This window comes from Pan troglodytes, chromosome 20, assembly GCF_028858775.2.
Source record: "Pan troglodytes isolate AG18354 chromosome 20, NHGRI_mPanTro3-v2.0_pri, whole genome shotgun sequence".
Taxonomy (NCBI): domain Eukaryota; kingdom Metazoa; phylum Chordata; class Mammalia; order Primates; family Hominidae; genus Pan; species Pan troglodytes.
In genome coordinates, this window is record NC_072418.2 from 67,038,483 (window position 1) to 67,110,571 (window position 72,089).

The window sequence follows — 72,089 nt, forward strand, 5'->3', positions numbered from 1 at the left end:
AGTATAAATTGTTTGGGGATTTTAAAATTAAAGATAAAAAGCTAGGGCTTCAATGACCTGTGCCAGCCTATAGCCTTAAGAGTCAATTTGCAAACACTCAAGATTTGGCCAATATGCCTCTACTACTTCTACTTAACACAGTCAAAGGGAAATTTTTAGATTCTTTCATCTGATTTGACTCTCTTAGTTACGAATAAGAGGATATCTAGAATATATATGTGACTTGTTAAAATGAAAATCCACCTTCTCTGAGTCTTCAAATATCTTTCATAGCTTACATTTTTTAGTCACATCAACTTTTGAAGTCATGTCCGTAGTTGTATGAAAAGAAAAATTTCAGGAACATTCAACCTCAAAAGTTCTTTTTCTTAGTCTGAAGTCGTAGAAGCATTTGACTTTTACTTTCTCTTTTTAAGTTTGTACTAGTAGGTATTTTGTATAAATATAATATTTAATTATTGCCTTTGTATTCTTTTTCTCTAGTAAACATCCTGGTTTTTAGCTATCAATATGTAGTTTTACATTTAGGGATTTCTAATGGAAAGAGAAAGGAATCTGAAATCAGAGGACGAGAGTTTATTCTACTTGACCAAACACATACACAATACTGGAAGGAGAGTTTTACAACAAATATTTAATATCTATGACATGTAAAACGTTTTTTGAAATCAAGAAAATTCAAACAATTCAATACAAATATCATCAATAATAAGATATGAACAGGTGGCCAACCTTATTAATAACCAGAGAAATATAAATTAAAACAATCCATCAACTTGTAAAAAAGATGAAATTACCCAGAGTTGGTGTAGGTGATGGAAAATTGTCATGTTTGTATACTGTTCATAGAAGTTAAATTGACATAACTTTTTGGTCAGGCAATTTGGAAGTATCTATCTAAATTAATAGAGTAGTTCTCTAATAACCTGGGAATCTCTTAATCTAAGAATCTTTGCTGTAGATTTTTCTAGAACAAATGTACAAACATCTGTGTACAAGGGTACTCACTGCAGCATTTTGCTAAGGAAAAACTCAGAAAAAATCTATATGTTCAACAGAGAACAGGTACATAATTTATGACACAACTGCACAATATACACCACTAAAATAAAGGATATAAATTTATATGTAGTATGAAAAAGATGTGAATGATAGCTTGTTGGTGAAAAACAGCAATGACTGGAATATTGTGTGTAACGTAATCCTGCTTTTCTGTATATAATGTAGGCATAGAAAATAGGATTGAAAGGACATACTCTAGTCAACAGTGTATATAGCTTGGGTGGAGGGGGTGTATAATGGGGAAGGAGAGTCCCTTTTCCTATCTATTCCATATACATCTCTGGATTTAAAAGATCATACATGCATATGCATTACCTTCAAAATTAAAATGATAAAGACAAAAGGAGAAGCTTTGGATTTGAATCATGATACTACTGTTTGCAACTTCTATGACCGTGGGGAAGTCGCCTAGCCTCCTGGGGTTTATTTCCTCATTTATAAAAATAGGGAAAGTAATAATACTTGTCTACATATCTTCTAGGGTTGTTGGGAGGATTGAATGTGATAATGGGTTACAGCATTATGAGTTATTTATTCATATAACACAATTAATATAAAAATATTTTGCTCTGATTAAAATAAAAGAAGGACGAGATCGTGTGTGTTTTTCAGTCCCAGTAGCTTTACTAACCAGAAAGCGCCTGCTGATGTGGTGATCACAGTTGCTCTGGTGCAGCTTCCTGTTGACTTTTGGCAATTCTCCATGCTGCTAGCTAAGGCTGAGGTGGCGACTGTGGAAGGTGTGATCTCCTCCCCCTCCCAGCACACATTTGTGTGCATACTCACACTCATGCACACACAAACACACACATGCACACTCTATCACAGTACATGAGGTGGCAGCTGCTGCTCCGGCATAGACTTTCACACAACATAAAGGGCTTTTTTGGTGTGGTCTGTGCATTATTTCCTGTTAAGCATGAGCTGAGTCAGTGCCATGCTTTTCCATCTGAAACCTTTCTGAGGCTCAGGCTCTGTTAAGAGCAAACCCTCTCCCCTCCATGCCCACCCCATGGCCCTCTACTGAAGCCAGATCATAATCTGCTCATTTCATGAGGATTTTCAAACCGAATGGACTGGGCCATGTGAGAGATCACTGAAAGGAACAGACCAAGCAGAGGCTAAGAGACTCCACGCTAATCTGCTGAGTCATCTGAAAATGCACAGCTGTGGCAGCTCACGGTGCTTTAAAGTACTTTGGCAGGATGTTTGTTCAGGGGACCTGTTCCTGCAGCCCTGCTGAATGTTTGGTTAGGAGGCATAATCATTTTTTGGACAGGATCTCCCAAATGTAAGGTGATAGATGCTAATGTGGAATATAATACAGAAGATACAGCTTGGATGTCATAAATAACAATAAATTGTTTAATCTTGCTGAGTTGTAAATCTATGATTGCCAGAGGTCTTTAGTTCACTGGAACATAGTATGGGGGCAGTGGCACTTAGCAAATAGGCAGTTATTATTTTCCAACCAGACAGAAACTGGTCTGATGAAATTTATCTAAAAAGGCATACACATGTATTTTAATTAATTGTGACAATTACTCAGAGAAAACACATGGCCCTAAAGAGGCTGAGGGTTTTTTTGTTCTACCTATAAATGTATATGTATATTCACCTATATTCTACCTATGTATAAGTAAGAGAATGAGTTTTTGTTTTGGGGATATATATTTATACGTATCTATACAGACAGATATACACATACTTAATTTCTGTCTACCTATTAAGGTGCAGTGACAGATGGAAAGTATTTTTAAGCATTTAGATAGCTTATTCTATAGCATATGTGTGCATATAGCCCCCCTATAAAGCTTTGTCTCTTTTCTGGATATATTTAACAAGAGGCTAGAACAGAGTCCAAAATGTCAGAAATGTTTGAACATTCCATAGAAATGAAGGAGGAGTTTCCAAATGACCCATGTTTCTATGGCAATAAATAGAACTTGTGCTGCGTTGGATGGGTCAGGAGTAAGGAATATAAACAGTGTAAGTATGGCTATTCCAGGCAGAAATCTACCTTGTAAGAACAGCTTTGTGCAGTGAGCTTGAAAACATTGATCAGTTAGCAGTCCGGTTCAGTACAACATTGATCAGGTAGCAAGACGGTTCGGCAGTGCCAGTCGGAGACACAGATGGGGACAATCAAAGAAGATGCAGGTCAGGACAAGGATGCAGACATGTACCTGTCACTACCATGGACATCAGCAGCTTCTTAGTGAGCAGGTTTATGATCAAAGAAGAAAGACATCGTTGATATGTAAGCATGTTACAATTAATTTGCTGTTTAGTTACTAGCAAACTACATCCAGTTTTTAGTTTTTAGGTTTTTTTTTTCTTTTTTCTTTTTTGAAACAGGTTCTTGTTCTGTCATCCAGGCTTGAGTGCAGTCGTTATCCAAGCTCACTGCAGCCTTAATCTCCTGGGCTCCGTGGATCCTCCCACTTCAGCCTCCCAAGAAGCTGGAACTACAGGTGCACACCACCATGGCCATCTAATATTTCTTATTTTTTTGTAGAGATGAGGCTTTGCTGTATTGCCCAGGCTGCTCTTGAGCTCCTGGCAGTGTAGATATTTCCATGTTTATACAGATGATGGTGTACATATTTCCGAGTTTACAAAGATAGCTGTGTAGATATTTCCATGCTTACACAGATGGCGTTGTAGATATTTCCATGTTTACGCAGATAGCGTTGTAGATATTTCCATGTTTATGCAGATAGCGGTGTAGGAATTTCCATGTTTATACAGATAGCGGTGTAGATATTTCCATGTTTATACAGATAGCAGTGTAGATATTTCCATGTTTACAGAGATAGCGGTGGAGATATTTCCATGTTTATACAGATAGCGGTGTAGATATTTCCATGTTTATACAGATAGTGGTGTAGATATTTCCAAGTTCATACAGAAGACTGTTGTTATTTCCATGTTTATACAGATGGTGGTTTAGATATTTCCATGTTTATATGGATAGTGGTGATGATATTTCCATGTTTATTGTGACACCGCTGTAGATATTTCCATGTTTATACAGATAGCGATGTAAGTATTTTCATGTTTATACAGATAGCAGTGTAGATATTCCCAGGTTTATACAGATAGCGGTGTAGATATTTCCACGTTTATACAGACAGCGGTGGATGTATTTCCACGGTTATACAGATATCGATGTAGATATTTCCACGTTTATACAGATAGCATAGATATTTCCACGTTTATACAGATAGTGGTGTAGATATTTCCACGTTTATACAGATAGCGGTGTAGATATTTCCACGTTTATACAGATAGCGGTGTAGATATTTCCATCTTTATACAAATAGCGGAGTAGATATTTCCAAGTTTACACAGAAAGCGGTGTAGATATTTCCATGTTTACACAGATAGTGTTGCAGATATTTCCATGTTTATACAGATGGCGGTGTAGATATTTCCATGTTTATGCAGATGGCAGTGTAGATATTTCCATGTTTATGCAAATGGCGGTGTAGATATTTCCTTCTTTACAGAGATGTCGGTGTAGATATTTCAATGTTTATAGAGATAGCGGTGTAGATAATTCCAAGTTTATAGAGATAGAGGTGTAGGTATTTCCATGTTTATAGAGATAGCGGTGTAGATATTTCCATGTTTATACAGATGGCTGTGTAGATATTTCCGTGTTTATACAGATGGCAGTGTAGATATTTGCATGTTTATACAGATGGTGATGTAGATATTTTCATGTTTATACAGATGACTTTGTAGATATTTCCATGTTTATACAGATGTCGGTGTAGATATTTTCATGTTTATAGAGATGGCGGTGTAGATATTTACATGTTTATACAGATAGCGGTGTAGACATTTCCATGTTTATAGAGATAGCGGTGTAGATATTTCCATATTTATACAGATAGTGGTGTAGATAATTCATGTTTATACAGATGGCTGTGTAGATATTTCCATGTGTATACAGATGGCAGTGTAGATATTTCAATGTTTATAGAGATGGTGGTGTAGATATTTCCATGTTTATACAGATGAAAGTGTAGATATTTGTATGCTTATACAGATAGCGGTGTAGATATTCCTATGTTTATAAAGATAGCGGTGTAGATATTTCCATGTTTACAGAGATAGCGGTGTAGATGTTTCCATCTTTGCACAGACTGCGGTGTAGATATTTCCATCTTTACGCAGATAGCGGTGTAGATATTTCCAAGTTTACACAGATAGCTGTGTAGATATTTCCTTGTTTACACAGATAATTTTGTCGATATTTCCATGTTTATACAGATAGCGGAGTAGTTATTTCCACGTTCATACAGGCAGCGGTATAGATAATTCCATGTTTATACAGGTAGCGGTGTTCGCATTTCCATGTTTATACAGACAGTGGTGGAGATAATTCCTTGTTTATATAGATCGTGCTGTAGATATTTCCATGTTTATACAGATAGCGGTTTAGATATTTCCAAATTTATACTGGTATCGGTGTAGATATTTCCATGTTTATACAGATCGTGGTGTAGATATTTCCATTTTTCCTCAGATGGCAGTGTAGATATTTCCATGTTTATATAGATGGCTGTGTAGATATTTCCATGATTATACAGATAGCGGTGTACATATTTCCATGTTCTTTAAGATGGCGGTGTGGGTATTTCCATGTTTATAGAGATGGCGGTGTAGATATTTGTATGTTTACACAGATAGCGGTGTAGATATTTCCATGTGTAGAGAGATGGCGGTGTAGGTATTTCCATGTTTACAGACATAGTGGTGAAGATATTTCCATGTTTATACAGATAGCGGTGTACATATTTCCATGTTTATACGGATAGCGGTGTTGTTATTTCCATGTTTATACAGATAGCGGTGTAGATATTTCCATGTTTATACTGATAGCGGTGAAGATATTTCCATGTTTACAGAGATAGCGGTGTAGAGAATTTCATCTTTGCACAGATTGCGGTGTAGATATTTCCAACTTTACACATATAGCTCTGTAGATATTTCTTAGTTTACACAGATAGCTGTGTAGATATTTCCATGTTACAGAGATAGCATTGTAGATATTTCCATGTTTATACAGATTGCGGTGTATGTATTTCCATGTTTATACAGATAGCGGTGTTGGTATTTCCATGTTTATACAGATAGCGGTGTAGATATTTCCATGTTTATACAGCTCCCGGTGTAGATATTTCCATCTTTATACAGATGGCAGTGTAGATATTTCCATGTTTATACAGATATTTGTGTAGATATTTCCATGTTTATACAGATGGAGGTGTAGATAGTTCCATGTTACTGGAGATAGCGGTGTCCATATTTTAATGTTTATAGAGATGGCGGTGTAGATATTTCCATATTTATAGAGATGGTGGTGTAGATATTTCCATGTTTATACAGATGGCAGTGTAGTTATTTACATGTTTATAGAGATTGTGGTGTAGATATTTCGTTGTTTATATAGATGATTCTGTAGCTATTTGCATGTTTAAACAGATGGCGGTGTAGATATTTCCATGTTTATAGAGATTGCGGTGTAGATAATTCCATGTTTATAGAGATAACCGTGTAGGTATTTCCATGTTTATAGAGTTAGCGGAGTAGGTATTTCTATGTTTATAAAGATAGCGGTGTAGATATTTCTATGTTTACACAGATAGCGTTGTAAATATTTCCCTGTTTATACAGATAGCGGTGTAGATTTTTCCATGTTTATACAGATAGCGGTGTTGGTATTTCCATGTTCATACAGATAGTGGTATAGATATTTCTACGTTTATATAGTTCGCGGTGTGGGTATTTCCATCTTTATACAGATGGCCGTGTAGGTATTTCCATGTTTATACAGATAGAGTGTAGATATTTCCATGTTTATACCGACGGCGGTGTAGGTAGTTCCATGTTACTGGAGATGGCGGTGTACATATTTTCATGTTCATAGTAATGGCGGTGTAGATATTTCCATGTTTATAGAGATTGCGTTGTAGATATTTCTATGTTTATATAGATAGCAGTGTAGGCATTTCCATTTTTATGGAGATAGGGGTGTAGATATTTCCATGTTTATAGAGGTGGCTGTGTAGATATTTCCATGTGTATATAGATGGCAGTGTAGATATTCCAAGTTTATGAAGATGGTGGTGTAAATATTTCCATGTTTATACAGATGAGTGTGTAGATATTTGCATGTTTATATAGATGGCGATGTAGATGTTTCCATGTTTATAGAGATAACAGTGTAGATATTTCCATGTTTATAAAGATAGCGGTGTAGATATTTCCATGTTTATAGAGATAGCGGTTTAGATAATTTCATATTTATACAGATAGCGGTGAAGATATTTCCATTTTCATGCAGATGGCCGTATAGGTATATCCATGTTTATACAGATGGTGGTGTAGATATTTCCTTTTTTATACAGATAGTGGTGTAGTTATTTCCATGTTTATACAGATAGTGGTGTAGTTATTTCCATGTTTACAGAGATAGCGGTGTAGATATTTCCATCTTTGCCCAGATTGCGGTGTAGATATTTCCATCTTTACACAGATATTAGTGTAGATATTTCCAAGTTTACACAGATAGCTGCGTAGATGTTTCCAAGTTTACAAAGATAGCGTTGTAGATATTTCCATGTTTATACAGATAGCGGTGTCGATATTTCCATGTTTATACATATAGCGGTGTTCGCATTTACATGTTTATACAGATAGCGGTGTAGGTATTTCCATCTTTATACAGATGGCAGTGTATATATTTCCATGTTTATACAGATAGTGGTGTAGATATTTCCATGTTTACACAGATAACATTGTAGATATTTCCATGTTTATACAGATAGTGGTGTAGATATTTCCATGTTTATACAGATGGCGGTGTAGATAGTTCCATGTTTCTGGAGATGGAGGTGCAGTTATTTTCATGTTTATTGATATGGTGGTGTAGATATTTCCATGTTTATACAGGTGACCGTGTAGATATTTGCATGTTTATACAGTTTGCGGTGTAGATATTTCCATGTTCATAGAGATAGCGTTGTAGGCATTTCGATGTTTATACAGATAGCGGTGTAGATATTTCCATGTTTACAGAGATATCTTTGAAGATATTTACATCTTTACACAGATTGCGATGCAGATATTTCCATCTTTACACAGATAGCTGTGTAGATGTTTCCAAGTTTCACAGATAGCTGTGTAGATATTTCCATGTTAACACAGATAGCGTTGTAGATATTTCCATGTTCATACAGATAGCGGTGTAGATATTTCCATGTTTCTACAGATAGCGGTGTTCGCATTTCCATGTTTATACAGATAGCGGTGTACATATTTCCATGTTTATGCAGCTCGCGGTGTAGATATTTCCATCTTTATACAGATTCAGTGAAGATATTTCCATGTTTCTACAGATAGTGGTGTAGATATTTCCATGTTTATACAGATGACGGTGTAGATAGTTCCATGTTTGAAGAGATGGCGGTGTAGATATTTTCAGGTTCATACAGATGGCGGTGTAGACATTTCCATGTTTATAGAGATTGCGGTGTAGATATTTCCATGTTTATAGAGATAGCGGTGTAGGTATTTCCAGGTTTATAGAGATAGCGGAGTAGATATTTCCATGTTTTTTCAGATGGCTGTGTAGATATTTCCATGTGCATACAGATGGCAGTGTAGATATTTACATGTTTATAGAGATCGTGGTGTAGATATTTCCATGTTTATATAGATGACTCTGTAGATATTTGCAAGTTTATACAGATGGCGGTGTAGATATTTCCGTGTTTATAGAGATAACAGTGTAGATATTTCCATGTTTATAAAGATAGTGGTGTAGATATTTCCATGTTTCTAGAGATAGTGGTGTAGATATTTCCATATTCATACAGATAGCGGTGTAGATATTTCCATGTTTATAACGATGGCGGTGAAGGTATTTCCATGTTTATACAGATGGTGTAGATATTTCCTTGTTTATACAGAGAGCGGTGTCGATATTTCCATGTTTATGTAGATAGCGGTGTAGATATTTTCATGTTTATAGAGATAGCGGTGTAGGTATTTGCATGTTTATAGAGATAGTGGTGAAGATATTTCCAAGTTTATAAAGATGTCTGTGTAGATATTTCCTTGTTTATACAGATGGCAGTGTACATATTTCCATGTTTATACAGATAGTGGTGTAGATATTTAAATGTTTGTAGAGATGGCGGTCTAGATATTTCCATGTGTATACAGATGGCAGTTTAGATATTTCCATGTTTATAGAGATGGAGGTGTAGGTATTTCCATGTTTATACAGTTCGTGGTGTAGATATTTCCATCTTTATAGAGATACCAGTGTAGATATTTCCATGTTTATACAGATAGCGGTGTAGATATTTCCACGTTTTACAGATAGTGCTGTAGATATATCCATGTTTTTACAGATAGTGGTGCAGATATTTCCATGTTTACGGAGATAGCGTTGTAGATGTTTCCATCTTTGCACAGATTGCGGTGTGGATATTTCCTTCTTTACACAGCTGTGTAGATATTTCCAAGTTTACACAGATAGCTGTGTAGATATTTCCATGTTTACACAGATAGCATTGTAGATATTTCCATGTTTATAGAAATAGCGGTGTAGATATTTCCATGTTTATACAGATAGCGGTGTTGTTATTTCCATGTTTATACAGATAGCTGTATAGATAATTCCATCTTTATGCAGCTCATGGTGTAGATATTTCCATGTTTATACAGATAGCAGTGTAGATAATTCCATGTTTATACAGATAGTGGTGTATATATTTCCATGTTTATACAGATGGCGGTGTAGATAGTTCCATGTTTCTGTAGACGGCGGTGTAGATATTTTCATGTTTATAGAGATGGCGTTGTAGTTATTTCCATGTTTATAGAGATTGCGGTGTAGATATTTCCATGTTTATAGAGATAGCGGTGTAGGTATTTCCATATTTATAGATAGCGGTGTAGATATTACCATGTTTATACAGATGGCTGTGTAGATATTTCCATGTGTATACAGATGGCATTGTAGGTATTTCCATGTTTAGGTAGATGGTGTTGTAGATATTTCCATGTTTATAAAGATGGCGGTGCAGATATTGTAATGTTTATAGAGATGGCATTGTAGATATTTCCACGTTTACAGAGATTGCGGTGTAGATATTTCCATGTTTATAAAGATGGCGGTGTAGATATTTCCATGTTTATTTAGATAGCGGTGTAGATATTTCCATGTTTATACAGATGGCAGTGTAGATATTTCCATGTTTATACACATGGCAGTGTAGATATTTCCATGTTTATACAGATAGCGGTGGAGATATTTCCATGTTTACAGAGATAGCGTTGTAGATATTTCCATCTTTACACAGATAGCTGTGTAGTTATTTCGAAGTTTACACAGATAGCTTTGTAGGTATTTCCATGTTTACACAGATAGCGTTTTAGATATTTCCTAGCTTATACAGATACCGGTGTCGATATTTCCATGTTTATTCAGATAGCGGTGTTGGTATTTCCATGTGTATATAGATAGAAGTATAGATACTCCATGTTTATACAGCTCGTGGTGTAGATATTTCCGTGTTTATACAGATAGTGGTGTAGATATTTCGATGTTTATACAGATGGCGGTGTAGATAGTTCCATATTTCTGGAGATGGCGGTGTAGATATTTTCATGTTTATAGAGATGGCGGTGTAGATATTTCCATGTTTATAGAGATTGCGGTGTAGATATTTCCATGTTTACACAGACGGCTGTGTAGGTATTTCCATGTGTATACAGATGGCAGTGTAGATATTTCCATGTTTATAGACATGGTGGTGTAGATATTTCTAAGTTTATACAGGTGAATGTGTAGATATTTGCATGTTTATACAGATGGCGGTGTAGATATTTCCGTGTTTATAGAGATAGCGGTGTAGGTATTTCCATGTTTTACAGATAGCCGTGTAGATATTTCCAGATTTATACAGGTAGCGGTGTAGATATTTCCACGTTTATACAGATCGTGGTGTAGATATTTGCATCTTTCCACAGATGGCAGTGTAGATATTTCCATGCTTATACAGATGGCGGTGTAGATATTTCCATGTTTACAGAGATAGTGGTGTAGATATTTCCATGTGTATAGAGACGGCAGTGTAGGTATTTCCATGTTTATACAGATAGCGGTGTAGATATTTCCACGTTTTACAGATAGCGCTGTAGATATATCCATGTTTATACAGATAGCGGTGTAGATATTTCCATGTTTATTCAGCTCGCGGTGTAGTTATTTCCATCTTTATACACATGGCAGTGTACATATTTCCATGTTTATACAGATGGCGGTGTAGATATTTCCATGTTTTAGAGATAGCATTGTAGGTATTTCCATGTTTATACAGATAGCGGTGTAGATATCTCCATGTTTATACAGATAGCGGTGTAGATATTTCCATGTTTATACAGACAGTGGTGGAGATGTTTCCTTGTTTATACAGATCGTGGTGTAGATATTTCCATGCTTATAGAGATCGCGTTGTAGATATTTCCATCTTTCCACAGATGGCAGTGTAGATATTTCCTTGTTTATACAGATGGCGGTGTAGGTATTTCCATGTTTATACAGATAGCGGTGTAGATATTTCCATGTTCATGTACATGGCAGTGTAGATATTTCCATGTCTATAGAGATGGCGGTGTAGGTATTTCCATGTTCATAGAGATAGTGGTGAAGATATTTCCATGTTTATACAGATAGCGGTGTAGATATTTCCATGTTTATTCAGATAGCTTTGTTGTTATTTCCATGTTTATATGGATGGCGTTGTTTATATTTCTATGTTTATACAGGTAGCTGTGTAGATATTTCCATGTTTACAGAGATAGTGTTGTAGATATTTCCATCTTTGCACACATTGCAGTGTAGATATTTCCATCTTTATATAGATAGCTGTGTAGATATTTCCAAGTTTACATATAGCTCTGTAGATATTTCCATGTTAACACAGATAGCGTTGTAGATATTTCCATATTTATACAGATAGCGGTGTAGATATTTCCATGTTTTTACAGATAGCGGTGTAGATATTTCTATGTTTACAGAGATAGCGGTGTAAATATTAACATCTTTGCAAAGATTCCCGTGAAGATATTTCGGTCTATACACAGATAGTTGTGTAGATATTTCCAAGTTTACACACATAGCTGTGTAGATATTTCCATGTTTACACAGATAGCGTTGTAGATGTTTCCAAGTTTATACAGATAGCGGTTTAGCTAATTCCCTGTTTATAAAGATAGCGGTATAGATATTTCCATGTTTATAGAGCTATCGGTGTAGATATTTCTATGTTTATAGAGAGATCGGTGTAGATATTTCCATGTATATGCAAATGGCGGTGTAGATATTTCCTTGTTCATAGAGATGGCAGTGTAGATATTTCCATGTTTATACAGATAGCGGCGTAGATATTTCCATGTTTACACAGATAGCGGTGTAGATATTTCCATGATTATACAGACGGCAGTGTAGGTATTTCCATGGGTATACATATGGCAGTGTAGATATTTCCATGTTTATAGAGACGGTGTTGTAGGTATTTCCAGGTTTACACAGATGACTGTGTATATATTTGCAAGTTTATACATATGGCGGTGTAGATATATCCATGTTTATACAGATAGCGGTGTATGTATTTCCATGTTTATACAGATAGCAGTGTAGATATTTCCAGGTTTATACACATAGTGGTGTAGATATTTCCATGTTTATACAGATAGTGGTGGAGTTATTTCCTTGTTTATACAGATCGTGGTGTATATATTTCCATGTTCATACAGACCGCGGTGTAGATATTTCCATCTTTCCACAGATGGCAGTGTAGGTATTTCCATGTTTAGACAGACCTCTGTGTAGATATTTCCATGATCATGCAGGTGGCGGTGTAGATATTTCCATGTTTATTGAGATGGTGGTGTAGATATTTCTATGTTTATACAGATAGCGGTGTAGATATTTCCATGTGTATAGAGATGGCGGTGTAGGTATTTCCAAGTTTATACAGATGATGGTGTAGATATTTCCTTGTTTATACAGATAGCGGTGTAGATATTTCCATGTAGATAGAGATAGCGGTGTAGATATACCCATGTTTACAGAGATAGCGGTGTAGATATTTCCATCTTTGCACACATTGCGGTGTAGATATTAACATCTTTATCAAGATAGCTGTGTAGATATTTCCAAGTTTACACAGATAGCTGTGTAGATATTTCCATGTTTACAGAGATAGCGTTGTAGATATTTCCATGTTTATACAGATAGCTTTGTAGGTGTTTCCATGTTTATACAGATAGCTGTGTAGGTATTTCTATGTTTATACAGATAGCGGTGTAGATATTTCCTCGTTTATACAGATAGCGGTGGAGATATTTCCACGTTTATACAGATAGCGATGTAGATATTTCCACATTTATACAGATAGCGTTGTAGATATTTAAACATTTATACGGTTAGCAGTGTAGATATTTCCACGTTTATACAGATAGTGGTGTAGATATTTCCATGTTTTATAGATAGCGGTGTGGATATTTCCATGTTTACACCGATAGCATTGTAGATATTTCCATGTTTATACATATAGCGGTGTAGATATTTCCATGTTTATTCAGATGGCAGTGTAGATATTTCCATGTTTATGCAGATGGCGGTGTAGACATTTCCATGTTTATACAGATGGCGGTGTACATATTTCCAAGTTTATAGAATGGCAGTGTAGATATTTCCATGTTTATAGAGATAGCGGTGTAGATATTTCCTTGTTTATACATATAGCGTTGTAGGTATTTACATGTTTATTGTGTTAGCGGTGTAGATATTTCCATGTTTATACAGATAGCAGTGTAGTTAATTCCATGTTTATACAGATAGTGGTGGAGCTATTTCCTTTATCCAAATCGTGGTGTAGATATTTCCATGTTTATACAGATAGTGGTGAAGATATTTCCATATTTATACAGGTAGCGGTATAGATATTTCCATGTATATACAGATCGCGGTGTAGATATTTCGATCTTTCCACAGATGGCAGTGTAGATATTTCCATGTTTATACAGATGGCGGTGTAGAAATTTCCATGTTTATACTGATAGCGATGTAGATATTTCCATGTTCATGCAGATGGCGTTGTAGATATTTCCATGTTTATAGATATGGCGGTGTAGATATTTCTCTGTTTATAGAGATAGCAGTGTACATTTTTTCAAGTTTATAAAGATGGCGGTGGAGATAGTTCCATGTTTCTGGAGATGGCGGTACAGATATTTTCATGTTCATAGAGATGGTGGTGTAGATATTTCCATGTTTATAGAGATAGCGGTGTAGATATTTCCATGTTTACACAGATAGCGGTGTAGATATTTCCATGTTTATAGAGATGGCGGTGTAGATATTTCCATGTTTGTAGAGATTGCGGTGTAGATATTTCCCTGTTTATACAAATGGCGGTGTAGATATTTCCATGTTTATACAAATGGCCATGTAGATATTTCCATGTTTACAGAGATATCGGCATAGATATTTCCATGTTAGTACTGATTGCGGTGGAGAAATTTCCATGTTTATACACATAGCGATGCAGATATTTCCATGTTTATAGAGATGGCGATGTAGATATTTCCATGTTTATAGAGATTGCGGTGTAGATATTTCCAAGTTTATAGAGATAGCGGTGTAGTTATTTCCATGTTTATTGACATAGCCGTGTAGATATTTCCACGTGTATACAGATGGCTGTGTAGGTATTTCCATGTAGGTAGATGGCATTGTAGATATTTCCATGGTTATAGAGATGGTGGTGTAGATATTTTCATGTTTATACAGATGACTGTGTAGACATTTGCTTGTTTATACATATGGCGGTGTAGATATTTCCAGGTTTATACAGATAACGTTGTAGTTATTTCCATGTTTATAAAGATATCTGTGTAGATATTTCCATGTTTAAAGTGAAGGCGGTGTAGATATTTCTATGTTTATAGAGATAGCGGTGTAGATATTTCCATGTGTATAGAGATGGCGGTGTAAGTATTTCCAAGTTCATAGAGATAGTGTTGAAGTTATTTCCATGTTTATACAGATAGCGGTGTAGATATTTCCATGTTTTCACAGATAGCGTTGTAGATATTTCCATGTTTATACAGATAGCGGTGTTGGTATTTCCGTGTTTATACAGATAGCGTTGTAGGTATTTCCATTTTATAGAGACAGCGGTGTAGGTATTTCCATGTTTACAGACATGGCGGTGTAGATATTTCCATCTTTGCACAGATTGCGGTGTAGATATTTCCATCTTTACACATATAGCTGTGTAGATATTTCCAAGTTTACACATACAGCTGTGTACACATTTCCATGTTTACACAGATAGCGGTGTAGATATTTCCATGTTTATACAGATGGCAGTGTAGATATTTCCATGTTTATACAGAAGGCGGTGTAGGTATTTCCCTGTTTATAGAGATAGCGGTGTAGGTATTTCCATCTTTATACAGATGGCGGTGTAGAAATTTCCATGTTTATACACATAGCGGTGTAGATATTTCCAAGTTTATACAGATAGTGATGGAGATATTTCCTTGTTTAGACAGATTGTGGTGTAGAAATTTCCATGTTTATACAGATCGCGGTCTAGATATTTCCATATGTATACAGGTAGCGGTGTAGATATTTCCGTGTTTATACAGATCGTGGTGTAGATATTTCCATCTTTCCACAGATGGCAGTGTAGATATTTCCATGTTTATACAGATGGCGGTGTGGATATTTCCGTGTTTATACAGATAGCGGTGCAGACATTTCCATGTTCATGAAGATGGCGGTGTAGATATTTCCATGTTTGTAGAGATGGCGGAGTACATATTCCTATGTTTATAGGGATAGCGGTGAAGATATTTCTATCTTTATACAGATAGCGGTGTAGATATTTCCATGTTTATACAGAAAGCGGTGTTGGTATTTCCATGTTTATACAGATAGCGGTGTAGATATTTCCATGTTTATAAAGTTCACGGTGTAGATATTTCCATTTTTATACAGATGGTAGTGTAGATATTTCCACGTTTACACAGATGGGGGTGTAGGTAATTCCATGTTTCTGGAGATGGCGGAGTAGATATTTTCATGTTTATACAGATGGCAGTGTAGATATTTCCATGTTTATAGAGATTGCGATGCAGATATTTCCATGTTTACAGAGATAGCGGTGTAGGTTTTTCCATGTTTATACAGATGGCAGTGTAGATATTTCCATGTTTATACAGATAGCGGTGTAGATTTTTCCACGTTTATGCAGGTAACGGTGTAGATGTTTCCAAGTTTATACAGATCGTGGTGTAGATCTTTCCATCTTTCCACAGATGGCAGTGTAGATATTTCCATGTTTATACAGATGGCGGTGTAGAAATTTCCATATTTATACATATAGAGGTGTAGATATTTTCATGTTCCTGCAGATGGCGGTGTAGATATTTCCATGTTCATAGAGATGGCGGTGTAGTTATTTCTATGTTTATAGAGATAGCGGTGTAGATAATTTCATGTGTATAGAGATGGCGGTGTAGGTATTTCCAAGTTTATAGAGATAGTGGTGAAGTTATTTCCATGTTTATACAGATAGCGGTGTAGATACTTTCATGTTTATACAGATAGCGTTGTAGATATTTCCGTGTTTATACTGAGAGCGGTGTTGGTATTTCCGTGTTTATACAGATAGCATTGTAGATATTTACATTTTTATACAGATACCGGTGTAGATATTTCCATGTTTACAGAGAGAGCGGTGTAGATATTTCCATCTTTGCACAGATTGCGGTGTAGATATTTCCATCTTTACACAGATAGCTCTGTAGATATTTCCAAGTTTACACAGATACCTCTGTAGACATTTCCATGTTTACACAGATAGCGTTGTAGTTATGTCCATGTTTATACGGATAGCGGTGTAGATATTTCCATGTTTATACAGATAGCGGTGTTGGTATTTCCATGTTTATACAGATAGCGGTGTAGATATTTCCATGTTTATACAGCTCGCGGTGTAGATATTTCCATCCTTATACAAATGGCAGTGTAGATATTTCCATGTTTATAAAGATAGTGGTGTTGATATTTCCATGTTTATACAGATTGCGGTGTAGATAGTTCCATGTTCCTGGAGATGGTGGTGTAGATATTTCCATATTTATAGAGATGGAAGTGTAGATATTTGCATGTTTATAGAGACTGCGGTGTAGATATTTCCATGTTTATAGAGAAAGCGGTGTAAATATTTCCACGTTTCTACAGATGACTGGTTAGATATTTGCATGTTTATACAGATGGCGGTGTAGATATTTCCATGTTTATAGAGATAGCGGTGTAGGTATTTCAATATTTATACTGATAGCGGTGTAAATATTTCCATGTTTATACAGATAGCGGTGTAGATATTTCCAGGTTTATACAGATAGTAGTGGAGATATTTCCTTGTTCATACAGATCGTGGTGTAGATTTTCCATGTTTATACAGATAGCGGTGTAGATATTTCCATAATTATATAGGTAGCTGTCTAGATATTTCCATGTTTATACAGATCGCGGTGTAGATATTTCCATTTCTCCACAGATGGCAGTGTAGATATTTCCATGTTTATACAGATGGCAGTGTAGATATTTCCATGTGTATACTGTGGGCCGTGTAGATATTTCCATGTTTGTAGAGATGGTGGTGTAGATATTTCCATGTTTATACAGATGATTGGGTTGATATTTGCATGTTTATAGAGATGGCGGTGTAGATATTTCTATGTTTACAGAGATAGCGTTGTAGATATTTCCATGTGTATAGAGATGTCGGTGTAGGTATTTCCATGTTTATAGAGATAGTGTTGAACGTATTTCCATGTTTATACAGATAGCGGTGTAGATATTCGCATGTTTATACAGATAGCGGTGTTGGTATTTCCATGTTTATACAGATAGCGGTGTAGATATTTCCATGTTTATACAGATCGCGGTGTAGATATTTCCATCTTTATACTGATGGCAGTGTAGATATTTCCATGTTTATACAGATGGCGATGTAGATAGTTCCATGTTTCTGGAGATGGCGGTGTAGTTATTTTCAGGTTTATAGAGATGGCGTAGTAGATATTTCCATGTTTTTAGAGATTGCGCTGTAGATATTTCCATGTTAATAGAGATAGCAGTGTAGATATTTCCATGTTTATAGACATAGCATTTTAGATATTTCCATGTTTATACACATGGCTGTGTAGTTATTTCCATGTGCATACAGATGGCAGTGTCGTTTTTTCCATGTTTATAGATATGGTAGTGTAGATATTTCCTTGTTTATACAGATGACTGTGTAGATATTTGCATGCTTATTCAGATGGCGGTGTAGATATTTCCATGTTTGTAGAGATAATGGTGTAGATATTTTCATGTTTATAAATTTAGCTTTGTAGAGATTTCCATGTTTATAGAGATAGCGGTGTAGATATATCCATATTTATACAGATAATGGTGTAGATATTTCCATGTTTATAAAGATGGCGGTATAGATATTTCCATGTTTATACAGATGGCGGTGTAGATATTTCCATGTTTATACAGATGGCAGTGTAGATAGTTCCATGTTTCTGGAGATGGTGGTGTAGATGTTTTCATATTTATAGAGATGGAGGTGTAGATATTTCCATGTTTATAGAGATTGCGGTGTAGATATTTCCATGTTTATACAGATAGCGGTGTAAATATTTCCATGTTTATACAGACAGCGGTGTAGATATTTCCAGGTTTATACAGATAGTGGTGGAGATATTTCCTTGTTCATACAGATCGTGGAGTAGATTTTGCATGTTTATACAGATAGCGGTGTAGATATTTCCATAATTATACAGGTAGCGGGCTAGATATTTCCATGTTTATACAGATCGCGGTGTAGATATTTCCATTTTTCCACAGATGGCAGTGTAGATATATCCATGTTTATACAGATGGCGGTGTAGATATTTCCATGTGTATACAGTGGGCCGTGTAGATATTTCCATGTATGTAGAGATGGTGGTGTAGATACTTCCATGTTTATACAGATGATTGGGTAGATATTTGCATGTTTATACAGATGGCGGTGTAGATATTTCTATGTTTATAGAGATAGCGTTGTAGATATTTCCATGTGTATAGAGATGACGGTGTAGGTATTTTCAGGTTTATAGAGATAGCGATGTAGATATTTCCTTGTTTATACAGATAGCGGTGTAGACATTTTGATGTTTACAGAGATAGCGATGTAAATATTTCCATATTTATACAGATAGCGGTATAGACATTTCCATGTTTATACAGATAGCGGTGTAGATATTTCCATGTTTACAGAGATAGCGTTGTACATATTTCCATCTTTCAACAGATTGCGGTGTACATATTTCCATCTTTACACAGATAACTGTGTAGATATTTCCAAGTCTACACATATAACTGTGTAGATATTTCCATGTTTACACAGATAGTGTTGTAGACATTTCCATGTTTATACATATAGCGGTGTAGATATCTCCACGTTTATACAGATAGCGGTGTAGATATTTCCACGTTTATAGAGATAGCGGTGTAGATATTTCCATATTTATAGAGATTGTGGTGTACGTATTTCCATGTTTATAGTGATAGCAGTGTAGATATTTCCATGTTTATACAGGTAGCGTTGTAGATATTTCCATGTTTATACAGATTGCGGTGGAGATATTTCCTTGTTAATACACGTCGCGTTGTAGATATTTCCATGTTTATACAGATAGCGGTGTAGATATTTCCATGTTTATACAGGTAGCGGTGTAGATATTTCCATGTTTACACAGATTACGGTGTAGATATTTCCATTTTCCACAGATGGCAGTGTAGATATTTCCATGTTTATAAAGATGGCAGTGAAGATATTTCCATGTTCATACTGATTGCGGTGTAGATTTTTCCATGTTCATGCAGATGTCGTTGTAGATATTTCCATTTTTACAGAGATGGCAGTGTAGATATTTCTATGTTTGTAGAGATTGGGGTGTAGATATTTCCATGTTTATAGTGATGGCGGTGTAGATATTTCTTTGTTTAAAGAGATAGTGGTGTAGATATTTCTATGTTTATAGAGATAGCAGTGTAGATATTTCCATATTTATAGAGATAGCGTTGTACGTATTTCCATGTTTATAGAAATAGCGGAGTAGATATTTCCGTGGTTACACAGATGGCAGGGTAGGTATTTCCACGGTTATACAGATGGCACTGTAGATATTTCCGTGTTTATAGGTATGGTGGTGTAGGTATTTCCATGTTTATACAGATGACTCTGTAGATATTTACATGTTTATTCAGATGATGGTGTAGATATTTCCATGTTTATAGAGATAACAGTGTAGATATTTCCATGTTTATAAAGATAGCGAAGTAGATATTTCCATGTTGATACAGATAGCGGTGTAGATATTTCCATGTTTACAGAGATAGCCGTGTAGATATTTCCATCTTTGCACAGATTGCGCTGTAGACATTTCGATCTTTACACAGATAGCTGTGTAGATATTTGCAAGTTTACACAGATATCTGTGTAGATACTTCCATGTTTACACAGATAGCGTTGTAGATATTTCCATGTTTATACAGATATCGGTGTAGATATTTCCATGTTTATACAGATATCGGTGTAGATATTTCCATCTTTACACAGATAGGTGTGTAGATATTTCCATGTTTACACAGATAGCGTTGTAGATATTTCCATCTTTATACAGATAACGGTGTAGATATTTCCATGTTTATACTGATAGCGGTGGAGATATTTCCATATTTATACAGATAGCGATGTAGATATTTCCATGTTTATAGAGATGGCGGTGTAGATATTTCCATGTTTATAGAGATTGCAATGTAGATATTTCTATGTTGATAGAGATAGTGGTGTAGATATTTCCATGTGTATGGAGATGGCAGTTTAGGTATTTCCATGTGTATAGATATGGCGGTGTAGGTATTTCCATGTTTATAGAGATAGTGGTGAGGATATTTCCGTATTTATACAGATAGCATTGTAGGTATTTCCAGGTTTATAGTGATAGTGGTGAGGATATTTCCGTATTTATACAGATAGCGTTGTAGATATTTCCATGTTTATACAGATAGCCGTCTTGGTGTTTCCATGTTTATAAAGATAGCGGTGTAGATATTTCCATGTTTATACAGATAGCGGTGTAGATATTTCCATGTTTACACAGATAGGTGTGTAGATATTTCCATGTTTACACAGATAGCGTTGTAGATATTTCCATCTTTATACAGATAGCCGTGTAGATATTTCAAAGTTTATACAGATAACGGTGTTGGTATTTCCATGTTTATACAGATAGCGGTGTAGATATTTCCATGTTTATACAGAAGGCGGTGTAGATATTTCCAAGTTTATAAAGATAGCGGTGTAGTTATTTCCATGTTTATACAGATAGCGGTGTACATATTTCCATGTTTGTTCAGATGGCTGTGTAGATATTTCCATGTGTATACAGATGGCAGTGTAGATATTTCCATGTTTATACAGATGGAGGTGTAGATATTTCCAAGTTTATACAGATGACTGTGTAGATATCTTGATGTTTTTACAGAGGGCTGTGTAGATATTTCCATGTTTATACAGATAACGGTGTCGCTATTTCTATGTTTATACAGGTAGCAGTGTAGCTATTTCCATGTTTATAGAGATAGCTGTGTAGATATTTCCATGTTTATACAGATAGCGGTGTCGATATTTCCATGTTTATACAGATAGCGTTGTACATATTTCCATGTTTATACAGATAGCGGTGTAGATATTTCAGTGTTTATACTGATAGCGGTGGAGCTATTTCCATGTTAATACAGATAGCGATGTAGATATTTCCATGTTTATAGTGATGGCGGTGTAGATATTTCCATGTTTATAGAGATTGCAGCGTAGATATTTCCATATTTATAGGGATAGCGTTGTACGTATTTCCATGTTTATAGAGATAGCGGAGTTGATATTTCCGTGGTTACACAGATGGCTGGGTAGGTATTTCCACGGGTATACAGATGGCACTGTAGATATTTCCATGTTTATAGATATGGTGGTGTAGATGTTTCCATGTTTATACAGATGACTCTGTAGATATTTGCATGTTTATACAGATGGTGGTGTAGATATTTCCATGTTTATAGAGATAACAGTGTAGATATTTCCATGTTTATAAAGATAGCGAAGTAGATATTTCCATGTTGATACAGATAGCGGTGTAGATATTTCCATGTTTACAGAGATAGCGGTGTAGATATTTCCATCTTTGCACAGATTGCGCTGTAGACATTTTGATCTTTACACAGATAGCTGTGTAGATATTTGCAAGTTTACACAGATATCTGTGTAGATACTTCCATGTTTACACAGATAGCGGTGTACATATTTCCATGTTTCTTCAGATGGCTGTGTAGATATTTCCATGTGTATACAGATGGCAGTGTAGATATTTCCATGTTTATACAGATGGAGGTGTAGATATTTCCAAGTTTATACAGATGACTGTGTAGATATCTTGATGTTTTTACAGAGGGAGGTGTAGATATTTCCATGTTTATACAGATAACGGTGTCGCTATTTCTATGTTTATACAGATAGCAGTGTATCTATTTCCATGTTTATAGAGATAGCTGTGTAGATATTTCCATGTTTATACAGATAGCGGTGTAGATATTTCCATGTTTATACAGATAGCGTTGTACATATTTCCATGTTTATACAGATAGCGGTGTAGATATTTCAGTGTTTATACTGATAGCGGTGGAGCTATTTCCATGTTAATACAGATAGCGATGTAGATATTTCCATGTTTATAGTGATGGCGGTGTAGATATTTCCATGTTTATAGAGATTGCAGTGTAGATATTTCCATATTTATAGAGATAGCGTTGTACGTATTTCCATGTTTGTAGAGATAGCGGAGTAGATATTTCCGTGGTTACACAGATGGCTGGGTAGCTATTTCCACGGGTATACAGATGGCACTGTAGATATTTCCATGTTTATAGATATGGTGGTGTAGATATTTCCATGTTTATAGATATGGTGGTGTAGATATTTCCATGTTTATACAGATGACTCTGTAGATATTTGCATGTTTATACAGATGGTGGTGTAGATATTTCCATGTTTATAGAGATAACAGTGTAGATATTTCCATGTTTATAAAGATAGCGAAGTAGATGTTTCCATGTTGATACAGATAGCGGTGTAGATATTTCCATGTTTACAGAGATAGCGGTGTAGATATTTCCATCTTTGCACAGATTGCGCTGTAGACATTTCGATCTTTACACAGATAGCTGTGTAGATATTTGCAAGTTTACACAGATATCTGTGTAGATACTTCCATGTTTACACAGATAGCGTTGTAGATATTTCCATGTTTATACAGATAGCGGTGTAGATATTTCCATGTTTATACAGATAGCGGTGTAGATATTTCCATGTTTATACTGATAGCGGTGGAGATATTTCCATATTTATACAGATAGCGATGTAGATATTTCCATGTTTATAGAGATGGCGGTGAAGATATTTCCATGTTTATAGAGATTGCGATGTAGATATTTCTATGTTTATAGAGATAGTGGTGTAGATATTTCCATGTGTATAGAGATGGCGGTGTAGGTATTTCCATGTGTATAGATATGGCGGTGTAGGTATTTCCATGTTTATAGAGATAGTGGTGAGGATATTTCCGTAGTTATACAGATAGCGTTGTAGGTATTTCCAGGTTTATAGTGATAGTGGTGAGGATATTTCCGTATTTATACAGATAGCGTTGTAGATATTTCCATGTTTATACAGATAGCCGTTTTGGTATTTCCATGTTTATAAAGATAGCGGTGTAGATATTTCCATGTTTATGCAGATAGCGGTGTAGATATTTCCTGGTTTACACAGATAGGTGTGTAGATATTTCCATGTTTACACAGATAGCGTTGTAGATATTTCCATCTTTATACAGATAGCGGTGTAGATATTTCAATATTTATACAGATAACGGTGTTGGTATTTCCTTGTTTATACAGATAGCGGTGTTGATATTTCCATGTTTATACAGAAGGCGGTGTAGATATTTCCAAGTTTATAAAGATAGCGGTGTAGTTATTTCCATGTTTATACAGATAGCGGTGTACATATTTCCATGTTTCTTCAGATGGCTGTGTAGATATTTCCATGTGTATACAGATGGCAGTGTAGATATTTCCATGTTTATACAGATGGAGGTGTAGATATTTCCAAGTTTATACAGATGACTGTGTAGATATCTTCATGTTTTTACAGAGGGCGGTGTAGATATTTCCATGTTTATACAGATAACGGTGTCGCTATTTCTATGTTTATACAGATAGCAGTGTAGCTATTTCCATGTTTATAGAGATAGCTGTGTAGATATTTCCATGTTTATACAGATAGCGGTGTAGATATTTCCATGTTTATACAGATAGCATTGTACATATTTCCATGTTTATACAGATAGCGGTGTAGATATTTCAGTGTTTATACTGATAGCGGTGGAGCTATTTCCATGTTAATACAGATAGCGCTGTAGATATTTCCATGTTTATAGTGATGGTGGTGTAGATATTTCCATGTTTATAGAGATTGCAGCGTAGATATTTCCATATTTATAGGGATAGCGTTGTACGTATTTCCATGTTTATAGAGATAGCGGAGTAGATATTTCCGTGGTTACACAGATGGCTGGGTAGGTATTTCCACGGGTATACAGATGGCACTGTAGATATTTCCATGTTTATACATATGGTGGTGTAGATATTTCCATGTTTATACAGATGACTCTGTAGATATTTGCATGTTTATACAGATGGTGGTGTAGATATTTCCATGTTTATAGAGATAACAGTGTAGATATTTCCATGTTTATAAAGATAGCGAAGTAGATATTTCCATGTTGATACAGATAGCGGTGTAGATATTTCCATGTTTACAGAGATAGCGGTGTAGATATTTCCATCTTTGCACAGATTGCGCTGTAGACATTTCGATCTTTACACAGATAGCTGTGTAGATATTTGCAAGTTTACACAGATATCTGTGTAGATACTTCCATGTTTACACAGATAGCGTTGTAGATATTTCCATGTTTATACAGATAGCGGTGTAGATATTTCCATGTTTATACAGATATCGGTGTAGATATTTCCATGTTTATACTGATAGCGGTGGAGATATTTCCATATTTATACAGATAGCGATGTAGATATTTCCATGTTTATAGAGATGGCGGTGTAGATATTTCCATGTTTATAGAGATTGCAATGTAGATATTTCTATGTTTATAGAGATAGTGGTGTAGATATTTCCATGTGTATAGATATGGCGGTGTAGGTATTTCCATGTTTATAGAGATAGTGGTGAGGATATTTCCGTAGTTATACAGATAGCGTTGTAGGTATTTCCAGGTTTATAGTGATAGTGGTGAGGATATTTCCGTATTTATACAGATAGCGTTGTAGATATTTCCATGTTTATACAGATAGCCGTTTTGGTATTTCCATGTTTATAAAGATAGCGGTGTAGATATTTCCATGTTTATACAGATAGCGGTGTAGATATTTCCATGTTTACACAGATAGGTGTGTAGATATTTCCATGTTTAGACAGATAGCGTTGTAGATATTTCCATCTTTATACAGATAGCGGTGTAGATATTTCAATGTTTATACAGATAACGGTGTTGGTATTTCCATGTTTATACAGATAGCGGTGTAGATATTTCCATGTTTATACAGAAGGCGGTGTAGATATTTCCAAGTTTATAAAGAGAGCGGTGTAGTTATTTCCATGTTTATACATATAGCGGTGTACATATTTCCATGTTTCTTCAGATGGCTGTGTAGATATTTCCATGTGTATACAGATGGCAGTGTAGATATTTCCATGTTTATACAGATGGAGGTGTAGATATTTCCAAGTTTATACAGATGACTGTGTAGATATCTTCATGTTTTTACAGAGGGCGGTGTAGATATTTCCATGTTTATACAGATAACGGTGTCGCTATTTCTATGTTTATACAGATAGCAGTGTAGCTATTTCAATGTTTATAGAGATAGCTGTGTAGATATTTCCATGTTTATACAGATAGCGGTGTAGATATTTCCATGTTTATACAGATAGCGTTGTACATATTTCCATGTTTATACAGATAGCGGTGTAGATATTTCAGTGTTTATACTGATAGCGGTGGAGCTATTTCCATGTTAATACAGATAGCGATGTAGAAATTTCCATGTTTATAGTGATGGCGGTGTAGATATTTCCATGTTTATAGAGATTGCAGTGTAGCTATTTCCATATTTATAGAGATAGCGTTGTATGTATTTCCATGTTTATAGAGATAGCGGAGTAGATATTTCCGTGGTTACACAGATGGCTGGGTAGGTATTTCCACAGGTATACAGATGGCACTATAGGTATTTCCATGTTTATAGATATGGTGGTGTAGATATTTCCATGTTTATACAGATGACTCTGTAGATATTTGCATGTTTATACAGATGGTGGTGTAGATATTTCCATGTTTATAGAGATAACAGTGTAGATATTTCCATGTTTATAAAGATAGCGAAGTAGATATTTCCATGTTGATACAGATAGCGGTGTAGATATTTCCATGTTTACAGAGATAGCGGTGTAGATATTTCCATCTTTGCACAGATTGCGCTGTAGACATTTCGATCTTTACACAGATAGCTGCGTAGATATTTGCAAGTTTACACAGATATCTGTGTAGATACTTCCATGTTTACACAGATAGCGTTGTAGATATTTCCATGTTTATACAGATAGCGGTGTAGATATTTCCATGTTTATACAGATATCGGTGTACATATTTCCATGTTTATACTGATAGCGGTGGAGATATTTCCATATTTATACAGATAGCGATGTAGATATTTCCATGTTTATAGAGATGGCGGTGTAGATATTTCCATGTTTATAGAGATTGCAATGTAGATATTTCTATGTTTATAGAGATAGTGGTGTAGATATTTCCATGTGTATAGAGATGGCGGTGTAGGTATTTCCATGTGTATAGATATGGCGGTGTAGGTATTTCCATGTTTATAGAGATAGTGGTGAGGATATTTCCGTAGTTATACAGATAGCATTGTAGGTATTTCCAGGTTTATAGTGATAGTGGTGAGGATATTTCCGTATTTATACAGATAGCGTTGTAGATATTTCCATGTTTATACAGATAGCCGTTTTGGTATTTCCATGTTTATAAAGATAGCGGTGTAGATATTTCCATGTTTATACAGATAGCGGTGTAGATATTTCCATGTTTACACAGATAGCTGTGTAGATATTTCCATGTTTACACAGATAGCGTTGTAGATATTTCCATCTTTATACAGATAGCGGTGTAGATATTTCAATGTTTATACAGAAGGCGGTGTAGATATTTCCAAGTTTATAAAGATAGCGGTGTAGTTATTTCCATGTTTATACAGATAGCGGTGTACATACTTCCATGTTTCTTCAGATGGCTGTGTAGATATTTCCATGTGTATACAGATGGCAGTGTAGATATTTCCATGTTTTTACAGATGGAGGTGTAGATATTTCCAAGTTTATACAGATGACTGTGTAGATATCTTCATGTTTTTACAGAGGGCGGTGTAGATATTTCCATGTTTATACAGATAACGGTGTCGCTATTTCTATGTTTATACAGATAGCAGTGTAGCTATTTCCATGTTTATAGAGATAGCTGTGTAGATATTTCCATGTTTATACAGATAGCGGTGTAGATATTTCCATGTTTATACAGATAGCGTTGTACATATTTCCATGTTTATACAGATAGCGGTGTAGATATTTCAGTGTTTATACTGATAGCGGTGGAGCTATTTCCATGTTAATACAGATAGCGATGTAGAAATTTCCATGTTTATAGTGATGGCGGTGTAGATATTTCCATGTTTATAGAGATTGCAGTGTAGCTATTTTCATATTTATAGAGATAGCGTTGTATGTATTTCCATGTTTATAGAGATATCGGAGTAGATATTTCCGTGGTTACACAGATGGCTGGGTAGGTATTTCCACGGGTATACAGATGGCACTATAGATATTTCCATGTTTATAGATATGGTGGTGTAGATATTTCCATGTTTATACAGATGACTCTGTAGATATTTGCATGTTTATACAGATGGTGGTGTAGATATTTCCATGTTTATAGAGATAACAGTGTAGATATTTCCATGTTTATAAAGATAGCGAAGTAGATATTTCCATGTTGATACAGATAGCGGTGTAGATATTTCCATGTTTACAGAGATAGCGGTGTAGATATTTCCATCTTTGCACAGATTGCGCTGTAGACATTTCGATCTTTACACAGATAGCTGCGTAGATATTTGCAAGTTTACACAGATATCTGTGTAGATACTTCCATGTTTACACAGATAGCGTTGTAGATATTTCCATGTTTATACAGATAGCGGTGTAGATATTTCCATGTTTATACAGATATCGGTGTACATATTTCCATGTTTATACTGATAGCGGTGGAGATATTTCCATATTTATACAGATAGCGATGTAGATATTTCCATGTTTATAGAGATGGCGGTGTAGATATTTCCATGTTTATAGAGATTGCAATGTAGATATTTCTATGTTTATAGAGATAGTGGTGTAGATATTTCCATGTGTATAGAGATGGCGGTGTAGGTATTTCCATGTGTATAGATATGGCGGTGTAGGTATTTCCATGTTTATAGAGATAGTGGTGAGGATATTTCCGTAGTTATACAGATAGCGTTGTAGGTATTTCCAGGTTTATAGTGATAGTGGTGAGGATATTTCCGTATTTATACAGATAGCGTTGTAGATATTTCCATGTTTATACAGATAGCCGTTTTGGTATTTCCATGTTTATAAAGATAGCGGTGTAGATATTTCCATGTTTATACAGATAGCGGTGTAGATATTTCCATGTTTACACAGATAGCTGTGTAGATATTTCCATGTTTACACAAATAGCGTTGTAGATATTTCCATCTTTATACAGATAGCGGTGTAGATATTTCAATGTTTATACAGAAGGCGGTGTAGATATTTCCAAGTTTATAAAGATAGCGGTGTAGTTATTTCCATGTTTATACAGATAGCGGTGTACATACTTCCATGTTTCTTCAGATGGCTGTGTAGATATTTCCATGTGTATACAGATGGCAGTGTAGATATTTCCATGTTTTTACAGATGGAGGTGTAGATATTTCCAAGTTTATACAGATGACTGTGTAGATATCTTCATGTTTTTACAGAGGGCGGTGTAGATATTTCCATGTTTATACAGATAACGGTGTCGCTATTTCTATGTTTATACAGATAGCAGGGTAGCTATTTCCATGTTTATAGAGATAGCTGTGTAGATATTTCCATGTTTATACAGATTGCGGTGTAGATATTTCCATGTTTATACAGATAGTGTTGTAAATATTTCCATGTTTATACAGATAGCGGTGTAGATATTTCAATGTTTATACTGATAGCGGTGGAGCTATTTCCATGTTAATACAGATAGCGATGTAGATATTTCCATGTTTATAGTGATGGCGGTGTAGATATTTCCATGTTTATAGAGATTGCAGTGTAGCTATTTCCATAGTTATAGAGATAGCGTCGTACGAATTTCCATGTTTATAGAGATAGCGGAGTAGATATTTCCGTGGTTACACAGATGGCTGGGTAGGTATTTCCACGGGTATACAGATGGCACTGTAGATATTTCCATGTTTATAGATATGGTGGTGTAGATATTTCCATGTTTATACAGATGACTCTGTAGATATTTGCATGTTTATACAGATGGTGGTGTAGATATTTCCATGTTTATAGAGATAACAGTGTAGATATTTCCATGTTTATAAAGATAGCGAAGTAGATATTTCCATGTTGATACAGATAGCGGTGTAGATATTTCCATGTTTACAGAGATAGCGGTGTAGATATTTCCATCTTTGCACAGATTGCGCTGTAGACATTTCGATCTTTACACAGATAGCTGTGTAGATATTTGCAAGTTTACACAGATATCTGTGTAGATACTTCCATGTTTACACAGATAGCGTTGTAGATATTTCCATGTTTATACAGATAGCGGTGTAGATATTTCCATGTTTATACAGATATCGGTGTAGATATTTCCATGTTTATACTGATAGCGGTGGAGATATTTCCATATTTATACAGATAGCGATGTAGATATTTCCATGTTTATAGAGATGGCGGTGTAGATATTTCCATGTTTATAGAGATTGCAATGTAGATATTTCTATGTTTATAGAGATAGTGGTGTAGATATTTCCATGTGTATAGAGATGGCGGTGTAGGTATTTCCATGTGTATAGATATGGCGGTGTAGGTATTTCCATGTTTATAGAGATAGTGGTGAGGATATTTCCGTAGTTATACAGATAGCGTTGTAGGTATTTCCAGGTTTATAGTGATAGTGGTGAGGATATTTCCGTATTTATACAGATAGCGTTGTAGATATTTCCATGTTTATACAGATAGCCGTTTTGGCATTTCCATGTTTATAAAGATAGCGGTGTAGATATTTCCATGTTTATACAGATAGCGGTGTAGATATTTCCATGTTTACACAGATAGGTGTGTAGATATTTCCATGTTTACACAGATAGCGTTGTAGATATTTCCATCTTTATACAGATAGCGGTGTAGATATTTCAATGTTTATACAGATAACGGTGTTGGTATTTCCATGTTTATAAAGATAGCGGTGTAGATATTTCCATGTTTATACAGAAGGCGGTGTAGATATTTCCAAGTTTATAAAGATAGCGGTGTAGTTATTTCCATGTTTATACAGATAGCGGTGTACATACTTCCATGTTTCTTCAGATGGCTGTGTAGTTATTTCCATGTGTATACAGATGGCAGTGTAGATATTTCCATGTTTATACAGATGGAGGTGTAGATATTTCCAAGTTTATACAGATGACTGTGTAGATATCTTGATGTTTTTACAGAGGGCGGTGTAGATATTTCCATGTTTATACAGATAACGGTGTCGCTATTTCTATGTTTATACAGATAGCAGGGTAGCTATTTCCATGTTTATAGAGATAGCTGTGTAGATATTTCCATGTTTATACTGATTGCGGTGTAGATATTTCCATGTTTATACAGATAGCGTTGTACATATTTCCATGTTTATACAGATAGCGGTGTAGATATTTCAATGTTTATACTGATAGCGGTGGAGCTATTTCCATGTTAATACAGATAGCGATGTAGATATTTCCATGTTTATAGTGATGGCGGTGTAGTTATTTCCATGTTTATAGAGATTGCAGTGTAGATATTTCCATATTTATAGAGATAGCGTCGTACGTATTTCCATGTTTATAGATATAGCGGAGTAGATATTTCCGTGGTTACACAGATGGCTGGGTAGGTATTTCCACGGGTATACAGATGGCACTGTAGGTATTTCCATGTTTATAGATATGGTGGTGTAGATATTTCCATGTTTATACAGATGACTCTGTAGATATTTGCATGTTTATACAGATGGTGGTGTAGATATTTCCATGTTTATAGAGATAACAGTGTAGATATTTCCATGTTTATAAAGATAGCGAAGTAGATATTTCCATGTTGATACAGATAGCGGTGTAGATATTTCCATGTTTACAGAGATAGCGGTGTAGATATTTCCATCTTTGCACAGATTGCGCTGTAGACATTTCGATCTTTACACAGATAGCTGTGTAGATATTTGCAAGTTTACACAGATATCTGTGTAGATACTTCCATGTTTACACAGATAGCGTTGTAGATATTTCCATGTTTATACAGATAGCGGTGTAGATATTTCCATGTTTATACAGATATCGGTGTAGATATTTCCATGTTTATACTGATAGCGGTGGAGATATTTCCATATTTATACAGATAGCGATGTAGATATTTCCATGTTTATAGAGATGGCGGTGTAGATATTTCCATGTTTATAGAGATTGCAATGTAGATATTTCTATGTTTATAGAGATAGTGGTGTAGATATTTCCATGTGTATAGAGATGGCGGTGTAGGTATTTCCATGTGTATAGATATGGCGGTGTAGGTATTTCCATGTTTATAGAGATAGTGGTGAGGATATTTCCGTAGTTATACAGATAGCGTTGTAGGTATTTCCAGGTTTATAGTGATAGTGGTGAGGATATTTCCGTATTTATACAGATAGCGTTGTAGATATTTCCATGTTTATACAGATAGCCGTTTTGGTATTTCCATGTTTATAAAGATAGCGGTGTAGATATTTCCATGTTTATACAGATAGCGGTGTAGATATTTCCATGTTTACACAGATAGGTGTGTAGATATTTCCATGTTTACACAGATAGCGTTGTAGATATTTCCATGTTTATACAGATGGAGGTGTAGATATTTCCAAGTTTATACAGATGTCTGTGTAGATATCTTCATGTTTTTACAGAGGGCGGTGTAGATATTTCCATGTTTATACAGATAACGGTGTCGCTATTTCTATGTTTATACAGATAGCAGTGTAGCTATTTCCATGTTTATAGAGATAGCTGTGTAGATATTTCCATGTTTATACAGATAGCGGTGTAGATATTTCCATGTTTATACAGATAGCGTTGTACATATTTCCATGTTTATACAGATAGCGGTGTAGATATTTCAGTGTTTATAGTGATAGCGGTGGAGCTATTTCCATGTTAATACAGATAGCGATGTAGATATTTCCATGTTTATAGTGATGGCGGTGTAGATATTTCCATGTTTATAGAGATTGCAGTGTAGCTATTTCCATATTTATAGAGATAGCGTTGTACGTATTTCCATGTTTATAGAGATAGCGGTGTAGATATTTCCGTGGTTACACAGATGGCTGGGTAGGTATTTCCACAGGTATACAGATGGCACTATAGATATTTCCATGTTTATAGATATGGTGGTGTAGATATTTCCATGTTTATACAGATGACTCTGTAGATATTTGCATGTTTATACAGATGGTGGTGTAGATATTTCCATGTTTATAGAGATAACAGTGTAGATATTTCCATGTTTATAAAGATAGCGAAGTAGATATTTCCATGTTGATACAGATAGCGGTGTAGATATTTCCATGTTTACAGAGATAGCGTTGTAGATATTTCCATCTTTGCACAGATTGCGCTGTAGACATTTCGATCTTTACACAGATAGCTGTGTAGATATTTGCAAGTTTACACAGATATCTGTGTAGATACTTCCATGTTTGCACAGATAGCGTTGTAGATATTTCCATGTTTATACAGATAGCGGTGTAGATATTTCCATGTTTATACAGATATCGGTGTATATATTTCCATGTTTATACTGATAGCGGTGGAGATATTTCCATATTTATACAGATAGCGATGTAGATATTTCCATGTTTATAGAGATGGCGGTGTAGATATTTCCATGTTTATAGAGATTGCAATGTAGATATTTCTATGTTTATAGAGATAGTGGTGTAGATATTTCCATGTGTATAGAGATGGCGGTGTAGGTATTTCCATGTGTATAGATATGGCGGTGTAGGTATTTCCATGTTTATAGAGATAGTGGTGAGGATATTTCCGTAGTTATACAGATAGCGTTGTAGGTATTTCCAGGTTTATAGTGATAGTGGTGAGGATATTTCCGTATTTATACAGATAGCGTTGTAGATATTTCCATGTTTATACAGATAGCCGTTTTGGTATTTCCATGTTTATAAAGATAGCGGTGTAGATATTTCCATGTTTATACAGATAGCGGTGTAGATATTTCCATGTTTACACAGATAGGTGTGTAGATATTTCCATGTTTAGACAGATAGCGTTGTAGATATTTCCATCTTTATACAGATAGCGGTGTAGATATTTCAATGTTTATACAGATAACGGTGTTGGTATTTCCATGTTTATACAGATAGCGGTGTAGATATTTCCATGTTTATACAGAAGGCGGTGTAGATATTTCCAAGTTTATAAAGATAGCGGTGTAGTTATTTCCATGTTTATACAGATAGCGGTGTACATACTTCCATGTTTCTTCAGATGGCTGTGTAGATATTTCCATGTGTATACAGATGGCAGTGTAGATATTTCCATGTTTATACAGATGGAGGTGTAGATATTTCCAAGTTTATACAGATGACTGTGTAGATATCTTGATGTTTTTACAGAGGGCGGTGTAGGTATTTCCATGTTTATACAGATAACGGTGTCGCTATTTCTATGTTTATACAGATAGCCGGGTAGCTATTTCCATGTTTATAGAGATAGCTGTGTAGATATTTCCATGTTTATACAGATAGCGGTGTAGATATTTCCATGTTTATACAGATAGCGTTGTACATATTTCCATGTTTATACAGATAGCGGTGTAGATATTTCAATGTTTATACTGATAGCGGTGGAGCTATTTCCATGTTAATACAGATAGCGATGTAGATATTTCCATGTTTATAGTGATGGCGGTGTAGTTATTTCCATGTTTATAGAGATTGCAGTGTAGATATTTCCATATTTATAGAGATAGCGTCGTACGTATTTCCATGTTTATAGAGATAGCGGAGTAGATATTTCCGTGGTTACACAGATGGCTGGGTAGGTATTTCCACGGGTATACAGATGGCACTGTAGATATTTCCATGTTTATAGATATGGTGGTGTAGATATTTCCATGTTTATACAGATGACTCTGTAGATATTTGCATGTTTATACAGATGGTGGTGTAGATATTTCCATGTTTATAGAGATAACAGTGTAGATATTTCCATGTTTATAAAGATAGCGAAGTAGATATTTCCATGTTGATACAGATAGCGGTGTAGGTATTTCCATGTTTACAAAGATAGCGGTGTAGATATTTCCATCTTTGCACAGATTGCGCTGTAGACATTTCGATCTTTACACAGATAGCTGTGTAGATATTTGCAAGTTTACACAGATATCTGTGTAGATACTTCCATGTTTACACAGATAGCGTTGTAGATATTTCCATGTTTATACAGATAGCGGTGTAGATATTTCCATGTTTATATAGATATCGGTGTAGATATTTCCATGTTTATACTGATAGCGGTGGAGATATTTCCATATTTATACAGATAGCGATGTAGATATTTCCATGTTTATAGAGATGCCGGTGTAGATATTTCCATGTTTATAGAGATTGCAATGTAGATATTTCTATGTTTATAGAGATAGTGGTGTAGATATTTCCATGTGTATAGAGATGGCGGTGTAGGTATTTCCATGTGTATAGATATGGCGGTGTAGGTATTTCCATGTTTATAGAGATAGTGGTGAGGATATTTCCGTAGTTATACAGATAGCGTTGTAGGTATTTCCAGGTTTATAGTGACAGTGGTGAGGATATTTCCGTATTTATACAGATAGCGTTGTAGATATTTCCATGTTTATACAGATAGCCGTTTTGGTATTTCCATGTTTATAAAGATAGCGGTGTAGATATTTCCATGTTTATACAGATAGCGGTGTAGATATTTCCATGTTTACACAGATAGGTGTGTAGATATTTCCATGTTTACACAGATAGCGTTGTAGATATTTCCATCTTTATACAGATAGCGGTGTAGATATTTCAATGTTTATACAGATAACGGTGTTGGTATTTCCATGTTTATACAGATAGCGGTGTAGATATTTCCATGTTTATACAGAAGGCGGTGTAGATATTTCCAAGTTTATAAAGATAGCAGTGTAGTTATTTCCATGTTTATACAGATAGCGGTGTACATACTTCCATGTTTCTTCAGATGGCTGTGTAGATATTTCCAAGTGTATACAGATGGCAGTGTAGATATTTCCATGTTTATACAGATGGAGGTGTAGATATTTCCAAGTTTATACAGATGACTGTGTAGATATCTTGATGTTTTTACAGAGGGCGGTGTAGATATTTCCATGTTTATACAGATAACGGTGTCGCTATTTCTATGTTTATACAGATAGCAGGGTAGCTATTTCCATGTTTATAGAGATAGCTGTGTAGATATTTCCATGTTTATACTGATTGCGGTGTAGATATTTCCATGTTTATACAGATAGCGTTGTACATATTTCCATGTTTATACAGATAGCGGTGTAGATATTTCAATGTTTATAGTGATGGCGGTGTAGTTATTTCCATGTTTATAGAGATTGCAGTGTAGATATTTCCATATTTATAGAGATAGCGTCGTACGTATTTCCATGTTTATAGAGATAGCGGAGTAGATATTTCCGTGGTTACACAGATGGCTGGGTAGGTATTTCCACGGGTATACAGATGGCACTGTAGATATTTCCATGTTTATAGATATGGTGGTGTAGATATTTCCATGTTTATACAGATGACTCTGTAGATATTTGCATGTTTATACAGATGGTGGTGTAGATATTTCCATGTTTATAGAGATAACAGTGTAGATATTTCCATGTTTATAAAGATAGCGAAGTAGATATTTCCATGTTGATACAGATAGCGGTGTAGGTATTTCCATGTTTACAAAGATAGCGGTGTAGATATTTCCATCTTTGCACAGATTGCGCTGTAGACATTTCGATCTTTACACAGATAGCTGTGTAGATATTTGCAAGTTTACACAGATATCTGTGTAGATACTTCCATGTTTACACAGATAGCGTTGTAGATATTTCCATGTTTATACAGATAGCGGTGTAGATATTTCCATGTTTATATAGATATCGGTGTAGATATTTCCATGTTTATACTGATAGCGGTGGAGATATTTCCATATTAATACAGATAGCGATGTAGATATTTCCATGTTTATAGAGATGGCGGTGTAGATATTTCCATGTTTATAGAGATTGCAATGTAGATATTTCTATGTTTATAGAGATAGTGGTGTAGATATTTCCATGTGTATAGAGATGGCGGTGTAGGTATTTCCATGTGTATAGATATGGCGGTGTAGGTATTTCCATGTTTATAGAGATAGTGGTGAGGATATTTCCGTAGTTATACAGATAGCGTTGTAGGTATTTCCAGGTTTATAGTGACAGTGGTGAGGATATTTCCGTATTTATACAGATAGCGTTGTAGATATTTCCATGTTTATACAGATAGCCGTTTTGGTATTTCCATGTTTATAAAGATAGCGGTGTAGATATTTCCATGTTTATACAGATAGCGGTGTAGATATTTCCATGTTTACACAGATAGGTGTGTAGATATTTCCATGTTTACACAGATAGCATTGTAGATATTTCCATCTTTATACAGATAGCGGTGTAGATATTTCAATGTTTATACAGATAACGGTGTTGGTATTTCCATGTTTATACAGATAGCGGTGTAGATATTTCCATGTTTATACAGAAGGCGGTGTAGATATTTCCAAGTTTATAAAGATAGCGGTGTAGTTATTTCCATGTTTATACAGATAGCGGTGTACATACTTCCATGTTTCTTCAGATGGCTGTGTAGATATTTCCAAGTGTATACAGATGGCAGTGTAGATATTTCCATGTTTATACAGATGGAGGTGTAGATATTTCCAAGTTTATACAGATGACTGTGTAGATATCTTGATGTTTTTACAGAGGGCGGTGTAGATATTTCCATGTTTATACAGATAACGGTGTCGCTATTTCTATGTTTATACAGATAGCAGGGTAGCTATTTCCATGTTTATAGAGATAGCTGTGTAGATATTTCCATGTTTATACTGATTGCGGTGTAGATATTTCCATGTTTATACAGATAGCGTTGTACATATTTCCATGTTTATACAGATAGCGGTGTAGATATTTCAAGGTTTATACTGATAGCGGTGGAGCTATTTCCATGTTAATACAGATAGCGATGTAGATATTTCCATGTTTATAGTGATGGCGGTGTAGTTATTTCCATGTTTATAGAGATTGCAGTGTAGATATTTCCATATTTATAGAGATAGCGTCGTACGTATTTCCATGTTTATAGAGATAGCGGAGTAGATATTTCCGTGGTTACACAGATGGCTGGGTAGGTATTTCCACGGGTATACAGATGGCACTGTAGATATTTCCATGTTTATAGATATGGTGGTGTAGATATTTCCATGTTTATACAGATGACTCTGTAGATATTTGCATGTTTATACAGATGGTGGTGTAGATATTTCCATGTTTATAGAGATAACAGTGTAGATATTTCCATGTTTATAAAGATAGCGAAGTAGATATTTCCATGTTGATACAGATAGCGGTGTAGGTATTTCCATGATTACAGAGATAGCGGTGTAGATATTTCCATCTTTGCACAGATTGCGCTGTAGACATTTCGATCTTTACACAGATAGCTGTGTAGATATTTGCAAGTTTACACAGATATCTGTGTAGACACTTCCATGTTTACACAGATAGCGTTGTAGATATTTCCATGTTTATACAGATAGCGGTGTAGATATTTCCATGTTTATACAGATATCGGTGTAGATATTTCCATGTTTATACTGATAGCGGTGGAGATATTTCCATATTTATACAGATAGCGATGTAGATATTTCCATGTTTATAGAGATGGCGGTGTAGATATTTCCATGTTTATAGAGATTGCAATGTAGATATTTCTATGTTTATAGAGATAGTGGTGTAGATATTTCCATGTGTATAGAGATGGCGGTGTAGGTATTTCCATGTGTATAGATATGGCGGTGTAGGTATTTCCATGTTTATAGAGATAGTGGTGAGGATATTTCCGTAGTTATACAGATAGCGTTGTAGGTATTTCCAGGTTTATAGTGACAGTGGTGAGGATATTTCCGTATTTATACAGATAGCGTTGTAGATATTTCCATGTTTATACAGATAGCCGTTTTGGTATTTCCATGTTTATAAAGATAGCGGTGTAGATATTTCCATGTTTATACAGATAGCGGTGTAGATATTTCCATGTTTACACAGATAGGTGTGTAGATATTTCCATGTTTACACAGATAGCGTTGTAGATATTTCCATCTTTATACAGATAGCGGTGTAGATATTTCAATGTTTATACAGATAACGGTGTTGGTATTTCCATGTTTATACAGATAGCGGTGTAGATATTTCCATGTTTATACAGAAGGCGGTGTAGATATTTCCAAGTTTATAAAGATAGCGGTGTAGTTATTTCCATGTTTATACAGATAGCGGTGTACATACTTCCATGTTTCTTCAGATGGCTGTGTAGATATTTCCAAGTGTATACAGATGGCAGTGTAGATATTTCCATGTTTATACAGATGGAGGTGTAGATATTTCCAAGTTTATACAGATGAATGTGTAGATATCTTGATGTTTTTACAGAGGGCGGTGTAGATATTTCCATGTTTATACAGATAACGGTGTCGCTATTTCTATGTTTATACAGATAGCAGGGTAGCTATTTCCATGTTTATAGAGATAGCTGTGTAGATATTTCCATGTTTATACTGATTGCGGTGTAGATATTTCCATGTTTATACAGATAGCGTTGTACATATTTCCATGTTTATACAGATAGCAGTGTAGATATTTCAATGTTTATACTGATAGCGGTGGAGCTATTTCCATGTTAATACAGATAGCGATGTAGATATTTCCATGTTTATAGTGATGGCGGTGTAGTTATTTCCATGTTTATAGAGATTGCAGTGTAGATATTTCCATATTTATAGAGAAAGCGTCGTACGTATTTCCATGTTTATAGAGATAGCGGAGTAGATATTTCCGTGGTTACACAGATGGCTGGGTAGGTATTTCCACGGGTATACAGATGGCACTGTAGATATTTCCATGTTTACAGATATGGTGGTGTAGATATTTCCATGTTTATACAGATGACTCTGTAGATATTTGCATGTTTATACAGATGGTGGTGTAGATATTTCCATGTTTATAGAGATAACAGTGTAGATATTTCCATGTTTATAAAGATAGCGAAGTAGATATTTCCATGTTGATACAGATAGCGGTGTAGATATTTCCATGTTTACAGAGATAGCGGTGTAGATATTTCCATCTTTGCACAGATTGCGCTGTAGACATTTCGATCTTTACACAGATAGCTGTGTAGATATTTGCAAGTTTACACAGATATCTGTGTAGACACTTCCATGTTTACACAGATAGCGTTGTAGATATTTCCATGTTTATACAGATAGCGGTGTAGATATTTCCATGTTTATACAGATATCGGTGTAGATATTTCCATGTTTATACTGATAGCGGTGGAGATATTTCCATATTTATACAGATAGCGATGTAGATATTTCCATGTTTATAGAGATGGCGGTGTAGATATTTCCATGTTTATAGAGATTGCAATGTAGATATTTCTATGTTTATAGAGATAGTGGTGTAGATATTTCCATGTGTATAGAGATGGCGGTGTAGGTATTTCCATGTGTATAGATATGGCGGTGTAGGTATTTCCATGTTTATAGAGATAGTGGTGAGGATATTTCCATAGTTATACAGATAGCGTTGTAGGTATTTCCAGGTTTATAGTGATAGTGGTGATGATATTTCCGTATTTATAAAGATAGCGTTGTAGATATTTCCATGTTTATACAGATAGCCGTTTTGGTATTTCCATGTTTATACAGATAGCGGTGTAGATATTTCCATGTTTATACAGATAGCGGTGTAGATATATCCTTGTTTACACAGATAGGTGTGTAGATATTTCCATGTTTACACAGATAGCGTTGTAGATATTTCCATCTTTATACAGATAGCGGTGTAGATATTTCAATGTTTATACAGAAAACGGTGTTGGTATTTCCATGTTTATACAGATAGCGGTGTAGATATTTCCATGTTTATACAGAAGGCGGTGTAGATATTTCCAAGTTTATAAAGATAGCGGTGTAGTTATTTCCATGTTTATACAGATAGCGGTGTACATACTTCCATGTTTCTTCAGATGGCTGTGTAGATATTTCCATGTGTATACAGATGGCAGTGTAGATATTTCCATGTTTATACAGATGGAGGTGTAGATATTTCCAAGTTTATACAGATGACTGTGTAGATATCTTCATGTTTTTACAGAGTGCGGTGTAGATATTTCCATGTTTATACAGATAATGGTGTCGCTATTTCTATGTTTATACAGATAGCAGTGTAGCTATTTCCATGTTTATAGAGATAGCTGTGTAGATATTTCCATGTTTATACAGATAGCGGTGTAGATATTTCCATGTTTATACAGATAGCGTTGTACATATTTCCATGTTTATACAGATAGCGGTGTAGATATTTCAGTGTTTATACTGATAGCGGTGGAGCTATTTCCATGTTAATACAGATAGCGATGTAGATATTTCCATGTTTGTAGTGATGGCGGTGTAGATATTTCCATGTTTATAGAGATTGCAGTGTGGATATTTCCATATTTATAGAGATAGCGTCGTACGTATTTCCATGTTTATAGAGATAGCGGAGTAGATATTTCCGTGGTTACACAGATGGCTGGGTAGGTATTTCCACGGGTATACAGATGGCACTGTAGATATTTCCATGTTTATAGATATGGTGGTGTAGATATTTCCATGTTTATACAGATGACTCTGTAGATATTTGGATGTTTATACAGATGGTGGTGTAGATATTTCCATGTTTATAGAGATAACAGTGTAGATATTTCCATGTTTACAGAGATAGCGGTGTAGATATTTCCATCTTTGCACAGATTGCGCTGTAGACATTTCGATCTTTACACAGATAGCTGTGTAGATATTTGCAAGTTTACACAGATATCTGTGTAGATACTTCCATGTTTACACAGATAGCATTGTAGATGTTTCCATGTTTATACAGATAGCGGTGTAGATATTTCCATGTTTATACAGATATCGGTGTAGATATTTCCATGTTTATACTGATAGCGGTGGAGATATTTCCATATTTATACAGATAGCGATGTAGATATTTCCATGTTTATAGAGATGGCGGTGTAGATATTTCCATGTTTATAGAGATTGCATTGTAGATATTTCTATGTTTATAGAGATAGTGGTGTAGATATTTCCATGTGTATAGAGATGGCGGTGTAGGTATTTCCATGTGTATAGATACGGCAGTGTATGTATTTCCATGTTTATAGAGATAGTGGTGAGGATATTTCCGTATTTATACAGATAGCGTTGTAGGTATTTCCAGGTTTATAGTGATAGTGGTTAGGGTATTTCCGTATTTATACAGATAGCGTTGTAGATATTTCCATGTTTATACAGATAGCCGTTTTGGTATTTCCATGTTTATACAGATAGCGGTGTAGATATTTCCATGTTTACACAGATAGGTGTGTAGATATTTCCATGTTTACAAAGATAGCGTTGTAGATATTTCCATCTTTATACAGATAGCGGTGTAGATATTTCAATGTTTATAGAGATAACGGTGTTAGTATTTCCATGTTTATACAGATAGCGGTGTAGATATTTCCATGTTTATACAGAAGGCGGTGTAGATATTTCCAAGTTTATAAAGATAGCGGTGTAGTTATTTCCATGTTTATACAGATAGCGGTGTACATACTTCCATGTTTCTTCAGATGGCTGTGTAGATATTTCCATGTGTATACAGATGGCAGTGTAGTCATTTCCATGTTTATACAGATGGAGGTGTAGATATTTCCAAGTTTATACAGATGACTGTGTAGATATCTTGATGTTTTTACAGAGGGCGGTGTAGATATTTCCATGTTTATACAGATAACGGTGTCGCTATTTCTATGTTTATACAGATAGCAGTGTAGCTATTTCCATGTTTATAGAGATAGCTGTGTAGATATTTCCATGTTTATACAGATAGCGGTGTAGATATTTCCATGTTTATACAGATAGCGTTGTACATATTTCCATGTTTATACAGATAGCGGTGTAGATATTTCAGTGTTTATACTGATAGCGGTGGAGCTATTTCCATGTTAATACAGATAGCGATGTAGATATTTCCATGTTTGTAGTGATGGCGGTGTAGATATTTCCATGTTTATAGAGATTGCAGTGTAGATATTTCCATATTTATAGAGATAGCGTTGTACGTATTTCCATGTTTATAGAGATAGCGGAGTAGATATTTCCGTGGTTACACAGATGGCTGGGTAGGTATTTCCACGGGTATACAGATGGCACTGTAGATATTTCCATGTTTATACATATGGTGGTGTAGATATTTCCATGTTTATACAGATGACTCTGTAGATATTTGCATGTTTATACAGATGGTGGTGTAGATATTTCCATGTTTATAGAGATAACAGTGTAGATATTTCCATGTTTATAAAGATAGCGAAGTAGATATTTCCATGTTGATACAGATAGCGGTGTAGATATTTCCATGTTTACAGAGATAGCGGTGTAGATATTTCCATCTTTGCACAGATTGCGCTGTAGACATTTCGATCTTTACACAGATAGCTGTGTAGATATTTGCAAGTTTACACAGATATCTGTGTAGATACTTCCATGTTTACACAGATAGCGTTGTAGATATTTCCATGTTTATACAGATAGCGGTGTAGATATTTCCATGTTTATACAGATATCGGTGTAGATATTTCCATGTTTATACTGATAGCGGTGGAGATATTTCCATATTTATACAGATAGCGATGTAGATATTTCCATGTTTATAGAGATGGCGGTGTAGATATTTCCATGTTTATAGAGATTGCAATGTAGATATTTCTATGTTTATAGAGATAGTGGTGTAGATATTTCCATGTGTACAGAGATGGCGGTGTAGGTATTTCCATGTGTATAGATATGGCGGTGTAGGTATTTCCATGTTTATAGAGATAGTGGTGAGGATATTTCCGTATTTATACAGATAGCGTTGTAGGTATTTCCAGGTTTATAGTGATAGTGGTGAGGATATTTCCGTATTTATACAGATAGCGTTGTAGATATTTCCATGTTTATACAGATAGCCGTTTTGGTATTTCCATGTTTATAAAGATAGCGGTGTAGATATTTCCATGTTTATACAGATAGCGGTGTAGATATTTCCATGTTTACACAGATAGGTGTGTAGATATTTCCATGTTTACACAGATAGCGTTGTAGATATTTCCATCTTTATACAGATAGCGGTGTAGATATTTCAATGTTTATACAGATAACGGTGTTGGTATTTCCATGTTTATACAGATAGCGGTGTAGATATTTCCATGTTTATACAGAAGGCGGTGTAGATATTTCCAAGTTTATAAAGATAGCGGTGTAGTTATTTCCATGTTTATACAGATAGCGGTGTACATACTTCCATGTTTCTTCAGATGGCTGTGTAGATATTTCCATGTGTATACAGATGGCAGTGTAGATATTTCCATGTTTATACAGATGGAGGTGTAGATATTTCCAAGTTTATACAGATGACTGTGTAGATATCTTCATGTTTTTACAGAGGGCGGTGTAGATATTTCCATGTTTATACAGATAACGGTGTCGCTATTTCTATGTTTATACAGATAGCAGTGTAGCTATTTCCATGTTTATAGAGATAGCTGTGTAGATATTTCCATGTTTATACAGATAGCGGTGTAGATATTTCCATGTTTATACAGATAGCGTTGTACATATTTCCATGTTTATACAGATAGCGGTGTAGATATTTCAGTGTTTATACTGATAGCGGTGGAGCTATTTCCATGTTAATACAGATAGCGATGTAGATATTTCCATGTTTGTAGTGATTGCGGTGTAGATATTTCCATGTTTATAGAGATTGCAGTGTAGATATTTCCATATTTATAGAGATAGCGTTGTACGTATTTCCATGTTTATAGAGATAGCGGAGTAGATATTTCCGTGGTTACACAGATGGCTGGGTAGGTATTTCCACGGGTATACAGATGGCACTGTAGATATTTCCATGTTTATAGATATGGTGGTGTAGATATTTCCATGTTTATACAGATGACTCTAGATATTTGCATGTTTATACAGATGGTGGTGTAGATATTTCCATGTTTATAGAGATAACAGTGTAGATATTTCCATGTTTATACAGATAGCGAAGTAGATATTTCCATGTTGATACAGATAGCGGTGTAGATATTTCCATGTTTACACAGATAGGTGTGTAGATATTTCCATGTTTACACAGATAGCGTTGTAGATATTTCCATGTTTATACAGATAGCGGTGTAGATATTTCAATGTTTATACAGATAACGGTGTTGGTATTTCCATGTTTATACAGACAGCGGTGTAGATATTTCCATGTTTATACCGAAGGCGGTGTAGATATTTCCAAGTTTATAAAGATAGCGTTGTAGTTATTTACATGTTTATACAGATAGCGGTGTACATATTTCCATGTTTCTTCAGATGGCTGTGTAGATATTTCCATGTGTATACAGATGGCAGTGTAGATATTTCCATGTTTATACAGATGGAGGTGTAGATATTTCCAAGTTTATACAGATGACTGTGTAGATATCTTGATGTTTTTACAGAGGGCGGTGTAGATATTTCCATGTTTATACAGATAACGGTGTCGCTATTTCTATGTTTATACAGATAGCAGTGTAGCTATTTCCATGTTTATAGAGATAGCTGTGTAGATATTTCCATGTTTATACAGATAGCGGTGTAGATATTTCCATGTTTATACAGATAGCGTTGTACATATTTCCATGTTTATACAGATAGCGGTGTAGATATTTCAGTGTTTATACTGATAGCGGTGGAGCTATTTCCATGTTAATACAGATAGCGATGTAGATATTTCCATGTTTGTAGTGATTGCGGTGTAGATATTTCCATGTTTATAGAGATTGCAGTGTAGATATTTCCATATTTATAGAGATAGCGTTGTACGTATTTCCATGTTTATAGAGATAGCGGAGTAGATATTTCCGTGGTTACACAGATGGCTGGGTAGGTATTTCCACGGGTATACAGATGGCACTGTAGATATTTCCATGTTTATAGATATGGTGGTGTAGATATTTCCATGTTTATACAGATGACTCTGTAGATATTTGCATGTTTATACAGATGGTGGTGTAGATATTTCCATGTTTATAGAGATAACAGTGTAGATATTTCCATGTTTATAAAGATAGCGAAGTAGATATTTCCATGTTGATACAGATAGCGGTGTAGATATTTCCATGTTTACACAGATAGGTGTGTAGATATTTCCATGTTTACACAGATAGCGTTGTAGATATTTCCATGTTTATACAGATAGCGGTGTAGATATTTCAATGTTTATACAGATAACGGTGTTGGTATTTCCATGTTTATACAGACAGCGGTGTAGATATTTCCATGTTTATACAGAAGGCGGTGTAGATATTTCCAAGTTTATAAAGATAGCGGTGTAGTTATTTCCATGTTTATACAGATAGCGGTGTACATATTTCCATGTTTCTTCAGATGGCTGTGTAGATATTTCCATGTGTATACAGATGGCAGTGTAGATATTTCCATGTTTATACAGATGGAGGTGTAGATATTTCCAAGTTTATACAGATGACTGTGTAGATATCTTCATGTTTTTACAGAGGGCGGTGTAGATATTTCCATGTTTATACAGATAACGGTGTCGCTATTTCTATGTTTATACAGATAGCAGTGTAGCTATTTCCATGTTTATAGAGATAGCTGTGTAGATATTTCCATGTTTATACAGATAGCGGTGTAGATATTTCCATGTTTATACAGATAGCGTTGTACATATTTCCATGTTTATACAGATAGCGGTGTAGATATTTCAGTGTTTATACTGATAGCGGTGGAGCTATTTCCATGTTAATACAGATAGCGATGTAGATATTTTTAAGGTTATAGTGATGGCGGTGTAGATATTTCCATGTTTGTAGAGATTGCAGTGTAGATATTTCCATATTTATAGAGATAGCGTTGTACGTATTTCCATGTTTATAGAGATAGCGGAGTAGATATTTCCGTGGTTACACAGATGGCTGGGTAGGTATTTCCACGGGTATACAGATGGCACTGTAGATATTTCCATGTTTATAGATATGGTGGTGTAGATATTTCCATGTTTATACAGATGACTCTGTAGATATTTGCATGTTTATACAGATGGTGGTGTAGATATTTCCATGTTTATAGAGATAACAGTGCAGATATTTCCATGTTTATAAAGATAGCGAAGTAGATATTTCCATGTTGATACAGATAGCGGTGTAGATATTTCCATGTTTACAGAGATAGCGGTGTAGATATTACCATCTTTGCACAGATTGCGCTGTAGACATTTCGATCTTTACACAGATAGCTGTGTAGATATTTGCAAGTTTACACAGATATCTGTGTAGATACTTCCATGTTTACACAGATAGCGTTGTAGATATTTCCATGTTTATACAGATAGCAGTGTAGATATTTCCATGTTTATACAGATATCGGTGTAGATATTTCCATGTTTCTACTGATAGCGGTGGAGATATTTCCATATTTATACAGATAGCGATGTAGATATTTCCATGTTTATAAAGATGGCGGTGTAGATATTTCCATGTTTATAGAGATTGCAATGTAGATATTTCTATGTTTATAGAGATAGTGGTGTAGATATTTCCATGTGTACAGAGATGGCGGTGTAGGTATTTCCATGTGTATAGATATGGCGGTGTAGGTATTTCCATGTTTATAGAGATAGTGGTGAGGATATTTCCGTATTTATACAGATAGCGTTGTAGGTATTTCTAGGTTTATAGTGATAGTGGTGAGTATATTTCCGTATTTATACAGATAGCATTGTACATATTTCCATGTTCATACAGATAGCCGTTTTGGTATTTCCATGTTTATAAAGATAGCGGTGTAGATATTTCCATGTTTACACAGATAGGTGTGTAGATATTTCCATGTTTACACAGATAGCGTTGTAGATATTTCCATCTTTATACAGATAGCGGTGTAGATATTTCAATGTTTATACAGATAACGGTGTTGGTATTTCCATGTTTATACAGATAGCGGTGTAGATATTTCCATGTTTATACAGAAGGCGGTGTAGATATTTCCAAGTTTATAAAGATAGCGGTGTAGTTATTTCCATGTTTATACAGATAGCGGTGTACATATTTCCATGTTTCTTCAGATGGCTGTGTAGATATTTCCATGTGTATACAGATGGCAGTGTAGATATTTCCATGTTTATACAGATGGAGGTGTAGATATTTCCAAGTTTATACAGATGACTGTGTAGATATCTTCATGTTTTTACAGAGGGCGGTGTAGATATTTCCATGTTTATACAGATAACGGTGTCGCTATTTCTATGTTTATACAGATAGCAGTGTAGCTATTTCCATGTTTATAGAGATAGCTGTGTAGATATTTCCATGTTTATACAGATAGCGGTGTAGATATTTCCATGTTTATACAGATAGCGTTGTACATATTTCCATGTTTATACAGATAGCGGTGTAGATATTTCAGTGTTTATACTGATAGCGGTGGAGCTATTTCCATGTTAATACAGATAGCGATGTAGATATTTTTAAGGTTATAGTGATGGCGGTGTAGATATTTCCATGTTTGTAGAGATTGCAGTGTAGATATTTCCATATTTATAGAGATAGCGTTGTACGTATTTCCATGTTTATAGAGATAGCGGAGTAGATATTTCCGTGGTTACACAGATGGCTGGGTAGGTATTTCCACGGGTATACAGATGGCACTGTAGATATTTCCATGTTTATAGATATGGTGGTGTAGATATTTCCATGTTTATACAGATGACTCTGTAGATATTTGCATGTTTATACAGATGGTGGTGTAGATATTTCCATGTTTATAGAGATAACAGTGCAGATATTTCCATGTTTATAAAGATAGCGAAGTAGATATTTCCATGTTGATACAGATAGCGGTGTAGATATTTCCATGTTTACAGAGATAGCGGTGTAGATATTACCATCTTTGCACAGATTGCGCTGTAGACATTTCGATCTTTACACAGATAGCTGTGTAGATATTTGCAAGTTTACACAGATATCTGTGTAGATACTTCCATGTTTACACAGATAGCGTTGTAGATATTTCCATGTTTATACAGATAGCAGTGTAGATATTTCCATGTTTATACAGATATCGGTGTAGATATTTCCATGTTTCTACTGATAGCGGTGGAGATATTTCCATATTTATACAGATAGCGATGTAGATATTTCCATGTTTATAAAGATGGCGGTGTAGATATTTCCATGTTTATAGAGATTGCAATGTAGATATTTCTATGTTTATAGAGATAGTGGTGTAGATATTTCCATGTGTACAGAGATGGCGGTGTAGGTATTTCCATGTGTATAGATATGGCGGTGTAGGTATTTCCATGTTTATAGAGATAGTGGTGAGGATATTTCCGTATTTATACAGATAGCGTTGTAGGTATTTCTAGGTTTATAGTGATAGTGGTGAGTATATTTCCGTATTTATACAGATAGCGTTGTACATATTTCCATGTTCATACAGATAGCCGTTTTGGTATTTCCATGTTTATAAAGATAGCGGTGTAGATATTTCCATGTTTACACAGATAGGTGTGTAGATATTTCCATGTTTACACAGATAGCGTTGTAGATATTTCCATCTTTATACAGATAGCGGTGTAGATATTTCAATGTTTATACAGATAACGGTGTTGGTATTTCCATGTTTATACAGATAGCGGTGTAGATATTTCCATGTTTATACAGAAGGCGGTGTAGATATTTCCAAGTTTATAAAGATAGCGGTGTAGTTATTTCCATGTTTATACAGATAGCGGTGTACATATTTCCATGTTTCTTCAGATGGCTGTGTAGATATTTCCATGTGTATACAGATGGCAGTGTAGATATTTCCATGTTTATACAGATGGAGGTGTAGATATTTCCAAGTTTATACAGATGACTGTGTAGATATCTTCATGTTTTTACAGAGGGCGGTGTAGATATTTCCATGTTTATACAGATAACGGTGTCGCTATTTCTATGTTTATACAGATAGCAGTGTAGCTATTTCCATGTTTATAGAGATAGCTGTGTAGATATTTCCATGTTTATACAGATAGCGGTGTAGATATTTCCATGTTTATACAGATAGCGTTGTACATATTTCCATGTTTATACAGATAGCGGTGTAGATATTTCAGTGTTTATACTGATAGCGGTGGAGCTATTTCCATGTTAATACAGATAGCGATGTAGATATTTCCATGTTTGTAGTGATTGCGGTGTAGATATTTCCATGTTTGTAGAGATTGCAGTGTAGATATTTCCATATTTATAGAGATAGCGTTGTACGTATTTCCATGTTTATAGAGATAGCGGAGTAGATATTTCCGTGGTTACACAGATGGCTGGGTAGGTATTTCCACGGGTATACAGATGGCACTGTAGATATTTCCATGTTTATAGATATGGTGGTGTAGATATTTCCATGTTTATACAGATGACTCTGTAGATATTTGCATGTTTATACAGATGGTGGTGTAGATATTTCCATGTTTATAGAGATAACAGTGTAGATATTTCCATGTTTATACAGATAGCGAAGTAGATATTTCCATGTTGATACAGATAGCGGTGTAGATATTTCCATGTTTACAGAGATAGCGGTGTAGATATTTCCATCTTTGCACAGATTGCGCTGTAGACATTTCGATCTTTACACAGATAGCTGTGTAGATATTTGCAAGTTTACACAGATATCTGTGTAGATACTTCCATGTTTACACAGATAGCATTGTAGATATTTCCATGTTTATACAGATAGCGGTGTAGATATTTCCATGTTTATACAGATATCGGTGTAGATATTTCCATGTTTATACTGATAGCGGTGGAGATATTTCCATATTTATACAGATAGCGATGTAGATATTTCCATGTTTATAGAGATGGCGGTGTAGATATTTCCATGTTTATAGAGATTGCAATGTAGATATTTCTATGTTTATAGAGATAGTGGTGTAGATATTTCCATGTGTATAGAGATGGCGGTGTAGGTATTTCCATGTGTATAGATATGGCGGTGTAGGTATTTCCATGTTTATAGAGATAGTGGTGAGGATATTTCCGTATTTATACAGATAGCGTTGTAGGTATTTCCAGGTTTATAGTGATAGTGGTGAGGATATTTCCGTATTTATACAGATAGCGTTGTAGATATTTTCATGTTTATACAGATAGCCGTTTTGGTATTTCCATGTTTATAAAGATAGCGGTGTAGATATTTCCATGTTTATACAGATAGCGGTGTAGATATTTCCATGTTTATAGCGATAGGTGTGTAGATGTTTCCATGTTTACACAGATAGCGTTGTAGATATTTCCATCTTTATACAGATAGCGGTGTAGATATTTCAATGTTTATACAGACAACGGTGTTGGTATTTCCATGTTTATACAGATAGCGGTGTAGATATTTCCATGTTTATACAGAAGGCGGTGTAGATATTTCCAAGTTTATAAAGATAGCGGTGTAGTTATTTCCATGTTTATACAGATAGCGGTGTACATACTTCCATGTTTCTTCAGATGGCTGTGTAGATATTGCCATGTGTATACAGATGGCAGTGTAGATATTTCCATGTTTATACAGATGGAGGTGTAGATATTTCAAAGTTTATACAGATGACTGTGTAGATATCTTCATGTTTTTACAGAGGGCGGTGTAGATATTTCCATGTTTATACAGATAACGGTGTCGCTATTTCTATGTTTATACAGATAGCAGTGTAGCTATTTCCATGTTTATAGAGATAGCTGTGTAGATATTTCCATGTTTATACAGATAGCGGTGTAGATATTTCCATGTTTATACAGATAGCGTTGTACATATTTCCATGTTTATACAGATAGCGGTGTAGATATTTCAGTGTTTATACTGATAGCGGTGGAGCTATTTCCATGTTAATACAGATAGCGATGTAGATATTTCCATGTTTGTAGTGATTGCGGTGTAGATATTTCCATGTTTATAGAGATTGCAGTGTAGATATTTCCATATTTATAGAGATAGCGTTGTACGTATTTCCATGTTTATAGAGATAGCGGAGTAGATATTTCCGTGGTTACACAGATGGCTGGGTAGGTATTTCCAAGGGTATACAGATGGCACTGTAGATATTTCCATGTTTATAGATATGGTGGTGTAGATATTTCCATGTTTATACAGATGACTCTGTAGATATTTGCATGTTTATACAGATGGTGGTGTAGATATTTCCATGTTTATAGAGATAACAGTGTAGATATTTCCATGTTTATACAGATAGCGAAGTAGATATTTCCATGTTGATACAGATAGCGGTATAGATATTTCCATGTTTACAGAGATAGCGGTGTAGATATTTCCATCTTTGCACAGATTGCGCTGTAGACATTTCGATCTTTACACAGATAGCTGTGTAGATATTTGCAAGTTTACACAGATATCTGTGTAGATACTTCCATGTTTACACAGATAGCATTGTAGATATTTCCATGTTTATACAGATAGCGTTGTACATATTTCCATGTTTATACAGATAGCGGTGTAGATATTTCAGTGTTTATACTGATAGCGGTGGAGCTATTTCCATGTTAATACAGATAGCGATGTAGATATTTCCATGTTTGTAGTGATTGCGGTGTAGATATTTCCATGTTTATAGAGATTGCAGTGTAGATATTTCCATATTTATAGAGATAGCGTTGTACGTATTTCCATGTTTATAGAGATAGCGGAGTAGATATTTCCATGGTTACACAGATGGCTGGGTAGTTATTTCCACGGGTATACAGATGGCACTGTAGATATTTCCATGTTTATAGATATGGTGGTGTAGATATTTCCATGTTTATACAGATGACTCTGTAGATATTTGCATGTTTATACAGATGGTGGTGTAGATATTTCCATGTTTATAGAGATAACAGTGTAGATATTTCCATGTTTATACAGATAGCGAAGTAGATATTTCCATGTTGATACAGATAGCGGTGTAGATATTTCCATGTTTACAGAGATAGCGGTGTAGATATTTCCATCTTTGCACAGATTGCGCTGTAGACATTTCGATCTTTACACAGATAGCTGTGTAGATATTTGCAAGTTTACACAGATATCTGTGTAGATACTTCCATGTTTACACAGATAGCATTGTAGATATTTCCATGTTTATACAGATAGCGGTGTAGATATTTCCATGTTTATACAGATATCGGTGTAGATATTTCCATGTTTATACTGATAGCGGTGGAGATATTTCCATATTTATACAGATAGCGATGTAGATATTTCCATGTTTATAGAGATGGTGGTGTAGATATTTCCATGTTTATAGAGATTGCAATGTAGATATTTCTATGTTTATAGAGATAGCGGTGTAGATATTTCCATGTGTATAGAGATGGCGTTGTAGGTATTTCCATGTGTATAGATATGGCGGTGTAGGTATTTCCATGTTTATAGAGATAGTGGTGAGGATATTTCCGTATTTATACAGATAGCGTTGTAGGTATTTCCAGGTATATAGTGATAGTGGTGAGGATATTTCCGTATTTATACAGATAGCGTTGTAGATATTTCCATGTTTATACAGATAGCCGTTTTGGTATTTCCATGTTTATAAAGATAGCGGTGTAGATATTTCCATGTTTATACAGATAGCGGTGTAGATATTTCCATGTTTATAGCGATAGGTGTGTAGATGTTTCCATGTTTACACAGATAGCGTTGTAGATATTTCCATCTTTATACAGATAGCGGTGTAGATATTTCAATGTTTATACAGACAACGGTGTTGGTATTTCCATGTTTATACAGATAGCGGTGTAGATATTTCCATGTTTATACAGAAGGCGGTGTAGATATTTCCAAGTTTATAAAGATAGCGGTGTAGTTATTTCCATGTTTATACAGATAGCGGTGTACATACTTCCATGTTTCTTCAGATGGCTGTGTAGATATTGCCATGTGTATACAGATGGCAGTGTAGATATTTCCATGTTTATACAGATGGAGGTGTAGATATTTCCAAGTTTATACAGATGACTGTGTAGATATCTTCATGTTTTTACAGAGGGCGGTGTAGATATTTCCATGTTTATACAGATAACGGTGTCGCTATTTCTATGTTTATACAGATAGCAGTGTAGCTATTTCCATGTTTATAGAGATAGCTGTGTAGATATTTCCATGTTTATACAGATAGCGGTGTACATATTTCCATGTTTATACAGATAGCGGTGTAGATATTTCAGTGTTTATACTGATAGCGGTGGAGCTATTTCCATGTTAATACAGATAGCGATGTAGATATTTCCATGTTTGTAGTGATTGCGGTGTAGATATTTCCATGTTTATAGAGATTGCAGTGTAGATATTTCCATATTTATAGAGATAGCGTTGTACGTATTTCCATGTTTATAGAGATAGCGGAGTAGATATTTCCGTGGTTACGCAGATGGCTGGGTAGGTATTTCCACGGGTATACAGATGGCACTGTAGATATTTCCATGTTTATAGATATGGTGGTGTAGATATTTCCATGTTTATACAGATGACTCTGTAGATATTTGCATGTTTATACAGATGGTGGTGTAGATATTTCCATGTTTATAGAGATAACAGTGTAGATATTTCCATGTTTATACAGATAGCGAAGTAGATATTTCCATGTTGATACAGATAGCGGTGTAGATATTTCCATGTTTACAGAGATAGCGGTGTAGATATTTCCATCTTTGCACAGATTGCGCTGTAGACATTTCGATCTTCACACAGATAGCTGTGTAGATATTTGCAAGTTTACACAGATATCTGTGTAGATACTTCCATGTTTACAGAGATAGCATTGTAGATATTTCCATGTTTATACAGATAGCGTTGTACATATTTCCATGTTTATACAGATAGCGGTGTAGATATTTCAGTGTTTATACTGATAGCGGTGGAGCTATTTCCATGTTAATACAGATAGCGATGTAGATATTTCCATGTTTGTAGTGATTGCGGTGTAGATATTTCCATGTTTATAGAGATTGCAGTGTAGATATTTCCATATTTATAGAGATAGCGTTGTACGTATTTCCATGTTTATAGAGATAGCGGAGTAGATATTTCCATGGTTACACAGATGGCTGGGTAGGTATTTCCACGGGTATACAGATGGCACTGTAGATATTTCCATGTTTATAGATATGGTGGTGTAGATATTTCCATGTTTATACAGATGACTCTGTAGATATTTGCATGTTTATACAGATGGTGGTGTAGATATTTCCATGTTTATAGAGATAACAGTGTAGATATTTCCATGTTTATACAGATAGCGAAGTAGATATTTCCATGTTGATACAGATAGCGGTGTAGATATTTCCATGTTTACAGAGATAGCGGTGTAGATATTTCCATCTTTGCACAGATTGCGCTGTAGACATTTCGATCTTTACACAGATAGCTGTGTAGATATTTGCAAGTTTACACAGATATCTGTGTAGATACTTCCATGTTTACACAGATAGCATTGTAGATATTTCCATGTTTATACAGATAGCGGTGTAGATATTTCCATGTTTATACAGATATCGGTGTAGATATTTCCATGTTTATACTGATAGCGGTGGAGATATTTCCATATTTATACAGATAGCGATGTAGATATTTCCATGTTTAAAGAGATGGCGGTGTAGATATTTCCATGTTTATAGAGATTGCAATGTAGATATTTCTATGTTTATAGAGATAGCGGTGTAGATATTTCCATGGGTATAGAGATGGCGTTGTAGGTATTTCCATGTGTATAGATATGGCGGTGTAGGTATTTCCATGTTTATAGAGATAGTGGTGAGGATATTTCCGTATTTATACAGATAGCGTTGTAGGTATTTCCAGGTATATAGTGATAGTGGTGAGGATATTTCCGTATTTATACAGATAGCGTTGTAGATATTTCCATGTTTATACAGATAGCCGTTTTGGTATTTCCATGTTTATACAGATAGCGGTGTAGATATTTCCATGTTTATACAGATAGCGGTGTAGATATTTCCATGTTTACACAGATAGGTGTGTAGATATTTCCATGTTTACACAGATAGCGTTGTAGATATTTCCATCTTTATACAGATAGCGGTGTAGATATTTCAATGTTTATACAGATAACGGTGTTGCTATTTCCATGTTTATACAGTTAGCGGTGTAGATATTTCCATGTTTATACAGAAGGCGGTGTAGATATTTCCAAGTTTATAAAGATAGCATTGTAGTTATTTCCATGTTTATACAGATAGCGGTGTACATACTTCCATGTTTCTTCAGATGGCTGTGTAGATATTTCCATGTGTATACAGATGGCAGTGTAGATATTTCCATGTTTATACAGATGGAGGTGTAGATATTTCCAAGTTTATACAGATGACTGTGTAGATATCTTCATGTTTTTACAGAGGGCGGTGTAGATATTTCCATGTTTATACAGATAACGGTGTCGCTATTTCTATGTTTATACAGATAGCAGTGTAGCTATTTCCATGTTTATAGAGATAGCTGTGTAGATATTTCCATGTTTATACAGATAGCGGTGTAGATATTTCCATGTTTATACAGATAGCGTTGTACATATTTCCATGTTTATACAGATAGCGGTGTAGATATTTCAGTGTTTATACTGATAGCGGTGGAGCTATTTCCATGTTAATACAGATAGCGATGTAGATATTTCCATGTTTGTAGTGATGGCGGTGTAGATATTTCCATGTTTATAGAGATTGCAGTGTAGATATTTCCATATTTATAGAGATAGCGTTGTACGTATTTCCATGTTTATAGAGATAGCGGAGTAGATATTTCCGTGGTTACACAGATGTCTGGGTAGGTATTTCCACGGGTATACAGATGGCACTGTAGATATTTCCATGTTTATAGATATGGTGGTGTAGATATTTCCATGTTTATACAGATGACTCTGTAGATATTTGCATGTTTATACAGATGGTGGTGTAGATATTTCCATGTTTATAGAGATAACAGTGTAGATATTTCCATGTTTATACAGATAGCGAAGTAGCTATTTCCATGTTGATACAGATAGCGGTGTAGATATTTCCATGTTTACAGAGATAGCGGTGTAGATATTTCCATCTTTGCACAGATTGCGCTGTAGACATTTCGATCTTACACAGATAGCTGTGTAGATATTTGCAAGTTTACACAGATATCTGTGTAGATACTTCCATGTTTACACAGATAGCATTGTAGATATTTCCATGTTTATACAGATACCGGTGTAGATATTTCCATGTTTATACAGATAGGTGTGTAGATATTTCCATGTTTACACAGATAGCGTTGTAGATATTTCCATCTTTATACAGATAGCGGTGTAGATATTTCAATGTTTATACAGATAACGGTGTTGGTATTTCCACGTTTATACAGATAGCGGTGTAGATATTTCCATGTTTATACAGAAGGCGGTGTAGATATTTCCAAGTTTATAAAGATAGCGGTGTAGTTATTTCCATGTTTATACAGATAGCGGTGTACATATTTCCATGTTTCTTCAGATGGCTGTGTAGATATTTCCATGTGTATACAGATGGAGGTGTAGATATTTCCAAGTTTATACAGATGACTGTGTAGATATCTTCATGTTTTTACAGAGGGCGGTGTAGATATTTCCATGTTTATACAGATAACGGTGTCGATATTTCAATGTTTATACAGATAGCAGGGTAGCTATTTCCATGTTTATAGAGATAGCTGTGTAGATATTTCCATGTTTATACAGATAGCGGTGTAGATAGTTCCATGTTTATACAGATAGCGTTGTACATATTTCCATGTTTATACAGATAGCGGTGTAGACATTTCAGTGTTTTTACTGATAGCGGTGGAGCTATTTCCATGTTAATACAGATAGCGATGTAGATATTTCCATGTTTATAGTGATGGCGGTGTAGATATTTCCATGTTTATTGAGATTGCAGCGTAGGTATTTCCATATTTATAGAGATAGCGTTGTACGTATTTCCATGTTTATAGAGATAGCGGAGTAGATATTTCCGTGGTTACACAGATGGCTGGGTAGGTATTTCCACTGGTATACAGATGGCACTGTAGATATTTCTATGTTTATAGATATGGTGGTGTAGATGTTTCCATGTTTATACAGATGACTCTGTAGATATTTGCATGTTTATACAGATGGTGGTGTAGATATTTCCATGTTTATAGAGATAACAGTGTAGATATTTCCATGTTTATAAAGATAGCGAAGTAGATATTTCCATGTTGATACAGATAGCGGTGTAGATATTTCCATGTTTACAGAGATAGCGGTGTAGATATTTCCATCTTTGCACAGATTGCGCTGTAGACATTTCGATCTTTACACAGATAGCTGTGTAGATATTTGCAAGTTTACACAGATATCTGTGTAGATACTTCCATGTTTACACAGATAGCGTTGTAGATATTTCCATGTTTATACAGATAGCGGTGTAGATATTTCCATGTTTATACAGATTTCGGTGTAGATATTTCCATGTTTATACTGATAGCGGTGGAGATATTTCCATATTTATACAGATAGCGATGTAGATATTTCCATGTTTATAGAGATGGCGGTGTAGATATTTCCATGTTTATAGAGATTGCAATGTAGATATGTCTATGTTTATAGAGATAGTTGTGTAGATATTTCCATGTGTATAGAGATGGCGGTGTAGTTATTTCCATGTGTATAGATATGGCGGTGTAGGTATTTCCATGTTTATAGAGATAGTGGTGAGGATATTTCCGTATTTATACAGATAGCGTTGTAGGTATTTCCAGGTTTATAGTGATAGTGGTGAGGATATTTCCGTATTTATACAGATAGCGTTGTAGATATTTCCATGTTTATACAGATAGCCGTCTTGGTATTTCCATGTTTGTACAGATAGCGGTGTAGATATTTCCATGTTTATACAGATAGCGGTGTAGATATTTCCATGTTTACACAGATAGGTGTGTAGATATTTCCATGTTTACACAGATAGCGTTGTAGATATTTCCATCTTTATACAGATAGCGGTGTAGATATTTCAATGTTTATACAGATAAGGGTGTTGGTATTTCCATGTTTATACAGATATCGGTGTAGATATTTCCATGTTTATACAGAAGGCGGTGTAGATATTTCCAAGTTTATAAAGATAGCGGTGTAGTTATTTCCATGTTTATACAGATAGCGGTGTACATATTTCCATGTTTCTTCAGATGGCTGTGTAGATATTTCCATGTGTATACAGATGGCAGTGTAGATATTTCCATGTTTATACAGATGGAGGTGTAGATATTTCCAAGTTTATACAGATGACTGTGTAGATATCTTCATGTTTTTACAGAGGTCGGTGTAGATATTTCCATGTTTATACAGATAACGGTGTCGCTATTTCTATGTTTATACAGATAGCAGTGTAGCTATTTCCATGTTTATAGAGATAGCTGTGTAGATATTTCCATGTTTATACAGATAGCGGTGTAGATATTTCCATGTTTATGCAGATAGCGTTGTACATATTTCCATGTTTATACAGATAGCGGTGTAGATATTTCAGTGTTTATACTGATAGCGGTGGAGCTATTTCCATGTTAATACAGATAGCGATGTAGATATTTCCATGTTTATAGTGATGGCGGTGTAGATATTTCCATGTTTATAGAGATTGCAGTGTAGATATTTCCATATTTATAGAGATAGCGTTGTACGTATTTCCATGTTTATAGAGATAGCGGAGTAGATATTTCCGTGGTTACACAGATGGCTGAGTAGGTATTTCCACGGTTATACAGATGGCACTGTAGATATTTCCATGTTTATAGATATGGTGGTGTAGATATTTCCATGTTTATACAGATGACTCTGAAGATATTTGCATGTTTATACAGATGGTGGTGTAGATATTTCCATGTTTATAGAGATAACAGTGTAGATATTTCCATGTTTATAAAGATAGCGAAGTAGATATTTCCATGTTGATACAGATAGCGGTGTAGATATTTCCATGTTTACAGAGATAGCGGTGTAGATATTTCCATCTTTGCACAGATTGCGCTGTAGACATTTCGATCTTTACACAGATAGCTGTGTAGATATTTGCAAGTTTACACAGATATCTGTGTAGATACTTCCATGTTTACACAGATAGCGTTGTAGATATTTCCATGTTTATACAGATAGCGGTGTAGATATTTCCATGTTTATACAGATATCGGTGTAGATATTATCATGTTTATACTGATAGCGGTGGAGATATTTCCATATTTATACAGATAGCGATGTAGATATTTCCATGTTTATAGAGATGGCGGTGTAGATATTTCCATGTTTATAGAGATTGCAACGTAGATATTTCTATGTTTATAGAGATAGTGGTGTAGATATTTCCATGTGTACAGAGATGGCGGTGTAGGTATTTCCATGTGTATAGATATGGCGGTGTAGGTATTTCCATGTTTATAGAGATAGTGGTGAGGATATTTCCGTATTTATACAGATAGCGCTGTAGGCATTTCCAGGTTTATAGTGATAGTGGTGAGGATATTTCCGTATTTATACAGATAGCGTTGTAGATATTTCCATGTTTATACAGATAGCCGTTTTGGTATTTCCATGTTTATAAAGATAGCGGTGTAGATATTTCCATGTTTATACAGATAGCGGTGTAGATATTTCCATGTTTACACAGATAGGTGTGTAGATATTTCCATGTTTACACAGATAGCGTTGTAGATATTTCCATCTTTATACAGATAGCGGTGTAGATATTTCAATGTTTATACAGATAACGGTGTTGGTATTTCCATGTTTATACAGATAGCTATGTAGATATTTCCATGTTTATACAGAAGGCGGTGTAGATATTTCCAAGTTTATAAAGATAGCGGTGTAGTTATTTCCATGTTTATACAGATAGCGGTGTACATATTTCCATGTTTCTTCAGATGGCTGTGAAGATATTTCCATGTGTATACAGATGGAGGTGTAGATATTTCCAAGTTTATACAGATGACTGTGTAGATATCTTCATGTTTTTACAGAGGGCGGTGTAGATATTTCCATGTTTATACAGATAACGGTGTCGATATTTCTATGTTTATACAGATAGCAGTGTAGCTATTTCCATGTTTATAGAGATAGCTGTGTAGATATTTCCATGTTTATACAGATAGCGGTGTAGATAGTTCCATGTTTATACAGATAGCGTTGTACATATTTCCATGTTTATACAGATAGCGGTGTAGATATTTCAGTGTTTTTACTGATAGCGGTGGAGCTATTTCCATGTTAATACAGATAGCGATGTAGATATTTCCATGTTTATAGTGATGGTGGTGTAGATATTTCCATGTTTATAGAGATTGCAGCGTAGGTATTTCCATATTTATAGAGATAGCGTTGTACGTATTTCCATGTTTATAGAGATAGCGGAGTAGATATTTCCGTGGTTACACAGATGGCTGGGTAGGTATTTCCACGGGTATACAGATGGCACTGTAGATATTTCCATGTTTATAGATATGGTGGTGTAGATGTTTCCATGTTTATACAGATGACTCTGTAGATATTTGCATGTTTATACAGATGGTGGTGTAGATATTTCCATGTTTATAGAGATAACAGTGTAGATATTTCCATGTTTATAAAGATAGCGAAGTAGATATTTCCATGTTGATACAGATAGCGGTGTAGATATTTCCATGTTTACAGAGATAGCGGTGTAGATATTTCCATCTTTGCACAGATTGCGCTGTAGACATTTCGATCTTTACACAGATAGCTGTGTAGATATTTGCAAGTTTACACAGATATCTGTGTAGATACTTCCATGTTTACACAGATAGCGTTGTAGATATTTCCATGTTTATATAGATAGCGGTGTAGATATTTCCATGTTTATACAGATTTCGGTGTAGATATTTCCATGTTTATACTGATAGCGGTGGAGATATTTCCATATTTATACAGATAGCGATGTAGATATTTCCATGTTTATAGAGATGGCGGTGTAGATATTTCCATGTTTATAGAGATTGCAATGTAGATATGTCTATGTTTATAGAGATAGTTGTGTACATATTTCCATGTGTATAGAGATGGCGGTGTAGTTATTTCCATGTGTATAGATATGGCGGTGTAGGTATTTCCATGTTTATAGAGATAGTGGTGAGGATATTTCCGTATTTATACAGATAGCGTTGTAGGTATTTCCATGTTTATACAGATAGCCGTTTTGGTATTTCCATGTTTATACAGATAGCGGTGTAGATATTTCCATGTTTATACAGATAGCGGTGTAGATATTTCCATGTTTACACAGAGAGGTGTGTAGATATTTCCATGCTTACACAGATAGCGTTGTAGATATTTCCATCTTTATACAGATAGCGGTGTAGATATTTCAATGTTTATACAGATAACGGTGTTGGTATTTCCATGTTTATACAGATAGCGGTGTAGTTATTTCCATGTTTATACAGATAGCGGTGTACATATTTCCATGTTTCTTCAGATTGCTGTGTAGACATTTCCATGTGTATACATATGGCAGTGTAGATATTTCCATGTTTATAAAGATAGCGAAGTAGATATTTCCATGTTGATACAGATAGCGGTGTAGATATTTCCGTGTTTAAAGAGATAGCGGTGTAGATATTTCCATCTTTGCACAGATTGCGCTGTAGACATTTCGATCTTTACACAGATAGCTGTGTAGATATTTGCAAGTTTACACAGATATCTGTGTAGATACTTCCATGTTTACACAGATAGCGTTGTAGATATTTCCATGTTTATACAGATAGCGGTGTAGATATTTCCATGTTTATACAGATATCGGTGTAGATATTTCCATGTTTATACTGATAGCGGTGGAGATATTTCCATATTTATACAGATAGCGATGTAGATATTTCCATGTTTATAGAGATGGCGGTGTAGATATTTCCATGGTTATAGAGATTGCAATGTAGATATGTCTATGTTTATAGAGATAGTGGTGTAGATATTTCCATGTGCATAGAGATGGCGGTGTAGGTATTTCCATGTGTATAGATATGGCGGTGTAGGTATTTCCATGTTTATAGAGATAGTGGTGAGGATATTTCCGTATTTATACAGATAGCGTTGTAGGCATTTCCAGGTTTATAGTGATAGTGGTGAGGATATTTCCGTATTTATAGAGATAGCGTTGTAGATATTTCCATGTTTATACAGATAGCCGTTTTGGTATTTCCATGTTTATACAGATAGCGGTGTAGATATTTCCATGTTTATACAGATAGCGGTGTAGATATTTCCATGTTTACATAGATAGGTGTGTAGATATTTCCATGTTTACACAGATAGCGTTGTAGATATTTCCATCTTTATACAGATAGCGGTGTAGATATTTCAATGTTTATGCAGATAACGGTGTTGGTATTTCCATGTTTATACAGATAGCGGTGTAGATTTTCCATGTTTATACAGAAGGCGGTGTAGATATTTCCAAGTTTATAAAGATAGCGGTGTAGTTATTTCCATGTTATACAGATACCGGTGTACATATTTCCATGTTTCTTCAGATGGCTGTGTAGATATTTCCATGTGTATACAGATGGCAGTCTAGATATTTCCATGTTTATACAGATGGAGGTGTAGATATTTCCAAGTTTATACAGATGACTGTGTAGATATCTTGATGTGTTTACAGAGGGTGGTGTAGATATTTCCATGTTTATACAGATAACGGTGTCGCTATTTCTATGTTTATACAGATAGCAGTGTAGCTATTTCCATGTTTATAGAGATAGCTCTGTAGATATTTCCATGTTTATACAGATAGCGGTGTAGATATTTCCATGTTTATACAGATAGCGTTGTACATATTTCCATGTTTATACAGATAGCGGTGTAGATATTTCAATGTTTTTACTGATAACGGTGGAGCTATTTCCATGTTAATACAGATAGCGATGTAGATATTTCCATGTTTATAGTGATGGCGGTGTAGATATTTCCATGTTTATAGAGATTGCAGCGTAGGTATTTCCATATTTATAGAGATAGCGTTGTACGTATTTCCATGTTTATAGAGATAGCGGAGTAGATATTTCCATGGTTACACAGATGGCTGGGTAGGTATTTCCACAGGTATACAGATGGCACTGTACATATTTCCATGTTTATAGATATGGTGGTGTAGATGTTTCCATGTTTATACAGATGACTCTGTAGATATTTGCGTGTTTATACAGATGGTGGTGTAGATATTTCCATGTTTATAGAGATAACAGTGTAGATATTTCCATGTTTATAAAGATAGCGAAGTAGATATTTCCATGTTGATACAGATAGCGGTGTAGATATTTCCATGTTTACAGAGATAGCGGTGTAGATATTTCCATCTTTGCACAGATTGCGCTGTAGACATTTCGATCTTTACACAGATAGCTGTGTAGATATTTGCAAGTTTACACAGATATCTGTGTAGATACTTCCATGTTTACACAGATAGCGTTGTAGATATTTCCATGTTTATACAGATAGCGGTGTAGATATTTCCATGTTTATACAGATATCGGTGTAGATATTTCCATGTTTATACTGATAGCGGTGGAGATATTTCCATATTTATACAGATAGCGATGTAGATATTTCCATGTTTATAGAGATGGCGGTGTAGATATTTCCATGTTTATAGAGATTGCAATGTAGATATGTCTATGTTTATAGAGATAGTGGTGTAGATATTTCCATGTGTATAGAGATGGCGGTGTAGTTATTTCCATGTGTATAGATATGGCGGTGTAGGTATTTCCATGTTTATAGAGATAGTGGTGAGGATATTTCCGTATTTATACAGATAGCGTTGTAGGTATTTCCAGGTTTATAGTGATAGTGGTGAGGATATTTCCGTATTTATACAGATAGCGTTGTAGATATTTCCATGTTTATACAGATAGCCGTTTTGGTATTTCCATGTTTATACAGATAGCGGTGTAGATATTTCCATGTTTATACAGATAGCGGTGTACATATTTCCATGTTTACACAGATAGGTGTGTAGATATTTCCATGTTTACACAGATAGCGTTGTAGATATTTCCATCTTTATACAGATAGCTGTGTAGATATTTCCATGTTTATACAGATAGCGGTGTAGATATTTCCATGTTTATACAGATAGCAGTGTAGATATTTCCATGTTTATACAGAAGGCGGTGTAGATAATTCCAAGTTTATAAAGATAGCGGTGTAGTTATTTCCATGTTTATACAGATAGCGGTGCACATATTTCCATGTTTCTTCAGATGACTGTGTAGATATTTCCATGTGTATACAGATGGCAGTGTAGATATTTCCATGTTTATACAGATGGAGGTGTAGATATTTCCAAGTTTATACAGATGACTGTGTAGATATCTTCATGTTTTTACAGAGTGCGGTGTAGATATTTCCATGTTTATACAGATAACGGTGTCGCTATTTCTATGTTTATACAGATAGCAGGGTAGCTATTTCCATGTTTATAGAGATAGCTGTGCAGATATTTCCATGTTTATACAGATTGTGGTGTAGGTATTTCCATGTTTATACAGATAGCGTTGTACATATTTCCATGTTTATACAGATAGCGGTGTAGATATTTCAATGTTTATACTGATAGCGGTGGAGCTATTTCCATGTTAATACAGATAGCGATGTAGATATTTCCATGTTTATAGTGATGGCGGTGTAGATATTTCCATGTTCATAGAGATTGCACTGTAGATATTTCCAAATTTATAGAGATAGCGTTGTACGTATTTCCATGTTTATAGAGATAGCGGAGTAGATATTTCCGTGGTTACACAGATGGCTGGGTAGGTATTTCCACGGGTATACAGATGGTACTGTAGATATTTCCATGTTTATAGATATGGTGGTGTAGATATTTCCATGTTTATACAGATGACTCTGTAGATATTTGCATGTTTATACAGATGGTGGTGTAGATATTTCCATGTTTATAGAGATAACAGTGTAGATATTTCCATGTTTATAAAGATAGCGAAGTAGATATTTCCATGTTGATACAGATAGCGGTGTAGATATTTCCATGTTTACAGAGATAGCGGTGTAGATATTTCCATCTTTGCACAGATTGCGCTGTAGACATTTCGATCTTTACACAGACAGCTGTGTAGACATTTGCAAGTTTACACAGATATCTGTGTAGATACTTCCATGTTTACACAGATAGCGTTGTAGATATTTCCATGTTTATACAGATTGCGGTGTAGATATTTCCATGTTTATACAGGTATCGGTGTAGATATTTCCATGTTTATACTGATAGCGGTGGAGATATTTCCATATTTATACAGATAGCGATGTAGATATTTCCATGTTTATAGAGATGGCGGTGTAGATATTTCCATGTTTGTAGAGATTGCAATGTAGATATTTCTATGTTTATAGAGATAGTGGTGTAGATATTTCCATGTGTATAGACATGGCGGTGTAGGTATTTCCATGTGTATAGACATGGCGGTGTAGGTATTTCCATGTTTATAGAGATAGTGGTGAGGATATTTCCGTATTTATACAGATAGCGTTGTAGGTATTTCCAGGTTTATAGTGATAGTGGTGAGGACATTTCCGTATTTATACAGATAGCGTTGTAGATATTTCCATGTTTATACAGATAGCCGTTTTGGTATTTCCATGTTTATACAGATAGCGGTGTAGATATTTCCATGTTTATACAGATAGCGGTGTAGATATTTCCATGTTTACACAGATAGGTGTGTAGATATTTCCATGCTTACACAGATAGCGTTGTAGATATTTCCATCTTTATACAGATAGCGGTGTAGATATTTCAATGTTTATACAGATAACGGTGTTGGTATTTCCATGTTTATACAGATAGCGGTGTAGATATTTCCATGTTTATACAGAAGGCGGTGTAGATATTTCCAAGTTTATAAAAATAGCGGTGTAGTTATTTCCATGTTTATACAGATAGCGGTGTACATATTTCCATGTTTCTTCAGATGGCTGTGTAGACATTTCCATGTGTATACAGATGGCAGTGTAGATATTTCCATGTTTATAGAGATAGCGAAGTAGATATTTCCATGTTGATACAGATAGCGGTGTAGATATTTCCATGTTTACAGAGATAGCGGTGTAGATATTTCCATCTTTGCACAGATTGCGCTGCAGACATTTCGATCTTTACACAGATAGCTGTGTAGATATTTGCAAGTTTACACAGATATCTGTGTAGATACTTCCATGTTTACACAGATAGCGTTGTAGATATTTCCATGTTTATACAGATAGCGGTGTAGATATTTCCATGTTTATACAGATATCGGTGTAGATATTTCCATGTTTATACTGATAGCGGTGGAGATATTTCCATATTTATACAGATAGCGATGTAGATATTTCCATGTTTATAGAGATGGCGGTGTAGATATTTCCATGGTTGTAGAGATTGCAATGTAGATATGTCTATGTTTATAGAGATAGTGGTGTAGATATTTCTATGTGTATAGAGATGGCGGTGTAGGTATTTCCATGTGTATAGATATGGCGGTGTAGGTATTTCCATGTTTATAGAGATAGTGGTGAGGATATTTCCGTATTTATACAGATAGCGTTGTAGGCATTTCCAGGTTTATAGTGATAGTGGTGAGGATATTTCCGTATTTATACAGATAGCGTTGTAGATATTTCCATGTTTATACAGATAGCCGTTTTGGTATTTCCATGTTTATACAGATAGCGGTGTAGATATTTCCATGTTTATACAGATAGCGGTGTAGATATTTCCATGTTTACACAGATAGGTGTGTAGATATTTCCATGTTTACACAGATAGCGTTGTAGATATTTCCATCTTTATACAGATAGCGGTGTAGATATTTCAATGTTTATGCAGATAACGGTGTTGGTATTTCCATGTTTATACAGATAGCGGTGTAGATTTTCCATGTTTATACAGAAGGCGGTGTAGATATTTCCAAGTTTATAAAGATAGCGGTGTAGTTATTTCCATGTTATACAGATACCGGTGTACATATTTCCATGTTTCTTCAGATGGCTGTGTAGATATTTCCATGTGTATACAGATGGCAGTGTAGATATTTCCATGTTTATACAGATGGAGGTGTAGATATTTCCAAGTTTATACAGATGACTGTGTAGATATCTTGATGTTTTTACAGAGGGTGGTGTAGATATTTCCATGTTTATACAGATAACGGTGTCGCTATTTCTATGTTTATACAGATAGCAGTGTAGCTATTTCCATGTTTATAGAGATAGCTCTGTAGATATTTCCATGTTTATACAGATAGCGGTGTAGATATTTCCATGTTTATACAGATAGCGTTGTACATATTTCCATGTTTATACAGATAGCGGTGTAGATATTTCAATGTTTTTACTGATAACGGTGGAGCTATTTCCATGTTAATACAGATAGCGATGTAGATATTTCCATGTTTATAGTGATGGCGGTGTAGATATTTCCATGTTTATAGAGATTGCAGCGTAGGTATTTCCATATTTATAGAGATAGCGTTGTACGTATTTCCATGTTCATAGAGATAGCGGAGTAGATATTTCCGTGGTTACACAGATGGCTGGGTAGGTATTTCCACGGGTATACAGATGGCACTGTAGATATTTCCATGTTTATAGATATGGTGGTGTAGATGTTTCCATGTTTATACAGATGACTCTGTAGATATTTGCGTGTTTATACAGATGGTGGTGTAGATATTTCCATGTTTATAGAGATAACAGTGTAGATATTTCCATGTTTATAAAGGTAGCGAAGTAGATATTTCCATGTTGATACAGATAGCGGTGTAGATATTTCCATGTTTACAGAGATAGCGGTGTAGATATTTCCATCTTTGCACAGATTGCGCTGTAGACATTTCGATCTTTACACAGATAGCTGTGTAGATATTTGCAAGTTTACACAGATATCTGTGTAGATACTTCCATGTTTACACAGATAGCGTTGTAGATATTTCCATCTTTATACAGATAGCTGTGTAGATATTTCCATGTTTATACAGATAGCGGTGTAGATATTTCCATGTTTATACAGATAGCGGTGTAGATATTTCCATGTTTATACAGAAGGCGGTGTAGATAATTCCAAGTTTATAAAGATAGCGGTGTAGTTATTTCCATGTTTATACAGATAGCGGTGCACATATTTCCATGTTTCTTCAGATGGCTGTGTAGATATTTCCATGTGTATACAGATGGCAGTGTAGATATTTCCATGTTTATACAGATGGAGGTGTAGATATTTCCAAGTTTATACAGATGACTGTGTAGATATCTTCATGTTTTTACAGAGTGCGGTGTAGATCTTTCCATGTTTATACAGATAACGGTGTCGCTATTTCTATGTTTATACAGATAGCAGGGTAGCTACTTCCATGTTTATAGAGATAGCTGTGTAGATATTTCCATGTTTATACAGATTGCGGTGTAGGTATTTCCATGTTTATACAGATAGCGTTGTACATATTTCCATGTTTATACAGATAGCGGTGTAGATATTTCAATGTTTATACTGATAGCGATGGAGCTATTTCCATGTTAATACAGATAGAGATGTAGATATTTCCATGTTTATAGTGATGGCGGTGTAGATATTTCCATGTTCATAGAGATTGCACTGTAGATATTTCCATATTTATAGAGATAGCGTTGTACGTATTTCCATGTTTATAGAGATAGCGGAGTAGATATTTCCGTGGTTACACAGATGGCTGGGTAGGTATTTCCACGGGTATACAGATGGCACTGTAGATATTTCCATGTTTATAGATATGGTGGTGTAGATATTTCCATGTTTATACAGATGACTCTGTAGATATTTGCATGTTTATACAGATGGTGGTGTAGATATTTCCATGTTTATAGAGATAACAGTGTAGATATTTCCATGTTTATAAAGATAGCGAAGTAGATATTTCCATGTTGATACAGATAGCGGTGTAGATATTTCCATGTTTACAGAGATAGCGGTGTAGATATTTCCATCTTTGCACAGATTGCGCTGTAGACATTTCGATCTTTACACAGACAGCTATGTAGATATTTGCAAGTTTACACAGATATCTGTGTAGGTACTTCCATGTTTACACAGATAGCGTTGTAGATATTTCCATGTTTATACAGATAGCGGTGTAGATATTTCCATGTTTATACAGATATCGGTGTAGATATTTCCATGTTTATACTGATAGCGGTGGAGATATTTCCATATTTATACAGATAGCGATGTAGATATTTCCATGTTTATAGAGATGGCGGTGTAGATATTTCCATGTTTGTAGAGATTGCAATGTAGATATTTCTATGTTTATAGAGATAGTGGTGTAGATATTTCCATGTGTATAGACATGGCGGTGTAGGTATTTCCATGTGTATAGACATGGCGGTGTAGGTATTTCCATGTTTATAGAGATAGTGGTGAGGATATTTCCGTATTTATACAGATAGCGTTGTAGGTATTTCCAGGTTTATAGTGATAGTGGTGAGGATATTTCCGTATTTATACAGATAGCCTTGTAGATATTTCCATGTTTATACAGATAGCCGTTTTGGTATTTCCATGTTTATACAGATAGCGGTGTAGATATTTCCATGTTTATACAGATAGCGGTGTAGATATTTCCATGTTTACACAGATAGGTGTGTAGATATTTCCATGTTTACACAGATAGCGTTGTAGATATTTCCATCTTTATACAGATAGCGGTGTAGATATTTCAATGTTTATACAGATAACGGTGTTGGTATTTCCATGTTTATACAGATAGCGGTGTAGATATTTCCATGTTTATACAGAAGGCGGTGTAGATATTTCCAAGTTTATAAAGATAGCGGTTTAGTTATTTCCATGTTTATACAGATAGCGGTGTACATATTTCCATGTTTCTTCAGAAGGCTGTGTAGATATTTCCATGTGTATACAGATGGCAGTGTAGATATTTCCATGTTTATACAGATGGAGGTGTAGATATTTCCAAGTTTATACAGATGACTGTGTAGATATCTTCATGTTTTTACAGAGGTCGGTGTAGATATTTCCAAGTTTATACAGATAACGGTGTCGCTATTTCTATGTTTATACAGATAGCAGTGCAGCTATTTCCATGTTTATAGAGATAGCTGTGTAGATATTTCCATGTTTATACAGATAGCGGTGTAGATATTTCCATGTTTATGCAGATAGCGTTGTACATATTTCCATGTTTATACAGATAGCGGTGTAGATATTTCAGTGTTTATACTGATAGCGGTGGAGCTATTTCCATGTTAATACAGATAGCGATGTAGATATTTCCATGTTTATAGTGATGGCGGTGTAGATATTTCCATGTTTATAGAGATTGCAGTGTAGATATTTCCATATTTATAGAGATAGTGTTGTACGTATTTCCATGTTTATAGAGATAGCGGAGTAGATATTTCCGTGGTTACACAGATGGCTGAGTAGGTATTTCCACGGCTATACAGATGGCACTGTAGATATTTCCATGTTTATAGATATGGTGGTGTAGATATTTCCATGTTTATACAGATGACTCTGTAGATATTTGCATGTTTATACAGATGGTGGTGTAGATATTTCCATGTTTATAGAGATAACAGTGTAGATATTTCCATGTTTATAAAGATAGCGAAGTAGATATTTCCATGTTGATACAGATAGCGGTGTAGATATTTCCATGTTTACAGAGATAGCGGTGTAGATATTTCCATCTTTGCACAGATTGCGCTGTAGACATATCGATCTTTACACAGATAGCTGTGTAGATATTTGCAAGTTTACACAGA